At 36.6% G+C, this 70189-nt stretch overlaps 2 protein-coding genes across 2 annotated transcripts; both read left to right on the top strand.

Annotated features, from left to right (window-relative positions):
- Positions 1 to 3033: 3033 nt before the first annotated feature.
- Positions 3034 to 34509, top strand: NDUFS1 (NADH dehydrogenase Fe-S protein subunit 1 ndufs1; the record flags this gene model as incomplete). Its single annotated transcript, XM_012941792.3, has 13 exons — positions 3034 to 3093; positions 4880 to 5117; positions 6641 to 6875; positions 7891 to 7955; positions 14107 to 14184; positions 15162 to 15447; positions 20863 to 21176; positions 23536 to 23731; positions 26097 to 26159; positions 27917 to 28072; positions 28939 to 29092; positions 30102 to 30418; positions 34369 to 34509. The coding sequence occupies exons 1-13, from the start codon at positions 3057 to 3059 to the stop codon at positions 34507 to 34509; spliced, it is 2280 nt and encodes a 759-aa protein (XP_012797246.1). The 5' UTR covers positions 3034 to 3056.
- A 6168-nt stretch (positions 34510 to 40677) lies between these two features.
- ASH2L_1 (Set1/Ash2 histone methyltransferase complex subunit ASH2) lies at positions 40678 to 67182 on the top strand. The gene is made up of 3 exons (XM_035731704.2): positions 40678 to 40954; positions 60144 to 60418; positions 63963 to 67182. Exons 2-3 carry the CDS (start codon positions 60257 to 60259, stop codon positions 66036 to 66038), a joined length of 2238 nt encoding a protein of 745 aa, XP_035589996.1. The 5' UTR covers positions 40678 to 40954; positions 60144 to 60256; the 3' UTR covers positions 66039 to 67182.
- The last annotated feature ends 3007 nt before the right edge of the window (positions 67183 to 70189 follow it).

Below are 70189 nucleotides of genomic sequence, written 5' to 3'. Positions count from 1 at the left end.
CCCGCTCATGATCCTATAAAATCAATAAAATAAAAATGAGCTGAAATAGCTTTAACAAAAAGGGAGATAGTCATTTGTGTACCAGAATACTGTTTTAAGTACTCAATTTCAATATCCATGAACATTATCTGGTTTGATTTAAAACAACTAGTTCCTTTGATAAATTTCGGCAATGTAATGAGAAGACGAAGTTTATCAGAATTGTGATATATTTGCCCAATGCATTTAGAAGAGTCTGATCACACATATACTTCCTAAAACATTACCGAAATTGTCTGCTTCGCTTCTCATCTCTTTTTCTTACCCTCCTCTTCAGCCCCCTCGAGATATGCCACTAAACACGCATATGGAAGGGGTAACTTCGTCCTACGCCATAATTATTCCCTCAGATGTTACGGAGGGATATAAGGTCATGGTTTATAAAAGCGCACTAACGGTCATATTGAAAATATGAATCTTACCAATATTATTTGCATTCATATGTGAGAAGTGTTATCCTTCATAATTTTATGACCAATTTGCCTAACAAATTATCAAACTAACTGAGGAACCCACCACCGTGAAGACTGTATCTTCTGTAACACTTTGATTTCGCCTATAAACTGTCATGTTTCATGTAACGAACTGTTGTTTGAGAATTACTACTATGTAACTTATTCTTTTTCATATAAAATATATCATTCTATCCCCAACTCATAAGTGTTCTTCAAACTGTCAAATATCATACTGCTAATTATCAGTATAGGAAAAGTCAGTAAGGACGGTAATATGACTTTCATATAAGATCTCATAGATCTGATGGTCATGTCATGACTGATCTACGACTTTGGGATTAGGTTTATAATTGTGGTAGCCAAGATAATTGCAATGATACTGACCTAGACCATAAAATTACAAACTCTCTTAGTGTTCTCATAAATTCTATATTTTGAAAAACAATAAAAAATGGGGGCATATCAGATGTAAATTTATCACTAAGTAATTTGAAAATTCCAGGACAGATTGGGTTGAAGAGTGATTGTCGGCGGCCTGTGTAAGATCCATTTTGAGTGCTTTGTGTGTTTGTGAAAATCCCTCCATGTATATACTTACACTTTGTTCCTATTGATTCTTTTAGTTGTACATTGTTGACTTTTTGACTACATTTGAATTGTTAATATTTGTATTTTATTATAGTTTCGTTTTTACTACACCTTCACCAATTCCCCATGTTTCTTCCCGAACTGCACTTATGTTGTTTTACTTTATACTAAGTCTGAGCGGCAGCCATTTTGGTTTATCTCTGCTTCTGATTGCTTGACCTGTGTTGACTGGAATTGTGCATTTTGGTTGTGAATCGAAGCACTCTTCCAGAATTGAAAACACTCTGTGTTATAGAGCGACCAATTATTACCTTTTGAACGAATCTGTACGTGATCTATCCAGACAGGATAGAATAACATTTAATTGTGGTGATTGATTTAATTGATTGAACAATCATTGGTTGAATAGCCGGGTGATAATATTTGTTTAGAACCGCTAGTTACCCGATTACTTGTTCTGATTTCGACGGGAAAGGGCGCGTGTCTAAAGTCACGGGAGGCTATTCTTCAACATCCAAACCGTAGTTTGGATCCTACAGCCTGTGCTTCATTGAGAGTAACAGGTGTAAGTAAAATAAAGTAATTTAAAAACTGTGATCAATTCACCTTTGACTCATGTACTAACCAAGCAGCACCGAGACTCTTTAACAAAACCAAGAGAAGATGAAACCTTGATCATGAGTAAACCAGATAAAGGAGGTATAGTTCAGATGAACAAAAGGGATTATATCAAAAAAATGGAAGCAATGCTTAGTGATCCTATCAAATTTCAAAAAGTTACTAGTAATTATGACGTCAATAATAAAGTAGAAAAACAATCGGCTAATTCCCTTAAGGATCTAAAGAAAAAGGGAATAATTAAGGCTGAGATCCATTATTCAATTAAGCCGACTGGTTCATATACACCACAGCTGTTCTGACTCTCTAAAGTTCATAAACCGGGCCTTCCTCTACGCCCAGTTTTAGATATGTACAACTCTCTTATCCACACGTTGAATGTCCATTTTCTCTTTAACAATACTTATTACAGACAAATAGACGGGATAGCCATGGGCTCACCTCTAGGCCCGATTTTAGCTGATCTCTTTCTACAAAGCTAGAAAATGGACCACTTGATGAGACTATTAGGAAGCTTGATTTATATTGCCGCTACATCGACAACACTTTCATTATCGTAGATCAAAACATCAATAAGTAAGAACTCCTAGAACAATTCAACAGTGTACCCACTGCGATCAGTTTCACTGGTGAGAGTATGACAAAAAGCTGAATTTCCTTGACATCACACTAACCAGACGAAGTGATGGCTCGTTAAGCAGAGGTGTGTATAGAAAAAGTCCTCCTGCCTGCCAATATACTCACTTCTATAGTTTCAAACCTATCTGCTACAAGAAAAATTTGGTTAGATGTTTCACTAACAGAGCTAAAAAGATCTGTACAGTGGATTCTTTAATTCAGGAGCAGAAATTTATCAACAACTCATTGTCCGAGGTCGGCTTCCTCAACGCGTTCATTAAGAAGTAAATGTATAGCATAAAAAAGAAGTCTCCCAGGCCGCCTGAGTACAGAATGGGCCAACTGCTTTTCATGTTTTCGTTGAGCTTCCTGGACTGTAGTTATAAACTTATTTCTTACTGATCTGTAGCGTTCCGTCGTACCGACTGGCCAAGACTGATGGGGGTGTCCCAATACTTTTCCTTGTGTCTTGGTAAACGTCGAATATCCTAGTGTATCCAGGGATGGCCGTGCTTCTGCTTCTTCAGGAATGTCCGGGATACAAAAGATTTGGTTGCAACAAATACGAAATTACTCCCGTTTTTAAAACAATCATAGGCTTTTTTGATATACTAGACTCTTCACAAGCAGAAAAATGTGTTGTGTAACTTAGGAGGCACAGTATGTTAGGCAACCACTTATTCATTATACTCGCCAAGGTCACTGTGCTCGCGCGGGCGCTTTGCTTGCTGACGGAAAATGTTAAGAAGGCAGTCTTGCGTTAGTGCCTGGCTGAGTGAGTAGAAGCCCTAGCATTAATAGCTCTTGTACTACAAATGAAAATCTATAATGTCTTCCAAAACGTTCTTAATCAAACGTGTTCAAAAGTAGTGTAAATTGTCTGTATCTTGCAATACCAACTATTTATGTGCATTCTAGGTCGAAATAAACCTGATTATTCGTCTTACACGACACCAAAAAAGCGCCGAAATAATTACATTCATTTGTTTTTATCATTGTTTATGAATTCCTCTCATTCAACATGTGTGTATCCCCAAACATTTAAGAGAAATGTTTTCCATGTCCTGAATAACTGTGCATATGGTTGCTTAAATCTAAGCATGATTTCCATACTGGTGAGAGTTTACTTTATAGAAATGTTGAGACATGAAGGAAGTAGGTGCTTGAATCTCAACAACTGATTTTAAACCTCATAGACAAGCAAGGTATGACTAGAGCCAACTATCAGGTTTATGTACTTCTGAATTCCCAGCGTAACTATTTTACTACGTCTATTTCCACTGTGTGTATTCATATTCGAGTGACCAACAGAACCTAGCATGCAGTAACGCCGCTAGTCTTTTAAGACCACATCAGTTCGTCATCTATGATTTTAATCCTTTTATGTGTTTTTATGTGATGAACACAATATATATTCATCTATAGGAGTAATTAAAGCATAAGTTTAAACAAGGGGTGTATAATTATATTCAATACGAGCCAGCTTCGGTCGATGGATGACGACGGATTGCATTGTCAGTTCCGAAATAATCCATTTACTTTATTTGGGTTCCCATGGTGCGTCGATGTCCCTACACAATTCGTGACAAAGGATACCTGACTGAAATAAAGAGCATAACAATTACAGCCCAAATAGAAAAACGAATGTGAAAGATGACTTGTATGACAACTGGTAGTACAAGAAAGATATTGTATGGATGAAACAGCTCAATATCAGGTTCTATCACCCAGATTTAACGACAAGACTATACCATACCGGGGAGGTCGTAATGATACCATACCGATAAGCTCCAGAATATAAAACAACGATGGAAAAGCAGAGAATCTGAATTTTTGATATCATTAGTGAATTTATTAGTGCTAAATATCAATAATCCAGGTTGAATATCATAGTTCTGTGGTCAAGATAGACTCTTATTCCTAGCTCTACATCTTTTTAGACCTAACTCCCTAAAACACATCGTACTTACCTTCTAACCCTGGAACAACCAAACCCCTTGTCCTATCCCCAAAACTTTTAAACTTACCCTAATACTCCTAACCTTAGCATTCCTAACCCAACACAATGGCTTTAACATTTCATTTCATAAGGGAAGTGTCACCCAATTATTTTTTTGAAGTACAAAATATTAAAATCATGGGTTTTTGCAACAAGTCATCCAGAACAGCGTTTTAAATTCCGTCATCGGTTAGCCTAGTTTTTACTGGGTATAGTCTTGCCGTTTCGACTGTAGATTATGGCCATTCTGCATACAAACCTATGGGCATGGCTCAGACTAACAGTAAGTGACCTGACGAACTGATCCCACTTCTTGGTTTGACCACTCTTAGTTTTATTATAATCTTTCACAGGCTGTTGTTGGGCGTCAAGGTAGTTAGTAATAATATATGTAATACATCTAATATCTAGTCATTTTTGTCCATAAAGGTGTATACTCTCATCGACTGACTTACCGTTTACCGTTGGAAACCTTACGTTTAACAGCAGTTTTCACTTCGTATATTATATATATCATAGACTCGCTTCTCTTTTTTAACATATCCATATTTGATTTCCAAAGCGATCTTTAGACAAGCATCTTCGTTTCGACATCTCCCTCTCAAAGAAGTGGTCGCTGGAGTGTCTGGAACCACATCGAGTACAAACACCTCTAAAAGTCCAACAAATGCACCCCCACCTCCTCCAGTCCAACCTACTTCTCAACAAATTGAAGTTTTGGTAGATGGCAAACCAGTCACATGTGAACCTGGTATGACTATTTTACAGGCATGCGCTTTAGCTGGTGTACAGATACCTCGGTATGTAAATATAAGGTTTTTACTGATTCCCTGTTATTCATAATATAGCTGGCAAAACAGTTCTATGCATTCTTAAAAGCTCATCTGTTGTGTTCGATCCCTTATGGTTTACATTTATATACATAAATATCTTCATATCCGTTGTTGTCCATTCCGACTTTGGTGTTTAGGTTTCCCATCAGGATGGTCAGCTCGTTTCCTGATCACTCCTTAACGATCGACTGCAACCTCTTATGTTATAATCTCTTTCTTCTTACGGTTAATGACCCAGCTATTCCTATTGCTTAGTATTCTCGGACACCGATTCACTCGACCAGAAAATAAGAAATCTGTTTATGATGCAGTAACAGACATTTCAGAAGCATATCTAGTGGAGGGTTCAAATCCCTTTATACCTGAATCAGAACGTAATATTTGTAACGTGTCCGGCTCACAGCAAGAAAATACTGTGCTGAATGCTCATAAAGTTGTGGCAATACGAGATGATCAAGAGCCAGACCCTGTAGATGAAGCCCGGAGTCCAGAATTGAATGAAACACTACTGGTCCTGTCTAGCCCTGAAAATAAACGCTGATTGGATAAGAATTAGCCAATCAGCGTGCACCAAAGCAATCATGCATTGAGCATGCTTTAATCTAGTCTATGTCCCGCTAACATCTTATAAAACTGATCTTTATCTTCGCCATTACTATCATTAGTGAGCACATAACGGTGGATATCATTTATTGTAACCCCCTTCATGTTTGCTTTGAAGGATGCTTTGATGATTCTGAATGCATGATATTCCCATCCTATAAGTGCTCTTCGTGCTTCTTTAGGCAGCATCAGAGCAACTCCCTAGGTGTGCGGGGCGTTTTCTTCTTCATGACCAGAGTACATCAGCAACTCTCTCGAATCCAGCCTTTTCTATCCAAATTGGGCCCGATTGGTTTCACTTGTTGCGAGCACCACCAAGTTGTATCTCTTCACTTCCGTGACTATTTGTCTGATTCTCCCGTTCTTCCACACTGTCTTGATATTGTATGTACCTACAATAATTGTTACTGTGGTTGTTAGGAGAGATATCGGCGCCGTGACTTCGGACGAATATTGGATTTCAATGTGAGGCGTCATAGCCCTATTTCACGACGAGTCTTCATATTTCATGGTAAAGTTTAAGTGGTTGAAAATATTTATTATGGTTAGCGTTTTTTTGCAAGGTTATGTTCTACGAAATGGGATAGCTAACTACATGCCCAAACCTCTTCATTTATCTAGGCTTGGAATCTGCAGTAACCCTAAAAGAGCTACAGGCGGAGTTTGTGTCATTAATAAGATATGAAATTGGGTAAATGTGTCTTTTTTTCACAGTTGCATTGTCTTCGTGATTTGTGTTACAAGCATACGATTCAAAAACACTGATTGTTTTAATCTGTCCTAAACTGTAAAGTATACTGAAATAGACTGGAATTAATTATTTTTGTACGTGTTCATCGCTTTGAAATTTTACATCTCACCGTTATTATTCTAATTGTTAATCTTAGATTTTGCTATCATGAACGGTTATCAATTGCTGGCAATTGTCGTATGTGTTTAGTTGAAGTGGAAAAGTCGTTGAAACCTGTTGCTAGTTGTGCAATGCCTGTAATGCGTGGTATGAGCATTAAAACTGACTCAGAAGTAACTCGTAAGGCACGTGAAGGTGTTATGGAATTCCTACTAGTCAATCATCCGTTGGATTGTCCTATTTGTGATCAAGGTGGAGAATGTGATCTGCAGGTAATATGCCTTTTCTTATGTACTTTTGTGGTAGTTTAGTTGGTTAATTAAAATTCTAAAAATATGAAGTTACTTATATTTTTTCAAGTAGCAACATTTTTTGCAACAAGATACCAAAGCGCTCTTATGGATTGATTTGACTTTTTTTAACATAGGGACATGTAGTATACTGCTGAGGTGTCCCGTACTAGGACGAAACGGCCGTTCAGTGCTCCCAGGTTTTCAATGGTGGTCTAACACTGATCGATTCATGATCTCAATCAAAATAGAAAACATGTTCTACCGACCAGTTATCACATTTTGATCAAAGTTTATTATGCGGTCTGTATTAATAATCCGGTCTCATGAGCACAGTTGCTACTCAATCACATCACGTCATTGAGTCCTATTTATCGATCAGCATTCTATTCACTCATTTTAGCAACCCGAAACTTGTGTATCATCATAAATCTAAACAATCGTCCTTCGTCATAACAATATACGAGTAAATCACCAATTATTACTTGGGATTTTTTAATTCTAGTGTTAATTAAAGTCTTTCTATTTCGCTCTGTAGTTCCTACTATTAGTTAACATGGTTATGTATTATGTAATACCAAGAACTTCACTAGTTTACAATGCGATAATTTCATTTCTTTCTACTTTCTAGTATTTCTTGGGCACTATAACAACAGCCAACAGTAGATATTCTAATAACCTAAACCACAAAGGTGCAGTAACGTAATAAATAAAGTTTATAAATGATTTATGCAGGAATATTCAAGCTCCTCGCTTCGTCCACTAACGTTGATTGCATTAAGACGGACCAATCAGTGTGTTCCGATTTGAGCCTGATTAAAGTATGGAATAGTCAGAACTTTAACTTGTTAAGATTGTGGCATTTTCCATTTTCTAAAAATAGAATCAACACTTCACCAAATGGTTTAATATACTTTTTTTCATTAATATACTGTTGTTATATATGTCAGTGAAATCTGTTACGAATTATTTCATATGGTTTGCTTTTCATCTCAAGGATCAATCAATGAATTTTGGATCAGATCGTTCACGTTTTGTTGACATTCGCTTTACTGGCAAACGGTATGTATACATTCTTGCCTTTTTATGATAGTAATTATTTTTCAATGCATAAACTGTTACTCGACTTAACTTTATTTGAAATCACTACTTGTGCTTAAATTAAAAGTAAACATTTTGAGTATGAAGATAACAATCTTTTTGAAATGTTCAATAAAAGTGCGACATATAATAGTGTAATTTTTACTGATAACTTTAATTCATTGATCCAAAGCTATCCATGTATTTCTTCTAAGAACATGCTACTGTGGTGCATTCCAATTTGACGGATGAAAAAAAGCAAATAAAGTGATAGTTAAAGTTTGAAATGAAATCCTTCAGTGAAAATTATTCTCTTATATGCAACATTTGCTCACTAACTAAACGGAAAAATGCTAGATATATTACACATTAATAATCAGATGCATTATAAATTTATAGAAACATATCCTAACACCATTATGAAAAATCATACTGGATCAAAAGTTACTTTTAACGATCACATACCAACTAGTATCATTGTTAGGAATGTTTCTTTCTGGCTATTGTTTTCAATACATTTCGCTTTCAAATTTGAATTCTACCTCACTCATTTTAGTTAAGATATCCGTGTTATCTCACCATTATTTATAGAATAAAGTAAAAATCAGAGTTTAATAAATGGGCTTGTATCTAATGAACGATCTGGATTAATTTTAGTCTTGGATTAGTTGAAATATTGGCTTTTGTTTAAAATCACCCATCACCTATTTTGACTCACTATGTTGGCTGGTGTAAGAAAAGTAGGGGCAAGTAAATTAAAACGGGGTATACTATATTGATAAGTTCTGACTACCTGGTTGGGATCTGTACAATTATTATGATGTTGAGTGACACAACTCACGGTAGCTCGGACGCATTCACTCTCTGCCTTATCTTAGTTTTAGAATTTTAAAACTATTTGATGCCTCTCATCCCTCCAGTTAAACATTGCTTCTCGGATCAGATTCTTTGTATACCTGATCTCCTCTACTAGTACGGGTGTTGTTGCCCTGGTACGGCCGAGAGTGGGGTGAGTCCGCTCTCCCTCTCGAAATACTCTCACACGGCCGCGCGTATACAGCCTCTGCCAGGGAAGTCCTACTCATTGCCTTCTCGTGGCGGGGGTGTTGTTTACGAAAATGAGAGGACGAAAAGCGAATGTCCGGCGCTTTAACCGGATCACAAACCAATGGTGCACATGGGCTCCAGTATCCTGCGGGAACAAATGGCGTATGAACCAATCTTTGGTCACCGGCTACCATGGGATTGCATCTCCTTACGATGCTCCACTGCCTTGTGGGTTAGACCTTTAGGTCAAAGGCTCGGGGAGTGGCCCCCTAAGAAAACCACCTGCTTCGGTTTGGGCACCCGGGCAGTATCACAGCCCACACACAAACGATGAACTCTATGTCTTCGGCAACTACTTTTATCGCTCCGAAAAACAATCAGTCGATTCAAATAATTATCATTACTATTATTGTCATTATTAATACTATTATTATTACTATTATTGTCGTTATTATTATTATTATTTTCCACATTATTCACCCTCTTTTATACTTATACAGCGGCTCGTCTTTGGTGGAAATCCGACTGTATCTAAACGTTCTCGAGTCACTGTCCGGTTGAAAGTTGTATGTTACCATCGAATATGAGTACTGAAGCAGTTTTTCTGAAACCACGTGCGCCATTCAAACTGGCTGCCTTCAACGTTCGCACACTTATGCAGGTTGGTCAACAGATAGGGCTGGCTATGTCTTTGGAAAGTCTTAATATTGATGTTTGTTGTCTATCCGAGACCCGTATTCAAGACTCTAGCGAAGTACTACAAATTCGCTCTACATCTGTCACTTCAAAAAGCTTGTTTTACGTGCGCTTATCCGGGGACCCTGTGGCATCTTCGTCTGGTCTTGCAGGCGTTGGTGTCGCACTAAGCGCTAGAGCTGAGGCAGCACTAGTCGATTGGATCCCCATTAACAGTCGGTTATGTGCTGTTAGATTAGAAAGTTCCATCAAAGTGAGAAGAAATCGGCGTGAGAAACGATGTATTTTCGTCATCTCCGCCTATGCCCCGACAGATTGCAGCCCGGATGCAATCAAGGATGAGTTTTACCACCAGTTATCTGTTCTTCTCCAGAAAGTGCGTTCGACAGATATTGTAGTACTAGCCGGAGACTTGAATGCTCAGGTCGGGCGTCTAGGCACAGAAGAGAGTCGTTTAGGTGGCCGATGGGGACTTGTTGGTCGCAGGTCAGATAACGGGGACCGTCTACTGCAACTGTGCACAGACCACAACCTGTTTCTGGCTAGCACTAACTTTCGGCACAGTCATCGCCGATGTGCCACCTGGCGTCCTCCCTCTGCATCCCAAGCCTGGACTCAGATTGATCACATCGCGATCAGCTACCGCTGGCGTGGTTGTGTAAAAGAATGCCGCTCCTTTTGGAGTACCTATCTGGACTCTGACCATGCCTTGGTCTGCGCCAATCTTGCCTTACTTTTCAGTGGCCAACGAAGTGACCACCACCAAAAGATTGATGTTAGCAAGCTGGTTGCAACTTCTGTTGCAAATAAGTATCGAACCGAGCTAGCCTCTAGGCTAGCTACCACTCCACCGAAAAGTATAGATGAGCATTGGTTGCAATTGCATGACGCCATGAAAATGGCGGGAACAGTCAGTTGTGGGTTTGCGAAACGTCCCGCTTTTAAGCACTGGGTTTCTTCTGGTTCCTTACAACTCATTGAAGCCCGTCGGTCTACTCCGGGTGACCGTGAGTTTGACCATAAACGAAGGATGTTATGTAAGGAAATTGGGCAAAGCTTGCGTAAGGACCGAGAAGCCTGGTGGTCGATGCGTGCTAATGAGCTGGAAGCAGCAGCTGCATCTGGTAATTACCGGAAGCTCTTCCAGCTCATCCGAGCCACTGGCAGCAAGAAGTCTGGTGCGAGTGAAATAATCTGCGAGGATGATGGGATGCCAATCACTAACATCCATCGACGTCTTGGACGGTGGGCAGAATTTTTCGAAGGGCAGTTCAACTGGCCTGCTGCTCCGGCAACATCGGTCAGACTGTCCTGCCCTCCATGGCCGGTGACGACTGATCCACCAAACGAGGAGGAAGTCCGCAAGGAACTCCAACTCTTGAAGCGTTACAAATCACCTGGCCCAGATGACTTACCTCCGGCTCTTTTTAAAGATGGTGGTGACTTTTTGACTAAGGAATTGACGACGTTGTTTACAAAGGTTTGGGAACTAGAGAGTGTGCCAACGTCATGGAATGAGTCGATAGTTGTCCCTATCTTTAAAAGGGTTCACGTCGTTCCTGTAACAACTATCGGGGATAAGTCTACTTCCGATTGCGTCCAAGCTATTGGCTTCCGTCATACTTCGTAGGTTGTTCAAAACCCGAGAAAGATTGACTCGCGAGGAGCAGGCTGGGTTTCGTTCTGGTTGAGGATGTATTGATCATATCTTTACCCTCCGCCAAATGTTAGAACACCGCCATACTTATCAAAGGCCAACAATCGTAGTGTTTCTTGACATCAGGGCTGCCTTCGATTCGTTGGACAGAACTGTTCTCTGGGATTGTCTATTGAAGAAGGGTGTGCCTGAGAAGTTTATTAACATCCTAAAAGCCCTATATAAAAACATCTCAGGCAGAGTGAGGGCATACAACCACCTTTCTCCATTGTTCCATTCGAGTAGTGGGGTTAGGCAGGGTTGCCCAATCTCACCATTCCTCTTCAACTTTGCCATCGATGACATTCTGGAAACAGCTCTGATGGGTGTAAGTAGTGGCGGTGTGGATCTGTTGCCTGGAGAAAGACTTCTTGACCTTGAGTATGCGGACGATATTGTCTTACTGTGCGATAATGCCCAAGGCATGCAATCCGCACTTAATCAGTTGGCAATCAGTGTCCGTAGGTATGGTATGTGCTTTGCACCTTCGAAGTGCAAAGTACTCCTACAAGACTGGCAGGATTCCAATCCTGTACTCACCCTGGATGGTGAGCAGATAGACGTAGTCGAGAAGTTCGTGTATCTGGGTAGCTGCATAAGTGCTGGTGGGGGTGTGAGTGATGAGATCAATGCACGTATAGTGAAAGCCAGAGCGGCTTATGCCAATCTGGGCCATCTTTGGCGCCTTCGTGATGTTAGTCTGGCTGTAAAAGGTCGGATCTACAACGCGTCGGTGAGAGCAGTTTTGCTCTATGCTTGTGAAACCTGGCCTCTCCGAGTTGAGGACGTTAGACGACTCTCTGTGTTCGATCATCGCTGTCTCCGAAGGATTGCTGACATTCAGTGGCAACACCATGTCAGTAATGCAGAGGTTCGGCATCGTGTGTTCGGGCACAGAGATGATAATTCAATTGGTGTCACCATCTTGAAACACCGACTTCGGTGGCTTGGACATGTTCTCCGAATGTCGTCCCAGAGGATTCCACGTCGTGCATTATTTGCCGACTCTGGGACTGGTTGGAAGAAGCGGAGAGGTGGTCAGTGCATGACATGGTGTCGTGGCATGAAAGAAAGCTGCAAAGGACTGGCTTGTGTTGGTCCTTCACGACTCCCTGGTTGGGGTCTGAGAGATGGTGCTACACAGTGGCTAGAGACGTTATCAGATATGGCTCAGAATAGAAGCCAGTGGCGATCCTGCTGTAACCTTCTTTTACTTTCTTCATAAAATGTGGTTCTGTCTCCCTTACCTGAAAGATTTCTTCCGATTTTACCTTTGCGTTCCCTGATTACTAGCACATTACCTTACACCAATCTCTTCGTTATTGTTCTCTCTTTTTTTTGTTGCGCTCCTTAGCTTTTTTTTTTCTTTCTTTGTATTCCTCTCGAATTTTCATTGTTTTGTGTGGCGCATATATATTGGCGCTCTCTTGTACCAATATTCATGTGTCCAAATAATAAATAAATAAATAATACTTTGGTATTCATCATAATAACTTCATCTTGGTATGTTGATGTAATGTGGCAACTTAGACCTATATACATATGTGGCAAGTTCTTTCCTAAAGACTGACTAAGTGACCGTGGTTTCAAAGGTAGTAACTAATTTGTAAATTTAAACAAATTTGAATTTTGACTTATTGCTCCCCCACCGCATCATACTTGATAGTGATGGCTCATAACTGATAACAGATAGTTTTGATTGGGTCATATTAATCAAAGATAGAATATTGACTTTCTCATGAACGGCGGTGGCTTAGTGTCTAAATTTTTCGACTTCCAGCTACTGATTTTCAGGTTCGGGTTCCTCTTCGCCCATTTCGATTTGGGTGACTGGGTAGTATCACTGATCCTCACACTTTGATTGTGATCCAAAGCCGAGTACACGAATGTCTACTTAAAGAGTTATATCACTCATTTTATCATAAAGGGGATATTACGGATAAGATAAGCTTATAGTTTGATTTGGATCTTTTAATTTAATGTATGCAATTAATATAATTCTGGTAAGGTTTAACGTTGTACTAAGACACGTAAACTGAATTCTCTCATTAGATTCATATAGAGTTAATTTCAGAAACTTTCATGGATTACTATTTGTCTGATTCTGTTTCCAAGCAAGAATTGCTTAGCGCTTGATAATAACCAGTATCAATTAACACTTCATTGAAATGTATCTGATAGAACGGGAGAAAGAAATATTCTAGTTTTCCACATGTTATGATAATACGATATGTGCCGAAGATCATACTACCACTAAACTGAACACTCGTTCGATACGTTATACACAGACTGAGATGGTATTATACCGGATATGCGATTCGTAACTAAATATACAGAACCAGAGTGCAGGTTAGGCAGTACTTTATTCAACATAATTACAAACAGCCTATACTCAGTTGAAGTCCAGAGAAGTATTCAACAAAAGGGAATCACATACTGAATATTTACCTGAGTTATATCTGTCCACACTCAATAGCTAATCATATGTTACTTCCACTGGTTACACGTTAGTATTTTTTCATTACAGTTTTATACTTTGCCCGTATGATCAGATCTCATGCAAATCTAAATAATTCATCGTTTGCTTGTTTTTCTCTCTACAGAATTAACATCCGTCAGTAGGATTATTTTAGATTTTTATCCAACCATGTAAATAAATATTTTTTCTTTATTTTCTATATTCATTTTATGCAGTGCTGTTGAAGATAAAAATCTTGGTCCATTAATTAAAACCATTATGACTCGTTGTATACACTGTACAAGATGTGTAAGGTAATAAATAGATTTATTTGTTGCAATTTATACTGAAGCTTAGTTGAATGAACTTTTATAGAGATTAGTTTAATTTATTGGTTGTATTTATCACAAATTGATTTCAGTTGGAATAATCGTTGAAAGCTAAGGAATACTAGATAAATGTTTCATTCTAGTAGGGAAAAAAATGAGTGAAAAGTTGTTCTCGTTATTATATGGAGGCTATTGATAAACTGATATGAATTAGTTGCGTTAAGTTGTCAGTTGTTTAATAATATTCTTTTCATTATTACTGAGATTTTAGTGATTGGGCATTGAATAGAATAATTGATAATCTTGTCAGCTTTTTATTGAGATCATAAACCGATCAATGTTAGGTCACTATCGAAAACCTGAAAGTACTAGACAGTCGTTTCTTCTTATTGTTGGACTCCTCAGCGGTGCGTATCCACGATCTTGCACACGAGACTCGAAACAGGACCTCCAGTCTCGCGCAAATCCTCAACCTTTAGACCTCTGTGTAGGCATGCAACGGTGCTAATGTCTAACTTTAATCAGTTCAGTGCTTCCAGGCTTTTAGTGGTGATCTAACATTGATCGATTCATGATCTCAATAAAAGCTCAACAGTGCACAACCCTATACTAATAATCTTGTTGGCGTTTTTAATTTACGTATTGTTTCAATTATGAAACGGTAATAAGAGCGAAATGACTATATATTTCTCTGTGTGGACTTTCTATTTCGATGTCAATTGAACAAGACATTTGATAGAAATATTATTATAAATAAAGCTGATAAACAACTCACTTCCATGTTAAGTAAGCGTTGGCTATGCTGTCCAGAATGACAACTAAAACTTAACTAGTAAGCTTCCACAAGCTCAGAGAATGCAACATAATCAAGAACGTTTTTTTGTTAAAATTATTGCAGATCATGTGTACATTATATCAGTCATTATTAATTTTCATTTGTGGTTATAATTTGAATAAAATAGATTCGCTAATGAGATAGCTGGTGTACCTGATCTTGGGACTACTGGTCGTGGAAGTTCTCTCCAAATTGGTACCTATATCGATAAACCGTTCTTCAGTGAATTGTCTGGTAATGTTATTGATCTATGTCCCGTTGGTGCTCTTACTTCTAAACCGTATGCATTTACTGCACGACCTTGGGAGACAAGACGTATTGAATCGATCGATGTAATGGATGCATTGGGTGCAAACATTGTAGTCTCTATGCGTACAAATCAAGTTTTAAGAATAATCCCAAGGTTGAACGAAGTTAGTTATGGGTTGTTAAACGTTTTATTCTGAGTAACAATCTATATTTTAAAAGTCATTACAAATGTCACCTCTTCTTACTGACCCCGTTAAGTGGCTACAACTAAACGTGCAACTAATAATCGATAACAATAATTTGAAGTTTAGTGGACCAAAATGTTTCCATGATTAAGTGACTATCCCTATATGTTCCTAATTCCATTCTAATCAAATAGTGATAATACACAACGGAATGTTGAAAGTTAGCCAGTTTATATTCTTTTATTCTTAACTGTAATGCTTGCATTTTGCTGAGACTGTACGATAATTCAGTGAATAGATATGTAATTCTTTAGTTTCTTATCACTCTGGATGTTTATTTAACCCTGTACGTATGCTATCAGTAGGTCTACTAGTTATAGTTATCGAGTTTCCTCTTTTTATGAGAATATACGACAGCTATTTTCTGACGTTTTTAGTATTTCGATCTACACAGTTTCAGATATACCATAGGTTTCGTCATTATTTGGATCACTGATCGCTAACTATTACACTCATGATTCATTCTAGCTTCTGGAAAAATTTTAATAACTCAGATAGCATGTGACTTCTAAGTCGTTTTTATCTTCCTAATAACTATTCTTTTCATGAGAAATTTTGACTTTCAGTACATATACCTCCCTCGTAGTTATATGTGTATACATCTATGTGCATGTGTGTGTGTCTGTACACTTAATATTTTACCCATTACCTGCCTCCTTGTCACACTGTTCAATCTGTTCTGAGTTATATTAACACTTCCAATGTGTAGTATTTTGAATAGGCTGGGAACCCTTTCTCGATGTTGCACCTCTTACTGTCTGTCTGCGTGAGTGGATGTCTGAAACAAACTCTGCTATATGTAGAACTTCTATACCGCGTACAACTTGAGCACTCGAACTCTAGAACACTCCAAGTCTCAAGTTAGAAGAAAGAAGACGAGCGGCAAGGAATCTTATTCCAAACAGTTTCAAATATGGTACAAAACACCTAGGTATTTAAAGTTTTCAGTAAAGATGGAGTTATCATTACAATCATCCAGTCGTCATGCAATGGTTATGAGTGTTTGTCCGATCAGAAAACTACACGTCAAGATTCTGTCATGTTCTTCAGAAATATGATTGGATAGAATGTCTTCGGCTCTCTCATAGCTCCCTTGAGACCATCGCGGGCCGTCCTCACACTCTTCCAACTGGATTTGCATTTGTCTTTTATTAATCGTTGTTAAGAAATCAGCGAATTCTATAAAATGCAATATGACGTGATACTATGCAAAATAACAATCTCATTTCATACACATAGTTCCCTTTATTATCTTAAAGAGAGCAAGAACAAAGATTGGTGCAGAATAATATGAATTCATTTTATTTCGTTAGGTTCTCATCAGCTGCTTACAACCTAAATTATTTGAAATTCAACATTATTACAGATATTGACATATTTAGACATAAGAGTGTGATTAAGGATCAATACATGTGTATGATGATGTAACAAGCAAAGATTCAGATAGAGTTAATGAGCTCATTAAATGTTTGATTCGAATAAATAAATAAATAAAGTTAGAGAGGGAAAGTTCTGGAACATTGAAATAGTGATTAGAATTCATGAAAATAGAATAATGGTAATAAAGAAAATATGAATTGAAATCAATCATTTATGTATGATGTAATTTATACTTCAGAAAGAGTTGCAATAATGATGCAATAAATAAATAAATAGGAGCAAATGAATAGAAAGAGTGGGGGTTATTGTTACCAGGGTAAAAAAAGATTTATTACTGTCTCTTTTTTTTATACATAGATCTGGTTTTAAACGTTTGATTGCTAACGCTTCAGCGAATTTCAAAAGGTTGGAGTTTGATTGTTTGTTAATCACCTTGAAGGACTTCAGTATATCAGCTTTATGTCCTGTATCAAGGTGATGTCTTGCGATAGCACTGTTGAATGCGTTCAATCCATTTAACCTTAAACTTTTCGGAATATGTTCTTTGAATCGGACGTAGGCTCTCCTTTCTGTTCTACCAATGTAACTGCTTTGGCAGGTACATGTAAATTTGTATACACAGTTGGTGGTAACATGAAAGGGATACCTGTCGACCTTTGATTGTGTCAAAGAACATGTTGTTTTGGACAGGACAATCAATTTCGCTGCAGGATAAGTTCTTGTCAGTGCAGTTTTTAGTCTCATATTGATTGATCCTGTGACATCGTCACCTTTGAATTGAAGTTTAATAAAAATAGGCTTTTTATTTGCTGTAATTTCTTTCGGCTTTTGAACTTCACATTTGCCGTATTTCTCAATAAATTTCAGTGGGTATCCGTTATTCTTTAAACATTTTTTTTAACATTCATAACTTCCTCTTCTAGTGAATCGGAAGTACATATTCTTTCTGTTCTGTAAAACAGTGTTTTGACCAGTGCCTTTTTTGTAACTGATTGGACAAAAGCTATTGAAATTAAGATAACTACCATTCCATGTGTCTTTCTTATAAACTGAACGTTGAACTGTACCATCTTTTCTTCTTTTCATCGCGATATCGAGAAAATGGAACTTGTTTTCTTTTTCATGTTCCATAGTGAAATGGATATTCGGATGTGCTTCGTTGAAAAACTCTAGCAGATTTATTGCATGTTGTTTATTATAATATACGATGAAGGTATCATCAACATATCTCGAATAATACGTCATTTCATCAATCGCTCGTTTGAGTTTGGTTCTTTCGAGGTTAGCCATGAAAATATCTGCTAGGACAGGACCTAACGGACTTCCCATCGCTACACCATCGATTTGTTTGTATATGATATCGTTGAACTGGAACTGAACATCTTTTGTACAAATGAGTAATAGTCGTTTAAATTCTGGTACTGGTAGAGGTAGGATGTCAGAATGTTGACAAATTATGTCTATGGTCTCAAGAAGTGATATTTTTGCAAACAAAGATGTTACATCAAAAGAAACCATAAACTTACCGGCAATATTTATGTGATTCATGCTGTCAGCAAATACAAATGAATCCTTTAGTGTATAGGTGGCTAATCGTTGACGCACTGGTTCTAACTTATCTGCCAACCATCGTGCAACTTTGTGGTATGGTGAATTGATCATTGACAAAATAGGTCTAAGAGGATAACCTTGTTTATGTATTTTCGGTAATCCATACATGTGGGGCAAACGAGACCCACGAGGTCGTAGATTATTGTAAGTAGAGTTATCGATCATCTTCTTTTTCAGAAGATCTCTGAGTACTTTGGTGATTCTTTTCTCAATGGAATCAGTTAAATCTTTGTTACTTTTCTCTAACTTGAATCTCATATGGTCATTCAAGATGGACTTCATCTTAAAAAACATAATCTGTTTTGTTCATTAGAACAACACTTGAGCCTTTGTCTGACCGTAATATCATTATATCGTCATTTCGTTTAATATTTCGTAATGCTGTTTGGTGGTCTTTGGATAAAAGCTTAGACTGTGGTGCGGGTGAAACAAGATATTGGTTTGCAATATCGACTAGTTTAGATTTAAACCAGCCTTTCTTTTCTTCACTAACTGGGTGCAACTCTTTAATTTGACGTATTATTCGAGATATGTTGATGATACCTTCATCGTATATTATAATAAACAACATGCAATAAATCTGCTAGAGTTTTTCAACGAAGCACATCCGAATATCCATTTCACTATGGAACATGAAAAAGAAAACAAGTTCCATTTTCTCGATATCGCGATGAAAAGAAGAAAAGATGGTACAGTTCAACGTTCAGTTTATAAGAAAGACACATGGAATGGTAGTTATCTTAATTTCAATAGCTTTTGTCCAATCAGTTACAAAAAAGGCACTGGTCAAAACACTGTTTTACAGAACAGAAAGAATATGTACTTCCGATACACTAGAAGAGGAAGTTATGAATGTTAAAAAAAATGTTTAAAGAATAACGGATACCCACTGAAATTTATTGAGAAATACGGCAAATGTGAAGTTCAAAAGCCGAAAGAAATTACAGCAAATAAAAAGCCTATTTTTATTAAACTTCAATTCAAAGGTGACGATGTCACAGGATCAATCAATATGAGACTAAAAACTGCACTGACAAGAACTTATCCTGCAGCGAAATTGATTGTCCTGTCCAAAACAACATGTTCTTTGACACAATCAAAGGTCGACAGGTATCCCTTTCATGTTACCACCAACTGTGTATACAAATTTACATGTACCTGCCAAAGCAGTTACATTGGTAGAACAGAAAGGAGAGCCTACGTCCGATTCAAAGAACATATTCCGAAAAGTTTAAGGTTAAATGGATTGAACGCATTCAACAGTGCTATCGCAAGACATCACCTTGATACAGGACATAAAGCTGATATACTGAAGTCCTTCAAGGTGATTAACAAACAATCAAACTCCAACCTTTTGAAATTCGCTGAAGCGTTAGCAATCAAACGTTTAAAACCAGATCTATGTATAAAAAAAAGAGACAGTAATAAATCTTTCTTTACCCTGGTAACAATAACCCCCACTCTTTCTATTCATTTGCTCCTATTTATTTATTTATTGCATCATTATTGCAACTCTTTCTGAAGTATAAATTACATCATACATAAATGATTGATTTCAATTCATATTTTCTTTATTACCATTATTCTATTTTCATGAATTCTAATCACTATTTCAATGTTCCAGAACTTTCCCTCTCTAACTTTATTTATTTATTTATTCGAATCAAACATTTAATGAGCTCATTAACTCTATCTGAATCTTTGCTTGTTACATCATCATACACATGTATTGATCCTTAATCACACTCTTATGTCTAAATATGTCAATATCTGTAATAATGTTGAATTTCAAATAATTTAGGTTGTAAGCAGCTGATGAGAACCTAACGAAATAAAATGAATTCATATTATTCTGCACCAATCTTTGTTCTTGCTCTCTTTAAAACAATCTCATTGTAAGAATAAATCTTAGATTGCTGAGTCTAATCATCATGATGAACTGACTTCATCAACTAGGCAACCGCTGAAAAGAAAAAAACACTGAATAAATATTTCGTCTTTGAAATTTCTCATCGCTGCTTATCAATGCCCATTGCTCCAGGGGTTAAAGCAAACAGTATCTATTTTTGTCTTAATAACTTTTCAGCTTACTCATAAGTAAGTAATTTCTTCTGGTTAAATTTTTTAGACAAATGTCAAAATGAAGCAACGTACATAATACGTAGTCATGGATTGTGCATTACAGTTGGCTTGTAGTTTCATTATTGACAATTTTCCGATAATAATAGTAATAATACTATCGACAACAAAATCCCCATTCTTGTTTAGTTTGACCGTGAACTTTGTCTCTTTCTAAAAATATTCAATATACTATCTTTTTTCTCCTTAACTCCTCCTCTTTAGGATGTGAATGAAGAATGGTTAGCTGATAAGTCTAGATTCTCGTATGATGGTTTAAACAGACAACGGTTGGTTGTTCCATTTTTAAAAAAATTTGACAAATTAAGCGAAAGTACATGGGAAGATGTACTGATTAAAATTGCGGAAAAGTTACTTCCTATACTTGGATCATCTGAAGGAGGCATACCTCGAGCAAATCAGGTGGCTGGACTTGTCGGACCATTCGCTGATGCTGAATCAATGATAGCATTGAAAGATTTAATTAATCGATTGAATTCTGAACTAGTTTGTACTGAAGAAAGTTTTCCAACAAATAGGTAATTCTGCAAGCTTTTTTTCGATAGTGTAATTGGTTAAATTGAATTAGGAAATTTAGGTTAGAAAAATAAAAAAATACATTCTAAGATTGTTAGTTTTAGACTACAATTTTTTTCGAAGAACTAGCAAAATTTAGTCGAAATCGAACATTGGGTATATGGTAAAATGGTAAATCGATGAATGATTATGCAATAATTTGCCGACTAATGGTAAGCGGACATGCGTCACATGTGTAACCTCAGTTATTCTTCACACCGAAATGTAATGGTAATTGGCATAGCAGTAGAGAAAAAAAAGAGCTAACGGAGAGGAAGTGAAATAAAAGCATAGAGTTGGTGTTTTGTAATTAATTAGTGTTAAATTGAAGTGTGTAGAGAAGTATAGCTCCTATGGTTAACAACCACAAGGTAATCGGCTCTCAAAGATTTGAAACCTTGGAAAATATGACGAAAAAATCAGTTACAGTAGCGTAAAATGAATAATTGTTGACTTTTCAATAAATCTTGAGTTTTAATTGTATTTCACTGCCCTTTTTGAACCATTCTCAGCACTTAGTTTTCACTTCATTCGTCAAAAAAACACTACTACCGTTTTTCCCTTTGGTTCGCTTTACTTTTGTAAAGTGAAAAACTAAGCTGATACGTAGTACTGCTAGAAAATAAATTAATAAAAGAATAGCACAGTAGTTAAAATAAAAATAATACCGGGAAGTGTAGCAACCATTTATAAGGAATATAATGTGTAGTTTTTAAAAAAACCCAACAAAAAATCAGTGAATCAAAGCTTGAAATAATCTCAAAAATCAGTATCTTATAAAGTTCAATTATTGATTACCATATGTGATGTAACATGATGAATCTCATTCGATGATTACGAAAGTAAATTGTATGTCTCCTTGATATTTACTACTTTAGAATTCTATCTCCTAACTGAAATCACGGATTTAGCGTAGGGATTTAGTTGATTAGTAATGTCTTCTAAGTAAAGGCTTACCATAAAATACTTTATTGAGTTGAAACTTATAACAAACTGCAATCAAAAAAAGTATTTTCATCCCCACTTTTCATCAATAAAAAAATAATCGGGTAGGAATAATACAATTCAAATGTTTTGCAGCTTTTATTACCTTAACTAAATAAAATTTAACATTTTAAACTCACAGAATAAATGGAATACATGACTAGTAGTGGTATTTAGGACGTATATTTCGTTCTGTTCAGAATTCACCAGCTGGATGTACCTGCATATCAGGGTTAACATTCATTTCGTGGCTTAAACTCAGTACCTTTCTCTTTGAGCGCCCAAGGCGTTGTCCCCTTAACTATTGAGTCCAAATAGTCACCCACTTTTACACATATTATTGGCTTTATCCAATACTATATTTGTTGTACAATATAGAATTCTTAGCACAAAGTATTTCAACAAGTTTCCTTTTCTTATTTCTTGATCGATCCTGACGATAAATATTGAGTGATCTCCAATTAGATGTTAGCAGTTCAGTAATCGACATCTGAATAATGTTCATTCTTTTCAATTGCCAGTCACCACGATATCTCTGATTGTACTTTTTTGTAGCTTGTACAGCGATAGGTGGTTTGAATAAATTTTTCTGGTTAGCGTTTTTTTAGCGAGTTAGTTTTCTACGGGGTGAGGTCGCTAACTCCATGCCCAACCCTCCTCTTTTATCCGGGCTTGGGACCGGTAATAGCCACAGAGGGGCTCCAGGCGGAGTTACTTCGAATCTGTTGGTCAGACACTATCAGCTACAACTTACTATAGAAGAGGACAAACCATATCCCAGCGGAGGAAGAAAACAGGAAGAAGCGCTGGAAGTGGATAGAACACACATTGAAGAAAGCACCGAACTGCGTCACAAGGCAAACCCTCACATGGAATTCCTCAAGGCCAAAGAAAAAGAGGGAGACCAAAGAACACATTACGCCGAGAAATGGAGACAGACATGAGAAGAATGAACAAAAATTGGATATAACTGGAAAGGAAGGCCCAGGACAGAGTGGGTTGGAGAATGCTGGTCGGCAGCCTATGCTCCATTAGGAGTAACAGGCGTAAGTAAGTAAGTAACAGCGAAAGGTCGTAAATTTTTCATAAACGCGCCTGAAATAGTTTATGCGATTAATAAACAGAATAATGTGTTAAAGCAAAAAAACAGACAACTTGTTCAAATACCTAGATATCAGGGACATGTAGCCCAGATATTTAAGCAAGCCTAAGACTAATCATAATCACTCAAAATATCAACAACGGGATATATCAGATCATTTTAAATCAAATTTTTCACCTAATATTTTGTATGAACTATTTATTAATTAATATCATTAATTTTTTTATATTTTCTAGTACGGATCTACGTAGTAATTATTTATTCAACAGTCGTATTACTGGTATAGAAGATGCTGATCTAGTATTATTAATTGGTACTAATCCACGTTTTGAGGCACCTTTGTTGAATGCACGTCTACGCAAATGTTGGATACATAACGATTTGGAAGTCTTTTTATTAGGTCCAAAAGTTGACTTAACTTATGATTATGAAGTATGATTTAATGTTTTGTTTAATGGGATTTTTTTTTCTAAAAATTGTTATTGAATCAAAGTATTGTTGACTACAATCACTGTCGTTTAAGGATAATGTTCTTTACAACTTCATAATAACTAAACCGTGTTATTTCCCCCATAATTTTTTCAACCTTTTGTAAATTTTCTTTTACACTGGTTGATTATACACATAAGCCTATCCAATATTTCTTAAGACATCTGTGATTTGATCAGATTTCCTGTTTAGAGTTGTTAATAGCTTTCCTCATGAGTCGATATTTACGAATTTATTTAATTATTAAAACAAATAAATATTGATACAAGGAAGCATCGAATATATGTGCGCCATACTTCATTATTTAATTTTTGTGAGGGCTGGAATACTACCCGGGCTCCGAAACCGAAACAGGTGGTTTTCTTAGGGGGCCACATCGAGCCTTTGACCCAGAGATGTAGTCCACAATGCAGCGGAGCAACGTTAGGAGACGCAATTCCATAATAGCCGGTGTCCAACAAATAGGTTCATATACCGTTTGTTCCCTCAGGATCCTAGAGCCCATGCGCACGATTGTCTTCGAATCAGGGTTTTCCAAATCCCCTAGGTGGACCCCTCGTGTCTGATTCTTCTCACCCTCGGCCGTAACAGGTCATTTGGAGGCAATATTTACGATTGGACTTTTTAAAAAAAACAATTGCCTATTAACACACAGTAAATTTGGCAGTTTTTTCTTGTTGGAGTATTTATAGTTTATAAAACTTCGTTCAGGATATGTTTTAGCTTTTTCGTAGTTTGACAATTCTGCGATTACATAGTCTTACCTCATCGCTTTTATTGTCAAAACAGGAATTCAGTTAGCTTGAGCTATTGTCTTTTGCCAAAGTGATTGTTATTTACTATTTTCTTGACATTCTTTTTCTAATCAGGTTTACCTGTAGAAATTATTTGCTTCTATAATTTGCTACTATAGACTGTTAAGTTTCAGCATATAGCAGCATTCGATCTGAACTAATAAGGACTAGACAAGCATGACATTGATCACCACCCAGTGATCAATCAATTGTGATTACATCTCAGTCCTACAGGAGGTTAGTCGCGGCCCGGATTACTCAGTGGTAACGCCTCTGACTGTGAAGCTGTGTGACACGGGATCGAATCCGTCAGGGGGAACCAGTTCCCTCAAGATAACAGGTACACCTTGCTGACGAGTGCTAAGTAGCACGAAACCCGGGTCCAGGGTTTCCTGTCGACTACCTCCGACCACCATCTAATCACCAGGTTTGTCAGCAATTTTAGCACGATTTCCAAAAAAACTTCTAGATTCTCATGATCATTTGTAATCCTCTAGATATCCTTGTTTTCTGAGCATTAACTAACCTTAAAAGTATGACTTTCCCTATATATTTCCTGCCTTCTGTTTTTTGTTCGTGATTGGAGAACAAAGTGCTCCTAGAAACTATGAAGTCGATTAAGTGTTTACTCACACATATTGAATTCTTTTACAGTAGACAGTGGATTGTTAGTTTAATTTTTTTACTGGTCATATTCATTTCATTCCGTCCTTTTTTGCTTCGTTTCATCTACTATCGAATTGGTATTCTTATAATTACCAACTGAACTCACCGGTATTACGCTTCTATAAGGAATTGTATACTATATTAGATTGTATATACCTAGTGTAGTGAATAGAGTAAGTCACATCAGTCATCAGAACTCGGTCAATATATTACGAGCTCCTATCAGCTAATTAATTGAAAATATTCTAAATTTTAAGTGGAGTACTCTGACTGAAATCATTAATCTATGGTTTTTAGCAAAAGATTGTTTCATGATATTGAATTGATTAAGTTCATGTTTTAATATTGGTGTACTAATTTGCTTGTATTTGGTTTCACTTGAGGGTAACGTTTCTTCTTAGATATAAGAGAACTAAAACATTTCCAACACAAACTGGATCGATAAATGTGGAGTATCTATCTTATAGAATTAAAAAACATTGATTTTAGATCAGAGATGGGAACTAGCATTAGGTTCTCAAGGAAACTAATAGTCTATGAACGTTGTGGATTACAATTTTAGGTGAAAGCTTGTAAAAAAATTAGCCTTCTTCAGTCTCTATGTTCATTTTGTATGATTTATTTCCTTTATCTATATTGTACTAAATATTTTTTGTGTTTTAATCAAATTTAACATCGAATATTTGATCAATGGTAGAATATGATCTGTCTAATGTTTGCTTCAGTAATCACAATGAAGTTAATCCTCATTCTTAATAATTTTTTGTATATGAATAGAGGACTTCCTGTTTAAAAGAATTAGCTACAGTAAATCTAATTCTGTTTTTTTTTATCTCTTTGTATTTCAGCATCTTGGTGATCAACTTGAAACTTTACAGTCTTTAGCTGTTGGTAAACATCCATTGAATAACGTAAGTTTCCTTTAAACTTAATATTATTTTAAAATGTTTATCCATCTTATTTTATAACTTATAGAATAATCACTTCACATAAGTAATAAAGTCATTTACAGGTTGGAACAGTTGATCGTATGATTGTATTAAATATTGTCAATCAGTTATCAGCAACATGGATTCTGGGATATATGTACATCATTTCAAATCACCATACTATATATTAGCACAGCGAGATTAAACTATCATGAGTAGTATTATAAGCAGTAAGAGTATCAACGGTAGTAGAATCGTTTAGCGCATGGACAATACGACTGGTGAAAAAAGAATGGATTCTTAGAATGAAGACCATGAAATAACTTTAGAAATCGAGATCTAAGAGAAAAGAAAATGTAAATGCTTTCACATCATTGCAACGGATTCATAGACTGATGGCATGTTTTGGTCTGACTACCCTTAGCTTTTTTCCAAATTGCCCCCAAATGCTCTGCTACCGCTGAGAGTGGATGGAGTCAGCTCTCCCTCTCCAAATACTCTCACAGCCACGTGCATACAACCACTACCAGGGAAGTCCTACTCACTGCCTAATCGTCGTGGGGGTTGTTGTTTCCGAAATTGAGAGGGCGAAAAGCGAATGTCCGGCGCTTAACCGGGTTGGTGGATATGAAGGATCCACTTAGAGGAGTTTGAAAACCCTGATTCCAAACCAATGGTGTACATGGGCTCCAGTATCCTGAGGGAACAAATGGCGTATCAACCAATTGTTGGTCACTGGCTACCATAGGACTGCATCTCCTTACGATGTTCCATTGTTTTGTGGATTAGACCTTCATGTCGAGGGCCCCAGATGTGTCTCCCTAAGAAGATCACCTGCTTCAGTTCGGGCATCCGGGTAGTATTCCAGACCACACACAAATCAAGTTACTTGTGTGGTACATATGTATTTGGTGCCCCTTTGTACTAATATTTATGTGTTCAAATAAATAAATAATAAGAAGCATATCAATATACTCAATCTCAATTCACATCAGGAAAGCCAGTTCGTTCGAACAGTATAATTCCCACCCACATTTCCACATATCGGGGTCTGGAAACTACTAAGAAACATTTAAATAAATGTCTAAAATTTTCCTTTCGATCACACTGTAATAACTGACATCATAAACACTGAACTTTGCCTTATCATGTTTCCTAAATTATTGATTGTTTTGTATTTTGTGAATTGATAAACTCCAAATCCAACCAACCCTAACTTAGAATTCTGGGTGCAGAGGGGAAAGACGAAGACCAAAGAATACATTCCTTCGGCTTTCGGAGGCAGACTTCAAAAGAATGAATAACAGTTGGAAACAACTGGAAAGGAGAGTCCAGGATAGAGTTGGGTGGAGGATCCTGGGTGGATGGCCTATGTCCTTGCATGAGGTTTAACAGGCGTAAGTGAAGTGAAGTGATGTACTAACCAGTTGAGGCCACAATATCAAATACATCAGTACCTCATTGAAATCATTAACTGGTTTAATTTAGGAAACCATTGAAAACCTGGAAGAGCTGAACTGTCGTTACGTCCTAGTAGTTGACCTCTCATCAGTGTGCATCGAACCCAGGACCTTTTGTCTTGCACGCAAACGCCTAACCTCTAGACTACTGATCACCTAATTATCTCTCCAGGTATCACTGACATTTGTACGTTTATGATTCTCATACTATTTAATTATTGTTCTCTTCACTTTGCAATTTATTTTATTCTTTAACTTACTACTTTACTAATTTTAAAGCGTTTAAATTCTTCGTCCCACCCCATAATAATCTTGGGAAGTGAATGTTTACAACGTAAGGATGCAACGGCAATTCATAATGCTGTATGTCGAATTTCCGCCAATTTAAAAGAAACGAAAAAATTGGACTATCAAGTGTTCAATGTTCTTCATCGTGTAAGTGTTGTTTTCTTGTGTTTCAATTATCCATAATGCATCATGTCTGTCGCTTTCACTTTTTTATATATTTAAAAATTTATATTTTTAATGTATTCCTATTTAGGGGTCTTGTGGAAATTGTTGGATTTCACAGTTCACATCATGGACTTATCTTAGATAATCGTTGTGAACTAAGAAGCAATGAATAGCCGTTTCATCCTGATATGAGACTCTTCAGAAATCAAACCCAGAACTTTCAGATCTAGCACCGACAGCTGTATCTTGAGATTGCTGAGTTAAAATCTAGTGGTTTTTATACATCCTGATAAGGTTGCTTTCCTTAAGCTGGATGGTTTAATCACAAAGTTTTTATTGTCCTTCTGAACAGCATCTTCAGAGCCTAGTTTACATAGAAGTCAACTTTTCAGTTATTCCACTAGTGTTATATCAGTTCGTTTGAATGGTGTTGTTTGTGGTTGACTGCCTTTACAAACTATGTTCTCTTAATTTGTCTTTACACTTTCACTAACTATTTTTGTTGGTTTACCTTTTGGCCTCTTCCTCATAGCTCCGTAGATTGAATCTATGTCGATATGTCTGTAGGTTGCTAATTGATCTGAATGCCGTACTTCGGAAAATTCTCCGACATCCTTAGTGTTCCACTGATTCGGAATTTTGATTTTTCTCTAATTAAATTTATCTCTGTGATTATTTATGTACATTAATATCATTGGTAGTATATCATGTCGTCACAATGCCAACCTAAGTTCATGTATCCTTAGGTTAAGGGGCTATCCACTTGACACGTTTGTATGTATTTATTACATTTCAAATGAACTACTGAGTAACATATTTCTCATTTGTACCATTCACTTCTATTTCAGTATGCAAGTCAAGTTGCCGCTCTAGACTTAGGTTACACGTCAAACGTAGAAATAATCAAACAAAACAAACCAAAAATGCTTTTCCTTCTGGGTGCTGATCGTAATCTTATTACACGTCAATATTTAGCTCCCGATAGTTTTATAGTTTATATTGGTAAGCTAAAATAATCATTGTGATTTAATTTGATTTTTCACAGCATAGATGAATATTTTACATAATAGTGTCTAGACCAAAGCATATCATGTGAAATTATCTATTGTAATACTTTGAGTTCTTTCTAATACTATTTTTATCCGGGCTATGATCTACAAGATAATCGTATCGTTGGTTGAAAACTATTGGTGGTGATACGGCTCGTGATCGGTCTCAATAACGTTTACACATATCATTTTTCTTCTACCAGCTTTAAATCATGAGTTTTTAAAAAAAAATACTATTTTATACGTTACGCCTGAATGTTATTACTCATGGTTAGTTTCACTAGGATATTGGTTATATTAGCTGTATGTTCGGTGCTTGAGATATATAGCATCTCTCCTACAATTAAGTTTGTTTACGGTCGATTTTGTCAATCCCTTCAATTTACTTATTTAACAGACTGTTATTCTAACAGTAAAAATTTGTGTTTTTGTATTATCACGGAGCTTAAGGAATTATCTCGAAGCCAAGCCAATACAGGTAATCAAGAACGAAACCTTGAATCTAGATTTTGTGTCACTTGGCTCTCGACTGTAGAGACATCCTAAAATCTTTCGTGCCTCTAGGTAACCCTCGTGCTATTGATAGAAGAAACCCGACAAGTAGTGAATAGGTCTTTATTTCGATCTTCTCTCAGTCACAGTAGAGCGTGGGGTTATTTATTTAGACAAACAAAGACTCTCAACATTCAATATAAGATAATAGGAAATATAACGCTTATACAAAATAAGGAAGTGAATAAATGCTTGAACTATACTGTTTTGGCATATGCTTGGCTGTTTGAGGTCAACTCTTAACCAACTAATCTAAGCTGTTACAAATCTTTAGGAAACTAACTAATCTTGTGTAACTCAAACCTATATCACCTAATTCAAGAAATGTTTTCCCATGGTAAACAATACTTCATTTATTGCCGAACAAATGACTTCTACTATATTATTCTCTTTCTCCATATCCATTGTAGGTCATCATGGTGATGCAGGTGCATTATTAGCTGATGTCGTTTTACCTGGAGCTGCTTATACTGAAAAAGATGCTATTTATGCTAATACCGAGGGACGTGCTCAACAAACTCGATTAGCTGTAGTTCCACCTGGTTTGGGTCGAGAAGATTGGAAAATATTTCGTGCTATCTCTGAAGTAGTCGGTATCACCTTGCCCTATAATGATTTAAATCAAATTCGTTCGCGAATCGGTCAAGTTGCTCCTGGTTTATTAGATTTAAATACAATTCAACCATCACTCAAAGAAGTTCAAACATTGGCTGATAATTTATCCAAAGTAATTTATAGATTAATGTTTAAATCCCTTTATAAAATTTAGGATGTATTTATTTATTTTACTTATTTATTTATTATTTATTTGAACACATAAATATTGGTACAAGAGGGCACCAAATATGTATGCGCCACACATTTTCATTATCATTAGATTTGTGTGTGGGTTGTGATACTCCCCGGGTGTCCAGACCGAAGCAGGTGGGTTTCTTAGGGGGCCACTCCCCGAGCCTTCGACCTAAAGGTCTGACCCACAAGGCAGTGGAGCATCGTGAGGAGATTCAGTTCCATGGTAGCCAGTGACCAACAATTGGTTTATACGCCATTTGTTCCTTTAGGATACTGGAGCCCATGTGCACCATTGGTTTGGAATCCGGCTAAAGCGCCGGACATTCGCTTTTCGTCTTCTCATTTTTGTAAACAACACCCCCACCACGAGAAGACATTGAGTAAGACTTCCCTGGCAGAGGCTGTATACTCATGGTCATGTGAGAGCATTTCAAGGGGGAGGGTGGGCACACACCACTCTCGGCCATACCAGGGCATTTGGGGGCTTGGATTTATTAAGTATTGTAATGTATGGGTTTAATAATCATACGCAATCTCCATATACACGAGTCCACCCGCGTACCTGAGTGAAAGACTAAGTGTGAGAAGGAAGCTTTTACTGGCCAACCGTTTCAGGGATGTATCTATACTCATAGCACGAAATTCATTCATCCATATAAGTAAATAGGATTTTGGCATTATTACCTTATCTCAGTTCGTAATAAAAATGTTTACTTTAATTCCTAACTATAAATTCTAACACTGAACCAAAAATTTATCATACTAATTTCTAACCCTCTTCTGACTTTAGTAAGTAGATGAGTTATCTGAACGTCACTTTAGCGTCATTCAAATGTCGTTCATAAATTATGGTCTCACAGATAATTATTTTTTCATGAATGATTTATTATGTCTACTGATGTATGTACACAAAATGACATACTATAAACCATATGAACATAAAGAATTATACTTAATCTTATTTTGTCATTCATTCACCTACGCCTGTTACCCCTCGTAGAGGAGCATAGGCCGTCCACCAGCATTCTCCATCGTTCATGTATTGTAAAGTAAATATTACTCTTCAATAAAAGATTGAATTATTAGATCTTCTCATGGTATGAGATTATCACTTTATTTCTTAATAGTAATGTAGTAACAATTTAGATGTTAATATTGATTTCATGAGTTCTAACCCCTGATGTAAACAAGACTTTTCGAGTCATTCAGTTAAATCCTGGATAGGTAATGCTACGAAATTTTCAATCTGTTAATCTTCTCTAGCTACCACATTTTATTCACACTAATATACATATGTATCAAATAGGTAATTCTAGAGTTCTTTTTAGCAATCTGATTTTCTTTCAATTAACTTCAATGACCCTTAACTTTGATTCCAATTCCCTAATAATACAATTTTGTTCTTTGTTTAAAACTTCGAGTACTCTAAAAGACAAATCTTCCTTGTAAGATTTAGTTGCTAGAATCCGAATAATATTAATTAGATTGTGTAACACATGTATACAATAATATATAATGATTTTAAAGTGAAGAAAAAAGTGGCAAACTAGAATAACTGTGGCCTGATTCAAAAAATAGTATCTTCAATCGAGATAAAAATGAAAGGTGTCCGAAGTGGAGACATTCGGTATTATAAATTATCAATACAAATTAACAAAATGATCAGTAAGTAATTGGTTTCCTGGATATTCAACATGATTAGAAGAACCTTGTGAGTGGGTAATATGAAATCCTTAATACATTGCATTAGTGTTATATATCTAGCATAAACGTAAAATTCTAGAGCAAATTACATGGATGACGGGATGAATTAGAATGACAAAGATTATCAATAATATCAGAAGGGGTTTCGTAGAGATTTTAGAAATTCCACAGATTGAAATCATGAGTCAGTTGAAGCTAGACCAACATGGAAAACCTGGAAGCACTGGACGGCCGTTTCGCCCTAGTACGGGACTCCTCAGCAGTGCGCATCCACTATCCCCCACCCCGCGGGATTCGAACCCAGGACCTACTGGTCTCACGTGCGAGCACTTAACCACTAGACCACTGAGCCGGCATCCAACGGTGTTAATGTCTAACTTCAACCAATCCACAAAGCTGCGCCACCGTATACCATTATCTTCAGTGAGTTGATATCTCACAACAGACCTGTTTGTACTCCACTAGTAACGGCTTCCCACTAGAACTCCAGGAGTATCTCTTGAAGTCAGTCACTAGTGAGCAGATGATTATTATCAGAAGGGGTTTGTGGAGATTTTAGAAATTTCATAGATTGAAATCATGAGTCAGTTGAAGCTATCAATAATAATCAAATAAATGCATATATACATATATGTACGTGGACAATTGTGAGATCATTTGGAAGTAGAATTCAAAAGACATAGAGGGATGAGTGTCGCTGTAATTAGATGAAGTACGAAAAGAGATAAGATTATGTAAGTGATAATTATACAAATTGTGTAGAGTATATATAAGACTCAAATCACTTGAAAACAAGTATAAAAATCATATAGTTAAGAATTGGATATTGTCTTGAATTAGAAATCGATAAGGTGGATTACATAAATGAAAAACCAATGAATGAAAGGATGGTTTTGGTGTATATAAAATAAGAATTAGCTTGATGAAGACCACATAACAAAATAAACACTAATAAAATTGTAATAACAGTAACAAAAAAAATATGTAGTGATTGCAGGTGAAATTAGTCAAAACTGTGAATTTACCAAGGTAGTAATAAGTTGACCACTAAAACTAATAAAGATTGATCCAGCAAGGAGTCCTTCATTCGCCGAACCAATCTTTCCTATATATATATATATATATATATATATATATATATATATATATATATATATATATATTACGTTTACTTAAATTGATTGCTGTCTTTTTCTCGACACACAAATCAGGTTTGAGTTTGTTCATAGATACTACTTCGGCGGATTTGAGAGACGCTGGGTATTTTCGTCTGCTGATAATTTTGAAGGGTTGAGAAATATCATTGGTACACTCGATATTAGTTACATGTCGAACTATCACATTATTTTGAGTCGTTGCGCCTCTCTCATATTATTTAGATTGTGTTCGGAAACGCGATCATATACTCTTCTCTCTGTTCTTCCAATATATGTGCTTCGACATGTACATGTAAATTGGAGGTAGTGAGAATACTGAACCTGTCAATGTTTTTGAACACGAGTTACGTAATACCTAATTACTTACTTACGCCTGTTACTCCTAATGGAGCATAGGCCGCCGACCAGCATTCCCCAACCCACTCTGTCCTGGGCCTTCTTTTCTAGTTCCATCCAATTCTTGTTTATTTTTCTCATGTCTATCTCCACTTCCCGGCGTAATGTGTTCTTTGGTCTTCCTGTTTTCCTATGGCCCTGCGGATTCCATGTGAGGGCTTGTCTTGTGATGTAGTTGGGTGTTTTCCTCAATGTGTGTACTATCCACTTCCAGCGCTTCTTCCTAATTTCTTCCTCCGCTGGGATCTGGTTTGTTCTCCCCCATAGTAGGTTGTTGCTGATAGTGTCTGATCAGCGGATCCGAAGTATTTTGCGTAGACAACTGTTAGTAAACACCTGTATCTTCTGGATGATGTCTTTCGTAGTTCTCCAGGTTTCCGCCCCATACAGTAGAACTGTGTTGACATTTGTCTTGAAAATGGGTTACGTAATAGTTGGACAAAATTTGAAGAGTTGACTTAAGTTTAGAGAACTATGTGAATGAAAGAGAAAACCAATCGAAAAAGGATAACTGTATATATGAGTTAAATTTATTATTCTGTTAACCAGTAAATAGTAGACTTCAATATTTTTTGAGTAATCCTTCTATTTCACCTATTTTTTTCATTACATTTTACATATTAAATAGAGTTCAGTTCAAACGATGAATACAAATGAACCAATTAAACTTAGTTTATTAACACTAAAAGATTATTATATTACAGATTGTATTAGTCGAGCTTCTCAAACTATGGCAAAATGTGTGAAAGCTGTACAAGAGAATGAATAAATTGCAAAAAGTAATAATATACTAAAGAACAATTAAACGTTAGTTCAATTGTGTTTCCTTTGTTTGTTTTCTTCCTTATATCCTTCTACTTCATGTTTTCTTCTCTTCTTTTTTACACTTTAAACAAAAAAGTATCTGTATTTTCACAGTTTTCTCAATGTGTAGAAGTTTTCAAAAAAAATAGTTATTCTGAATTTCATATAAACACATTTTTTGAAAAATGCAATGATTTAATCTTGACTAGTAAAATCTCTTTTTGATGATATTATGATCAATGAGTATAACTGTTTTCTAATTATGCAAAGATGGATAGTGGTTGGCAGTGGAATCCAAGGCATGCGTTTTGTCCTATTTGGGACTCGTCATCTGGATGTACCTGTGTCTCAGAGTTGATGTTCCCTCTGGGTTGTTTATGAATACAGTGGTCTTGAGTGCTGTTAGAGGTATGAGGACGGTTATCACTTCACGGTTGCCCACACTGTGAAAGGGTTCTTCTGGAGGAAAAGGAAACTGGATTTGAGGTGGTCTTAGTGACCTGAGAGCGTGACCGCAGTGCCCAAGGGACAACTGCTTGAGGTCGGTCACACACGACCTTTTCATGGGTAATTTTTGTGTTAGCTCCGTACTTGTTGAGACCTTACCGCCGGAGACGAAAATCCATGGGATAAGATGAGGTGTGTATTTTTAGGGTCGGTCTTTTCTAACCCCACACTTTCTTGTGGGAAGGCAGTATCTTTGTCATGCTTGTTATCTGAAGGAAACACCTAACAGCCGTCACACCTCTGTACGGTTAGCAATACGACTTCACCCTTGGACCTTGGATTTGCTGCTTTTAGTCTTACCGTTCTTCAACCGACCTGCCTGACATGGTAGGACCTTGAGGAACGATTGTTCTAGCCAGTATAACTCGATTGGTTCGTCACAATGGATAAGCCCGACCAACACGTCAAGGTAGCAACAACGGCCGGGGTTCACTCTGGGACTCGGATGCTGTACCATTTGCTCCAAACACGATTGTGTTATCCACTTAGCTACTGAGTCCTGATAGCCACCTGCTTGTGCAATGAGGTGAAGTTTAAATTCACTTGGTATTGTTTGCTTGAATACATTTATTCACACCTAACTATGACAATCACTTTGTTCCATCGACTAACGTCGATTCCATAAACTAGTGTTTTAGTGCTTCAACTTAGTTGACTTTTTGAAATCTACTTACCTTATATGAATTCACAATATTCCCCTATTTTACATCATTTGGACTATAGAATACCATCTATACAGTGTACTGAAAGAATAATTACGACTAACAAAACATTTTATATACCTCTAATGTGCAACTCAGATTTAATAATGATTTCTATAGATAAAGCTATTGAGTTGCAAATGGTTCCCCACTAGTCCCTCTCTTGCCTGATTGTTGCATGATCAATCTGGAATATATTGTACTTCGATCAATAATTGAAAGATTTCATTCATATCAGAGATATATGAATGATACTTTCATTATTGGTGAAGAAGATATGAACCTCAATGAAATTTCGAATCAATTAAAAAATGTCATCATTCGATTCAATTCACATTAGAAGCAGCGGTGAACGATAAACATCATTTTCTTGATATGCGGTTAGAAAAAAATTCAGATGGTTCTTTACAGAGATAAATATATAGAAAATCGACTTGAACAGTTAAAGTATAAAGTGTCTTTCGAAGAATCGACGTTCATCGGGGTATGTTACATAATGCCAGCTGATCTAAATTTAATAGGTTTAGATTGTTTCGACCAGCTGCAGCTAGGTGACGTCCCGCTAAGCACCGTATATCATTTGGAATAAGACAATCCCTTGAAATTGGAAGCAAATCGTCTCCACTGCCAACATTGGTTGCCGCATAACACTGGATATCATTCATTGTAACCCCCTTCATGTTTTTTTTTTAAGGATGCTTTGATGATTCTGAATGCATGAGATTCCCATCTTATAAGTGCTTTTCGTGCTTCTTTAGACAACATCAGAGCGACTCCCTAGGTGTGCGGGGCGTTTTCTTCTTCATGACCAGAGTACATCAGCAACTCTCTCGAATCCAGCCTTTTCTATCCAAATTGGGTCCGGTTGGTTTCACTTGTTGCGAGCACCACCAAGTTGTATCTCTTCACTTCTATGACTATTTGTCTGATTCTCCCGTTCTTCCATATTGTTTGGATATTGTATGTACCTACAATAATTGTTACTGTGGTTGTTAGGAGAGATATCGGCGTCGTGACTTCGGACGAATATTGGCTTTTAGTGTAAGGCACCATAATTCTACTTCACAAAGAATCTTCAAGTCGGAGGACAGAGTATAAATGGTTTAAGTTGTTCTTACTGGTTAGCGTATTTTAGCAAGTTTATTTTCTACGGGATGAATTTGCTGACTTCACTCCTAGCCCTCATCTTTTACCAGGGCTTGGGACCAGCAGTAACTCTTGAGGAGCTATAGGCGGAGTTTTGAACACACCCTAACCCTTGTACCGGAAAGAGCCTAAATAAATGTTCATCTGAGCACCAGGTTCAAAAATTAGGAAGAGTATACTGATATCCCTAGATAACTCAACGGTATAGTTATAAGAAGTCAGGTCATTGCTAAAAATAATCTGACCAATCCGCGTTCGCCACAAACTTTCCACGGAATAGGAAAAGTTAGGAAGTTAGTGTCTAGGTATTTAACAAACATTACAAGGGAATATTAACAGATATTCTACCGGAAATGAGGAGTTGAGAGTTTTTAACCATAATAATATGGGAGCGTGTGCAGTGCAGCTTTTTCACAGCACCACATTTAAGCATCTGAGTTGTAAGCATGTCTGTAACGAACGCGTTATTGATTTGTACCCGATTCGCAATTAATAGTTGGACTGTGTATATGGTTTTCAAATTAGTTAATGCGATGCGTAACAAAGCAAATCTGGTTGGATTTTTCTGCCACAGGATCAAACTATTATGTTAGATTACTTCGTCAAAAAAATATCTATCAAAATGGAAGAATAGGACAAACTCGAACACAGTCAGCAAGAAAGCCCTCTAACTAAAACTCAATTTTAACATGTTGGATTTTATTAAAAAGACATTTCACGTCGCCAAGTTACCAGTGGCCTCAACTAAACCAATACCTGTAGAACGTAGCAAGGACAAGATACCGAAGATTCCATTCTCTTTGTGCATCTATCAATTTAAATGTACTAGTAAAGTCAGTTACGTAGGCTATACTTGGAGTGATCTATGCTTGCGTACCCGTAAACGTGTACCGGAATGGTTGGGAAAAGGTGTCATGAAATCTAGTAACAGTCCCACTATTCCTCACTTAGTAGATGGTGAACATCATATTGAAAGAGATAAAGCTTTCTCTGTTTAGTATTAAGTCCCAGAACCATTTACCTGAAGGTGTAAGATTACGACTCCTCTACGTAGATGAAACCAGGTGGGTCGACTCTAGAAAACCCAACGGATGTATGTAAAAGAAGTATGTTCAGTCCCAGTGTTTACATTGGTCCACTATAGGATCATCATATACATAAAGTGGATATTATAAACCACTTACACCTTCCCCTTTCTTTATCTACGCATTCATCTTTTTCAATTCACATGAATTTCTTATCATAATTACCGAGACAACACCTTACTTATTACACATAACTTTATTGTTTATATAACTACAATCTTCATTATTTCCGACGACATTCTCCTACAATGTACTCCATTGAAACAATTTATTTTAACAATATTATATTGATCACGACTTGGCACCTTATAACAGGTCATTCTAACCTTTTGTAAATCACCTAATTTACAAACAACACAGTTTTGAAGTATTTAGGCCGTATTAGACGCAAAAGTTCACCATATTCAACATATAACACAGTTCTAGTCACTAGCATGCCTAATTTCAGCCTTTGTAAAAAGAACACAATAATTATGAACTTTTAAATGTGGTGTCTGATGACGAAGTTGTTGTAAACAACTGTTCGTCAAAATATTCCCTGTTTTTGTGAAGCATTTATCATTAACAAAATAATAACTTTATCAAGCACAACAATGAATAGTTGTTTTTAACCACCATCGCTATTGCTTGTGTAAATGTATAATTGATTGTCTAAATTCACGTAGATAGTGGACTGAAATCATATCACATTGATAGATAATTTGATAAAAACATGCGTTCATATCCTAGAATTCGTAACCAGTTTTCAAAATGCATAAAAGTTACCTACAAATTACTCTATGGGAGATTTTCAGACTCTCATTAATCCAATACAAGAACAAACTAGCTTGAAACAAGTGATGTGGTGTAGCCTAACTGAAGGAATAGGAAGTACAAATATCATGAACTTTGATGTATGAATCTAGAAAAATATTTCGAAATCATTATTTAAAATATGTAATTTGACCAACAAAGCCAACGGAAAATAAATAACACTATGTTTACGTAGCAACACATGATATAATTCCAGAGGAATAACGAGGCTAATGGCCATGGATGCTCTGTACTGAGAGTCCCGTAGTAAGACAAAAATGTGGTAGAGTGCTTCTAGGTGACCTAGCTAAGATCGCTTCGTGATTTCAACAGTGAGAATAATTGGTTAACGATTATTCCGGCACAGTAAATATATATCACTCGACATCCATCAAACGTGAAATCATTCGTTCGAAATTGGATGAGGTTGTTTGCAAAATACATTACAATTGTGTTAAAATTGTTACTACTTAGTAACGTATATGTAAAAGATGTATATGAATACAGAACTCTGACAGGGCTACAGAATATGACGATTGTATGCAGTGTTTACCCAATGGCAGGATAACATCCAGCCTGAAGACATATTATGTGTCTAGGGGAGTATGGAGAGCAGAGTATGTAAGAGAAAAGATGGTTGAACAACCTAGCAGATACATAGAATTCACTCACATTTAACAATGCAACAAATCAATATGCATTAGCAATAACACTAGCGTAAGGTTCAGATAATCTGAAAATCGTAAATAGAAGTTGATCATGTGAGATTTGGAAGTCACTGCACATACATTACTGTGTGATATTTCTTTTTGATTATGATATCCTGATTGGGTTTGTTTATTTACCAGTGGCAGTTTTAATTCACCAAATATGTCAGAGGTTTCGTCTATTGAAATCTGCTCAGTTAACACTAAACTATTGACTGAATGACGAGATCATCAATCCTATCACTTCCAGTGGAGTTTTGTTATCTGAGCTGGATGGTTTGGTCGTGTAGCTTTCGTCGTTCTTCTGAACAATATCATCAGCACAAAACTCAGGTAGAAGTGAAGTGTTTGAATTTCTCCACACATGACACACAGCTTGTCCTGTAAACCTCCATCTTGATTGGCCAAGTTTGTGCTGATGATGTTGTTCAGCAGAACGATGGAAGCTCCACGACCAAACCATCCAGCTTAGAGAACAAAACTCCACCAGAATTATCCACCTGAGTAACAAATCTTCCCGATTACCTTCTATCACATGTTGTCTGTGTGATATCGATTGGTTCTGCTATTGTAAATCTAAATAGTCAGTAATAGCACGTTAAATGAACTTTGTTGAGATCTGAATGATTAAGTTCAATTATTGAGATCTTTACAAATATAATTTTCACAAAAATTCAATGTCCTTATGTGCATTATGTCTCACATAATGACAAATGTGTACAAAGTGATCATTTTGTTAAATACCAGAGTAATATCTATTTTATGTAGAACACTGTACATTATCGCATACTTAACGTTCAAAAACTGTCCTTAGGTTAAAAACATCCTGATGACGACAGCAACTAGCTAGCCTTTTATCTTTATATGGTTTATTCACTGAATTTGCCAAATTTCTATCCTGTGAACAATCACTTGTTAGAGTACATTCATTTCAGATGATGAATACTGTTCTCATTTTTATCCCTCCCCCTCCTTCTTTAATTAATAATCAAACTATAACCAGATGGAATGTGTACAATATCGACATTTTTATGTTCATCGATGTGTTAGATTACTGATGATTATAATTCTTGATAATGGGATGAAAAGGAGGTGATCACATGATTTAATAAACCAATAGAATTCATTCATTTTAAACTTAGTTACAATAAAATATCCTTATATGTCTGTCATACATCTCATTCAATTCGATAATATTCTATTCACTTAGCCTATATATTTTTATCGAGTACTTTGTTGAATTATATAAATCCGAGATGAATCAATATGAAGGAATATCCTGAATCACAATTTCTATGTACTTGAAAGTAACATTACATAGATACATCAACCCGAAAAATTCACATTGATGTCATTATTAATCATATACACTTAGTAAATTGCCCAATACAATAGAAATTCTATACTACTATTATTTTTCAATAAATTGATCTAATGTTGTTGACAAATCAAATAGGAACATTTCCATTATGGTAAGTTGAAGAATGATTTCTCGTAGTCTATATATATATATTAAACAGTTGAGATCATGAGTCAATTGAAGCTAGACCACCATGGAAAACCTGAAGTTCAACCGGGTCAGTTGTGAGGTAGTAACTCACTGATAACAATGGTGGATGTGTTGCTCAATTTCGTGGATTAGTTGAAGTTAGACATCAACACCGTTGGATATCGGCCGGCTCAGTGGTCTAGTTGGTTAAGCGCCTGGCGCGAGGCTGATAGATCCTGGGTTTGGATTTCGTGAGTCGGGATCGTGGATGCGCACTACTGAGGTGTCCCACAACAGGACGAAACGGCCGTCCAGTGCTTCCAGGTTTTCCATGGTGGCCTAGCTTCAATTGACTTATGATTTCAAACAGTGAAATTTCTAAAATCTCCACAAAACCCCTTTTGATATATATATATATATATATATATATATATATATATATATATATATATATATATATATATATATATATATTCATGCCGTGTTTTGTTGAATAAAGCAGAATGATTTTTCTTTACTGTAACTGAGGATACTCTCTAGCTTATAAACTTAAAGAACAAGCAATAGATGAATTAGTAGTTGAAAACTGAAATGATGCGGTATGTTAACAGGTACTGTACGTGAATGACTTTGACTGCTTTATGCTTTTTTCAATTTGCGTTATTTATGGCATACGCGAGATATCCGTCTATCAACCAAAGGACATGTTTACTGTGCAGCAGTTCGTTCCGTCATAATTTATGGCAGTGAAACATGGCTGATAAGAGCAGAGGATATTCGTACGTTACTAGTATTCGATCATAGGTGTCTTCGAAATATTGCTCGTATATCGTGGGACCATCGCGTAAGTAATGCAGTTGTTAGGAAACGGGTACTAGGTAAGAATGGCAAATCAATTGATGATGTAGTGAAACTTCATCAGTTGAGATGGCTGGGACACGTGTTACGTATGCACAACCACCGACTGCCTCGACCTGTGATGCTTTATGGTGTAGGAGTAGGTTGGGAGAAAGCTAGGGGTGGCCGGACCAAAACATGGCACAAATCCATGAAGTCACTGACAAGTGGACTGAGACATATTGGTAGGTGTAGACTACCTGGTTGGGGACCGCGAGATGATAGCAACCGATGGTTAGAGACCCTCAAAATCGTTTGCAATATCGTAGGTGCATCCACTCTTTGTGCTCTCTGAAATTCTTATCTTCTGAATTTGTCATGTCCCTTTTCCCTCTTTCCAAATTTATTTCGCTGTATTATACTCTTTCGATAACATCTTCAAACGCTAATCTTTCCGATTACTGCTTATACTCTTACTACCTCTACTACTACGGGATTTGAATCGACAACTGCATCTCTGTGCTAAGGTGGTGTGGCAACTTGAACTGATGTACGTACGTACGAAGTTCTACGTTGTTACTGACTGACTGACTTGACTTTTATGAGAGCTAGAGTAAACTACCTTTAAATAACCGTTTGGTCGAAAATCTCTTCTTTGAAATACTTACCATAATTATGTAAGGTGTTTACTGAAAATCGTAGAAATGTGGGGGGGGGTTGTTAGCAGATTGTTGAGTCTCATAGTTTGTATGGTGGATTGATGTTTAGTTAGAGGATTAATGAGATCCATGAATAGCTGCACAGCTGTTCCATCGTTGTATGGGACTGAGTAATTACGCATCCACAGCGCTATGGGGGCTGAACCTAACATCGTTAATTTCTGCGGTGATTGCCTAGCCTTTAAAACATTGAGTATCATACTAAGATAAACATTTATTCAGTATTTCCTGGCTTTCGATGACTGTCCAACGAAATACACTTCTTGACGTATACTATGAGAATGATAAAATTTGAAGGTCGTCTCTGTCACGGATTGACATCACTTGTAGAACGAACGAAAATTGGGGAGCACTGGACAACTGTTCTAGCCTGGTTTGAAACTCATCAATAGTGCACACTTATGATTCTTGACCTTTTTATGATAATACGTTGGTTTATTAAACTGAAATCCAGTTATTTGAATGATGTTATTTTTAGTGGCCCGTGGATCTGACTCCAATTAGATCGTATGGATGTTTGCTATCGCTTGTTCTCGTATATCATCATCGACTTTAATCACGTTAGTCAATAACGGAATTAAATAAGTCAAATAACGAGAATGGGATTTTGAATACATATATTTTGTATATGAGGTTAATGGAATAGAAGGAAGAGAAGCGACGCAGAATGGAGATGGCTGGTAAGCCAACTCCATTTTACTCAAGCGTTACTCAATATTTATAGTCAGACAAAATAAAGCTACAGACATGTGATTAATGGAATAAGAAGTGTGCACACACATATACGCTCATATAAAAACAGTCTAGATTGATAAGCGAATAAATAACAAGATCAAAGTATGGCTCAAGTAGAATGAATAGAATGGGATGTCCGAAAGCTAGAATAAGTTATAAGTGCTTAAAATAATGACTGACACTACATAGCCTCCTTGTAAAAAATAGCACATTTAAAAAATGTCTGTTTTCGAAAATAACACGGAAGTGATATGAAGTTAACGTTAACAATAAGTAGCGAAAAAAAATTGTACAACACTCGATAAAGTACAGTGTCACATGAGCGGTGAGTGTATTTTATGAAAATGTCATACTTATGTAAAAGAACACATGAATATCGCAAAGAAGCGGACAAAAATGGAAACGTTAACATGCGAATATGAGCAAATTAATGAGCGTACAAAAAATTTACATGTACTAATGCTATAACTGTCTGAACGACAAAATAACAAGTTTGTATGAGCAATTCAAAATATCCTGAAAATAGTAATAAATTGTTTGTGGGTATGACAGCGAAATAAATCGTGCGAATAAGTGATGTAGAATATGACAGAAATTGGTCTGTGATGCTGACAGAATAGTGAAATATGCGGAATATATATTCTGTTGAGCCGCAGCAGAATAAATAGCATCCACTAGCGATGAGTGAATTCGAATTTAAATGTGTAGTTCCCGTCCGTAGAATAGTAATAGTCAAATCGTGAAATGATAATTGCATCGACGGGTGATATTCGTTGCTGTACTACAATTGATAATAATCATAAAATGTGAAGTCAGTGAACGTTGTCGTCTGCGTTATGACAGATGCATTGAGTTATCATTGAATGTGTATTAGTAGAATGACCAGAGGAACAGAATAGTGACTGAGTAGCTGAGGTACGTAGAGTCGTATTCCTTTTTGGTCATGAAGCCCAGAGTGGCTTGTGTGGTTTGAGGGAGATGCGGTTGACCTCGTTTGTTACAAAACCGTACCAAGGCATGAAAAAATACCAATACATATGATTAGCGATGGCGACGTATGAGACTGACTTGGATGTAACGAACAAGAGTGTATCTTTGACAGACTGGCTCTAAACTCTATGTTCTGATATACCGTGCGATGGGTATAGAGTAGTAGTTGCAGTACTCGAATAATGTTTTTGGGTAATTAATGATGCGGCATGTGGTTATACATGTGGAAGAATAGATAAGATGAACATAATGGTTACTAATCAGCTAGTTAGAGGCATCCACAGACATAATAGGAGGCGAATTCGAAATGAAAAATGTATGTTATGTTAACATAAAATAATGACCTCGACTAAGTGAATGAATGTAATATTAGGTCAAAATGACATGAAAAATTGGAACGAACTCACTTAAAGCAGGAAAATTTCACGTTTTTGAATAGTAAAAATATTCCAGTGAGTTTTGAATGTCATAAAGTGGAGTGTTCATAAAATGATAATCTATTCGGTGAGCAATATGATTGCGAAAATGTCATAATTTAATGACAGCACGAACATGATTAATAATTCCACATTCGGTCGTGATATTGGCAATAATCTTATAATAAGCATATAATGAAACAATCCGACGAGTGGATCAATGAGAATAGTTGACATGAGGACAAAGTATCGATAAGATAATACGACTTGAGCATGTCCGTGATCTTAGTTAGACTACATATTCATACCAAGTAAAAATACCTTATTGGTTCACATACCATTGTCCCGTAACACAATATCTGATCACACGGAATTCCAAGTGTGCATTATGCTGCATATTTGTGTGGTAATCAGCAATGTTTGTTGAAATCAGACTGTCTATAGAGTGACACAAAATTATCACTTGAATTTGCTTCTGGAAGACATGTTTCCTGCACTGTGTTTAGAATTCTTAGAGTATTTTTACGAATAATTCGTGATGTTAAACATATAGATTATTTACAGATGGTGTACTGAATTTATCTTGACTGTTTTTTCATATAAACTTCATTCGATGTTTGTGATGTTATGTTCTGAACATAAACTGTCTAAGCAGCAGTCAAATAATGTATTTCATTGAGTTTTGTTCAAGAAGCTGAATCATTTGTATTATTACCTTTATGAAATAATATCATCCTTGCCTGTATGTTTTATGCACAAATTCGGTTAGTTATTTCAATGAAGTCGTTTCCCCTTTATACTATCCGACTGCTTAAATTCCCCAATAGAAACTTGGGAAACAACCAGTGGTCTTGAGTGCTGTTTGAGTGATGAGAGCACTTTTCACTTCATAGTTGTTCACACCGTGGAAGGGTTCTTCTAGACGTATATGGAAAGGAAATTGGGTTAGAGTTGGTTTTAATAACTCGAAAGCGTGACTGTAACACTCAAGGGACAACTGCTTGAGGCCAGTCACACATGACCTTTTTGTGAGTAATTTTCACGTTAGCTTCGTTCTTGTTCAGACCTTACCACCGGAGACGGAAATCCGTGGGATAAGGTGAGGTGTTCATTTTTAGGGTCGACCTTTTCTAACTCCACACTTTCTTGTGGGAAGGCAGCATCTCTGTCATGCTGGTTGTCTGAAGAAAACACCTAACAGCCGTCACACCTCTGTACGGTTAGCAATACGACTTCACCCTTGGACCTTGGATTTGCTGCTTTTAGTCTTACCGTTCTTCAACCGACCTACCTGACATGGTAGGACCTTGAGGAACGATTGTCCCAGCCAGTATAACTCGGTTGGTTCGTCACGGTAGATAAGCCCGACCACCACGTCAAGGTAGCGACAACGGTCAGTTGGGAAACAACCACAATGAATTGGGCAGTATAACGAAATAGACCACTTCACATGGCTAGGTGAGTATTGAACCCATTATCTACAACTTAGAAATCCTAAATGGTGACATACGTTGAAATGTACAAGTAGTTCGCTTCAAGGGATTGTAAGCATTGAATTTAAACTGATATAATGAGATAGTCGTAAATTAATTATTGTAAACAATAATAATGTTTGTGGGTCGTATTAATCACAGATAAAATTCGGCGGACGTACCTTTGAAAATATGGGAGCACTGGATAGCTATACACCTCTAGTTTGATGAGTCGTCGGACGAGTGCATCCGTTGTCTGTACACTTTATATTTACATTCTTATGTATACCCTTAAGTACAGACAGAATTAGCTTTCTCAATACTAAATATGCATACAATTCACACGAACACTATCACTAATATTATCATCTTTTTCGTTTAACAGTAAGAATGACTGGAGCTGCTTAGTTTCAGGTAATTTCTGGATGATCTGTATTCATTTGATATATATTCAAAGTGTACATATGTGTATAAGTGAAGATTATCGTAATCAATGCGCATACTTGATTTGCAGACAACAATAACCAGATATCCAGCATAAAGTCAATTGATTTGGCTATGTTACTTACTTACTTACTTACACCTGTTACTCCTCGTGAAGGAGCATAGGTCGCTCACCAGCATTCTCCATCCAACCCTGTCCTGGGCAATCCTTTCCAGCTCCTTCCAGTTGTAATTCATCCTTTTCATATCTGCTTCTATTATCCGACGTAATGTGTTCTTTGGCCTTCCTCTTTTCCGCTTCCCTTCAGGATTCCAAGTTAGAGCTTGCCTCGTGATGCAGTTTGACGATTTGCGTAATGTATGTCCTATCCATTTCCATCGTCTTTTCCTAATTTCCTCTTCAGCTGGAAGTTGGTTTGTTCTCTCCCACACAAGGCTATTGCTGATGGTATCCGGCCAATGGATGTTGAGTATCTTGCGTAGACAGCTATTTATAAATACTTGTACTTTCTTGATTGTGGTTGTTGTAGTTCTCCAAGTTTCAGCTCCATACAGTAGAACTGCCTTGACGTTCGTATTAAAGATTCTCACTTTGATATTGGTTGAAAGTTGTTTTGAGTTCCATATGTTCTTCAATTGTAGGAATGCGGCCCTTGCTTTGCCAATCCTCGCCTTTACGTCTGCATCTGAACCTCCATGTCTATCGACGATGCTTCCCAGATATGTGAAGGATTCTACATCTTCCAGAGTTTCGCCATCAAGGGTGATTGGATTGCTGTTCTCCGCTTTGAATTTGAGGACCTTGGTTTTCCCTTTGTGTATGCTGAGGCCTACTGATGCAGAGACTGCTGCTACATTGGCTGTCTTTATCTGAATCTGTTCACGTGTACGTGATAGGAGGGCTAGGTCATCTGCGGGCTATGTTACTGATAGAATGATAATCTATTCGGTAGTTGAATACATTATGATTTCACAAAAATAATGTACATGTAATTGTAAAGTCGTTTATACTGATTGATCACTGAGTAGTGACAAGTGTATTATTGTTTCCTAGTTCTTAATGCTGATCAAATGCTATCGACCAAGTTGAATCAGAGTGACTGGTTTAGATGGCTGACATCACCTGGACTATATATTGACGTTAGATGGTTGATGTTGGGGGGTTTAAGGTAGTCGGCATTCGACCCTGGATCAAAGTGTTTTGCTAGTTTCACATTCTGAGATGTTTTCACTACTCTTAGATCAGCCAGTGTATGTATCTCTGTTTTGCAGGTGGTCGGTTGCAATTTAACTGGCTCATTGTTAATGTTTCAGACTACACACCTGGTTAATGAAGGTTCGTATCCTATCAAGATTATCAGTTCTGTCACTACTGCAATACGCAATACTAACTAGTGCTAAGTAGAATGAAACTCAGGCTCAGAGTTTCCTGTTGAATAACTCCAGTCATTTAGTACGAAAAGCTATGGCTTATATCGTTTATACTAAGTCAAGCAATTCAGGTAATCTTATAAATCTTATGAACAACATACAATAATGCCAAGTTACTTACTTACTTACTTACACCTGTTACTCCTCGTGAAGGAGCATAGGTCGCTCACCAGCGTTCTCCATCCAACCCTGTCCTGGGCAATCCTTTCCAGCTCCTTCCAGTTGTAATTCATCCTTTTCATATCTGCTTCTATTATCCGACGCAATGTGTTCTTTGGCCTTCCTCTTTTTCGCTTCCCTTCAGGATTCCAAGTTAGGGCTTGCCTCGTGATGCAGTTTGACGATTTGCGTAATGTATGTCCTATCCATTTCCATCGTCTTTTCCTAATTTCTTCTTCAGCTGTAAGTTGGTTTGTTCTCTCCCACACAAGGCTATTGCTGATGGTATCCGGCCAATTGATGTTGAGTATCTTGCGTAGACAGTTATTTATAAATACTTGTACTTTCTTGATTGTGGTTGTTGTAGTTCTCCAAGTTTCAGCTCCATACAGTAGAACTGCCTTGACGTTCGTATTGAAGATTCTTACTTTGATATTTGTTGAAAGTTGTTTTGAGTTCCATATGTTCTTCAATTGTAGGAATGCGACCCTTGCTTTGCCGATCCTCGCCTTTACGTCTGCATCGGATCCTCCTTGTTCATCGATGATACTTCCCAGGTATGTGAAGGACTCTACATCTTCCAGAGTTTCGCCATCAAGTGTGATTGGATTGCTGTTCTCCGCTTTGAATTTGAGGACCTTAGTTTTCCCTTTGTGTATACTGAGGCCTACTGATGCAGAGACTCCTGCTACACTGGCTGTCTTCATCTGCATCTGTTCGTGTGTATTTGATAGGAGGGCTAGGTCATCTGCGAAGTCCAAATCGTCTAATTGATTCTGAGCTGTCCATTGTATTCCGTGTTTTCCTTCAGATGTCGAGGTCTTCATAATCCAGTCGACCACCAGAAGAAAGAGGAAGAGAGAGAGTAAACAGCCTTGTCTGACTCCGGTCCTTACTTGGAATGCATCTGTCAGCTGTCCTCCATGCACTACTTTGCACTGTAGTCCGTCGTATGAGTTCCGGATAATATTGACAATCTTCTCAGGAACTCCGTAGTGTCGAAGAAGTTTCCATAATGTCTTCCTATCTACACTGTCGAATGCCTTTTCATAATCAATGAAGTTGGTGTATGGTGATGAGTTCCACTCAACTGATTGTTCGACGATGATCCGTAGTGTTGCAATTTGGTCTGTGCACGACCGATCCTTACGGAATCCAGCTTGTTGATCGCGAAGTTGGGCGTCTAGTGCATCCTTCATCCGGTTCAGCAACAATCTGTTGAAGACTTTCCCTGGTATTGACAGTAGTGTAATGCCTCTGTAGTTTTCACATTTGCTCAGATCTCCTTTCTTTGGAATCTCGACGAGGTGTCCTTCTTTCCAGTCCATCGGCATTTGTTCCTCCTCCCAAATCTTGTTGAATAGAAGATAAAGCATGCTTGTGGTTGCTTCGATGTCTGATTTCAGTGCTTCAGCTGGTATGTTGTCGGGTCCCGCTGCTTTCCCGTTCTTGATTTGTCTGACGGCCATTCTAATTTCTTCCGTCGTTGGTGGGTTGACATCTATAGGAAGATCTGTGTGTGCTGCTTCGATGTTCGGTGGATTCATTGGAGCCGGCCTATTCAGGAGTTCCTCGAAGTATTCTACCCATCTGTTTCGCTGTTGTTGAATTTCAGTGATTGGCTTGCCTTCTTTGTCTTTGACCGGCCTCTCTGGTTTACTGTATTTCCCTGATAGTTTCTTCGTTGTATCGTAGAGCTGTTTCATATTTCCTTCTCTAGCAGCTTTTTCTGCCGTCGTTGCTAATTCTTCCACGTATTTCTTCCTGTCTGCTCTAATGCTCCTCTTCACTTGTTTGTTTGCTTCTATGTATTCAGCTTGTGCTTGGACTTTCTCTGCTCGTGTTTGGCTGTTGTTTATTGCTGCCTTCTTGTTGTTCCTTTCTTTGATCTTGTCCAGTGTTTCTGTAGAGATCCATTCCTTATGATGGTGTTTCTTTAGGCCCAGAACCTCTTGACACGTTGAAGTCAATGTTTCTTTGATGCCTTTCCAGTTGTCCTCCATAGTAGTTTCTTCTTCCTTCAGTAGATCTTGAAAGGCTTGGAACCTGTTGTTGAAAGCTATCTTGAATTCATTGAGTTTGACGGTATCTCGAAGGAAGGCTGTATTGAACCTTTGTAGTGCTGTTTGTCCACTTGTCCAGTTCTTTTTTAGCTTCAGTTTCAAATTGGCTACAACTAGGTGGTGATCTGAAGCTACGTCAGCTCCTCTCCTGGTTCTCACATCTTCCATTGTCCTTCGGAATTTTTTGTTGATGCAAATATGATCTATTTGGTTCTCTGTAGTGTGGTCCGGTGAGATCCATGTAGCCTTGTGTATACGCTTGTGTGGAAATATTGTGCCTCCTATGACCAATTTGTTGAATGCACATAGATTTGCAAATCTTTCTCCATTTTTGTTTCTTTCTCCCAGTCCATGTCGTCCCATAATATCTTCATATCCAGTGTTGTCTATTCCGACTTTGGCATTTAGATCTCCCATCAGAATAGTTAGGTCCTTTCTTGGGCATTTCTCAATGATTGACTGCAGCCGCTCGTAGAATTGATCTTTAATGTCGTCGTTGCTATCATTGGTGGGTGCATAACATTGGATAATATTCATTAAGATCCCCTCCTTCTTTGTTTTGAATGATGCTTTGATGATTCTGGATCCGTGGGATTCCCATCCTACAAGTGCATTTCGTGCTACTTTGGACAGCATAAGAGCAACTCCCTGAGTGTGTGGAGCATTGTCCTCTTCGTGACCGGAGTATAGCAGCATCTCTCCCGTAGCTAGCCTTTTCTGTCCAGCTTGGGTCCAATGGGTTTCGCTGATTCCCAGTACTGCTGAGTTGTATCTCCTCATTTCCATTGATATTTGACTGGTCTTCCCGGTTTCCCACATTGTTCGAACGTTCCATGTACCTATAAAAATTGTTTTTCTGGTTGTTAGAAGGGGCATAGGCCTCGTTGCTTCCGAAGGAACTCGGCTTTCACCTTGAGGCGTCTTAGTTCTTCTAAAAGGAGACCTTCTAACTCCCAGGGCAGAGTTAAAATGGTTTGGATTATTTTTTCTGGTAAGCGTTTTTTTAGCGAGTTAGTTTTCTACGGGATGGGGACGCTAACCCCATGCCCAACCCTCCTCCTTTACCCGGGCTTGGGACCGGCAGCAACCCTATAAGAGCTACAGGCGGAGTTTAATGCCAAGTTGATCATTCACAAATCAAGTTGTAAAATGGATTCAAAAATCCTAATGAGTTCTCGCTTGTACACCAAAGTAATGTCGTAAATATTTCAGGATTTTTCATAACATAATATAAAAAACCTCGGAACCCAGCAAATTACGTCGAGAGAAGTCAAAATGTATGTGTAGTCTGCAACTTAAATGATGTAACTATCCAACAAATATTCAAGACCTGTGTCGTTCAATGAACTCTCAAATTTTACATCTCTGACGAACTCTTTTTGAGAGTACACCATTTGGCAAGATATAACAGTTTCACACAATGTAACCCGTACAAAATTCTGTCATTCGCTTCAAAATTAAATGTCATTTTGTATAGATTATGATAATGTTCTCATCACATGTACACACCATACTCTCTTAATATTTACATAATTAACTTTGTAATTGAACAGTTTGTTCTAACTCCTATTCAGAAGTTCCGACCGAAGCTGCTACCTTGACGCGGTGGTCAGGCTTGCCCATCGTGATGACCCAACCGAGCTATATTGGCTGGAACATATGTTCCTGTAGGTTCTACCATGCCAGGCAGGTCGATTGGAGAACGGTAAGACTAAAAGCAGCAACTCAAGGTCTGAGGGCGAAGTCGTACTGCTGACTGTAGAGGGGTGTGGCAGCAGTAAGGCGTTTCCCTCAGATAACCAGCATGACAGCGATGCTGCTTTCCCACAAGGAGAGGTGGGGTTAGAAAAGGTCGACCCTAAAAATGTCACACCTCACCTTACCTCACGGATTTCCGTCTCTGGCAGTAAGGCCCTTTGAAGAACGGAGCTAACACATTAAAAACCTTCCACGAAAATGTCGTGCGCGACCGGCCTGAAGCAGTTGTCCCTTGGGCTCTGCGGTCACGCTCCCAGGTCGTTAAGACCAACATTAATCTAATTTCCTTTTCAAGTTCCTGATTCAGAAGTATTCTCAAATCACTTATTATTGAATAATCATTGAAAAATAGATAAACACGTAAATGACAATTTATTTTTCTGGGTTTCATTAATTTATTGAATTTTTTGTCTCTCTATAAAACCACAGATACTTTTTATTGAACCAATGTAATAATTCTTAGTGTTCTCATAGTGATATTGATTTTAATATAATATTACACTAAGTCATTTTAAATAGGAGAATTCCGTTTTTAGTTAGTGTTCAAATTGTTAATACGAGGCAAATGACTAGTGTGAATTTATGAATTGAAAATCAATATGAATAACCTAGAATTAGGTTTTCTACGTTCCTACTGGTATCAGTAATCAATATTTAGGAAAAATCAATGAGAATTGGATAATGTTTGAATATATATAGTTAATCATGAAAAACTTTTATCCGTTTATGCAAATGAAAACCAACAAGCAATGAACAGATAGATCTATATCGCAAGCAAATAAAACATTTTTAAATGAAATCTACAGTGAACTTTTATTTCATCCGGAAGTTCTTAAATTTCCCATAACCTGCAAGATTTCCGGCTTACAACTGTCTCTATGAAATACAACCCTGTTACGGGCATACATAATGTGGCAAAGCTTTTAAATGTTGCTTAAACAACAGATTTATCATAAAAATGACGACCTAGAATGAAAAAAATATTTGAAAATGATCAGTATAGGGTTCTGGATGAATTTCATTGCAATCATGAATCGATCAATGTTAGACCACTATTGAAAACATGGGAGCATTGGACGGCCGTTTCCTCCTGTTGTAGGACTTCTCGCCATGCACATCCACAATCCCACATTTGAGAATGGAACCCAGCATATTTGTTCCCGTACGCGAACCCTTAACCTCCAGACCACTGAGACAGCATCAAACGGTGTTAATGTCTAGCTTTGACCAATCCACTATAGGAGTCATATACTAGGACGAAATAGATGTCCAGTGCTTCCTGGTTTCCAAAAGTTATCTAACTAATATCAGTTTATCATTCAACCTGGTAAGGACATATTAAAGCTATTAGTTTGAGCAGAATTAAATTACTGAGTTCAATAATATGAAATACTGAAATCAACCTATAAATTATAACAATGCATGAAATATAATATGAATTTATTGTATTACACTTGCTTCCTAGCTTTTGAATGTAATCCAAAAATTAAAATCCATAAACAATATGTAGTTATGTTGATCGGAAATATTAACTTTAATCAAACAATCCCAGTTTACCATAGAATTCATATGGTAACTAATCAAAAGGTGGTACTCTGTTCACCTATACTACTTATTACTAAACGGAAGTAATATTCATCTTGAATTGACATTGACTAACTAGCTAAGAAGCACTGGACTGTCATTTCATTTTAGTTTAGAATTCTTCAACAACGCATGTTCTGTATCCAACCCATGACCTCTAACTAGGGGTGTACGAAGCAGGTGGTTCCACTGCAACGTCGATTTGTGGTCTTGTGGGAACTTATGACCCACACGTGGCTCGAATCCAAGTCACATATCACATAACTGTGACCTCTACACTACTATGGGAATTAATGACCTCTTGTAGGACTGTGCTGTTCATATTGATTGATCACTGAGTAGTATTCAATGTGGAATTTGTCTAATCATTAAATGTTGCTCGGAGCTTACCAACCAGATGGCATTATATACTTACTAGAAAGTGCTGACTATGTCGATATCCAGCTAATTTCCAAGCTGAACCCTGACTGTTTCTGATCCCCTAATATCCTGATATTTAGTTTCAAACTTTAAAACACAAAATGGATTATTTCCTCCTATATCATGCAGCGCATACTTAAAAGATTAAATTTCACAAACATACACATAACGGCTATCTATTTATCAAACTTTATTCCTGAATAAATTGTACTTATCTATTTATATTTCCTCAATTACCCAACATTTCTTTTCTATAATCCTAAAACTATTCAGGTATACAATAATAATCCATTTCATAAAAATGATTGACATGAAATTATTTATATGGTTGATTAAGATACATAGGTAGATACTTTAATTGAATAACCGATGAAATAACCTGGATTGTTGTCTGTCATTTTTTTTCTGCATACCATCCAAGTCTAATTTATCAATGACCCTCATTCTACTTTATTGAAGTATCGATTAAAACTCTATTTTATGCCCAAAATAACTAAGAATAATCTTAGAGAAAGAAATGTTTATTCTCATTTTCTTTAGTTGATCAAGATTTTGTTTTCATTATAGAAAGTGAATAAGCAAGGAGATGGTCGAAAGAGGATAAAACTTATTAAATGGGAAAAAAAGATTTTGAGTAATAAAAATATAAATTAAAATATTTTAAGAGAATAATCTAATTTTTTTATAGAGGTAGGGGAATTGTCAAAGATTCATCAAACTTTACTAGCCTAATTTCATTTCATTTTTAAGTGTGTCCAAATTATTTCAGTTAACATAAGCGGATGATGCGTTTTTCTAATCAATTTTATTTCAACTCTCAATGAATGTTAAACTATGGCTAAACTTACTTACTTACTTACACCTGTTACTCCTCGTGAAGGAGCATAGGTCGCTCACCAGCATTCTCCATCCAACCCTGTCCTGGGCAATCCTTTCCAGCTCCTTCCAGTTGTAATTCATCCTTTTCATATCTGCTTCTATTATCCGACGCAATGTGTTCTTTGGCCTTCCTCTTTTTCGCTTCCCTTCAGGATTCCAAGTTAGGGCTTGCCTCGTGATGCAGTTTGACGATTTGCGTAATGTATGTCCTATCCATTTCCATCGTCTTTTCCTAATTTCTTCTTCAGCTGTAAGTTGGTTTGTTCTCTCCCACAGAAGGCTATTGCTGATGGTATCCGGCCAATGGATGTTGAGTATCTTGCGTAGACAGCTATTTATAAATACTTGTACTTTCTTGATTGTGGTTGTTGTAGTTCTCCAAGTTTCAGCTCCATACAGTAGAACTGCCTTGACGTTCGTATTAAAGATTCTCACTTTGATATTGGTTGAAAGTTGTTTTGAGTTCCATATGTTCTTCAATTGTAGGAATGCGGCCCTTGCTTTGCCAATCCTCGCCTTTACGTCTGCATCTGAACCTCCATGTCTATCGACGATGCTTCCCAGATATGTGAAGGACTCTACATCTTCCAGAGTTTCGCCATCAAGTGTGATTGGATTGCTGTTCTCCGCTTTGAATTTGAGGACCTTGGTTTTCCCTTTGTGTATACTGAGGCCTACTGATGCAGAGACTCCTGCTACATTGGCTGTCTTTATCTGAATCTGTTCACGTGTACGTGATAGGAGGGCTAGGTCATCTGCGAAGTCCAGATCGTCTAATTGGTTCTGAGCTGTCCATTGTATTCCGTGTTTTCCTTCAGATGTCGAGGTCTTCATAATCCAGTCGACCACCAGAAGAAAGAGGAAGAGAGAGAGTAAACAGCCTTGTCTGACTCCGGTCCTTACTTGGAATGCATCTGTCAGCTGTCCTCCATGCACTACTTTGCACTGTAGTCCGTCGTATGAGTTCCGGATAATATTGACAATCTTCTCAGGAACTCCGTAGTGTCGAAGAAGTTTCCATAATGTCCTCCTATCTACACTGTCGAATGCCTTTTCATAATCAATGAAGTTGATGTATAGTGACGAGTTCCACTCAACTGATTGTTCGACGATGATCCGTAGTGTTGCAATTTGGTCTGTGCACGACCGATCCTTACGGAATCCAGCTTGTTGATCGCGAAGTTGGGCGTCTAGTGCATCCTTCATCCGGTTCAGCAACAATCTGTTGAAGACTTTCCCTGGTATTGACAGTAGTGTAATGCCTCTGTAGTTTTCACATTTGCTCAGATCTCCTTTCTTTGGAATCTCGACGAGGTGTCCTTCTTTCCAGTCCATCGGCATTTGTTCCTCCTCCCAAATCTTGTTGAATAGAAGATAAAGCATGCTTGTGGTTGCTTCGATGTCTGATTTCAGTGCTTCAGCTGGTATGTTGTCGGGTCCCGCTGCTTTCCCGTTCTTGATTTGTCTGACGGCCATTCTAATTTCTTCCGTCGTTGGTGGGTTGACATCTATAGGAAGATCTGTGTGTGCTGCTTCGATGTTCGGTGGATTCATTGGAGCCGGCCTATTCAGGAGTTCCTCGAAGTATTCTACCCATCTGTTTCGCTGTTGTTGAATTTCAGTGATTGGCTTGCCTTCTTTGTCTTTGACCGGCCTCTCTGGTTTACTGTATTTCCCTGATAGTTTCTTCGTTGTATCGTAGAGCTGTTTCATATTTCCTTCTCTAGCAGCTTTTTCTGCCGTCGTTGCTAATTCTTCCACGTATTTCTTCCTGTCTGCTCTAATGCTCCTCTTCACTTGTTTGTTTGCTTCTATGTATTCAGCTTGTGCTTGGACTTTCTCTGCTCGTGTTTGGCTGTTGTTTATTGCTGCCTTCTTGTTGTTCCTTTCTTTGATCTTGTCCAGTGTTTCTGTAGAGATCCATTCCTTATGATGGTGTTTCTTTAGGCCCAGAACCTCTTGACACGTTGAAGTCAATGTTTCTTTGATGCCTTTCCAGTTGTCCTCCATAGTAGTTTCTTCTTCCTTCAGTAGATCTTGAAAGGCTTGGAATCTGTTGTTGAGAGCTATCTTGAATTCATTGAGTTTGTCAGTATCTCGAAGGAAGGCTGTATTGAACCTTTGTAGTGCTGTTTGTCCACTTGTCCAGTTCTTTTTTAGCTTCAGTTTCAAATTGGCTACAACTAGGTGGTGATCTGAAGCTACGTCAGCTCCTCTCCTGGTTCTCACATCTTCCATTGTCCTTCGGAATTTTTTGTTGATGCAAATATGGTCTATCTGGTTCTCTGTAGTGTGGTCCGGTGAGATCCATGTAGCCTTGTGTATACGTTTGTGTGGAAATATTGTGCCTCCTATGACTAATTTGTTGAATGCACACAAATTTGCAAATCTTTCTCCATTTTCGTTCCTCTCTCCCAGTCCATGTCGTCCCATAATATCTTCATATCCAGTGTTGTCTATTCCGACCTTGGCATTTAGATCTCCCATTAGAATGGTGAGGTCCTTTCTTGAGCATTTCTCTATGATTGACTGCAGCCGCTCGTAGAATTGATCTTTAATGTCGTCGTTGCTATCATTGGTGGGTGCATAACATTGGATAATATTCATTAAGATCCCCTCCTTCTTTGTTTTGAATGATGCTTTGATGATTCTGGATCCGTGGGATTCCCATCCTACAAGTGCATTTCGTGCTACTTTGGACAGCATAAGAGCAACTCCCTGTGTGTGTGGAGCATTTTCCTCTTCGTGACCGGAGTATAGCAGCATCTCTCCCGTAGCTAGCCTTTTCTGTCCAGCTTGGGTCCAGTGGGTTTCGCTGATTCCCAGTACTGCCAAGTTGTATCTCCTCATTTCCGTTGCTATTTGGCTGGTCTTCCCGGTTTCCCACATTGTTCTAACGTTCCATGTACCTATAAAAATTGTTTTTCTGGTTGTTAGAAGGGGCATCGGCCTCGTGGCTTCCGAAGGAATTCGGCTTTCACCATGAAGCGTCATAATTCTTCTAAATGAAGACCTTCTAACTCTCAGGGCAGAGTTAAAATGGTTTGAATTATTTTTTCTGGTAAGCGTTTTTTTAGCGAGTTAGTTTTCTACGGGATGGGGACGCTAACCCCATGCCCAACCCTCCTCCTTTACCCGGGCTTGGGACCGGCAGTAGCTCTAGAAGAGCTACAGGCGGAGTTAACTATGGCTAAAACTTTGTAATAAAGTTTTCTCCCATCCTCAGAATGATCATTTTTTCAAGAAAAAAATATTATTTTGTTATTATATATAGACTTTAGAACTCCTGGAGTGGTTTGCACAAACATATTTTCTTTGTTGTTATCCTGAAAAACCTTGATGAAACTGATCTGTAACTAGGTTTCCCTGTAATTCTATTAGAGGTATGAGGGCGGTTGCTGATACATGATTGCCTATATTATTGAAAGGAAACTTCACTAGTGGTCTTGGCAACATGTGAGACTGATAAGAAAGCCTAAGGAACAATTATTGCAGACCAGTTAAAGATAATTGTTTTCTAAGTACATAGTGATGTGTTGGCTTCGTACTTTGAAATTCTTAGCACGCGAAATGGACAGCCGTAGAACAAGGTGAGGTGTACTATTTTTAGGTCAGACATTTACTAACTTCTTCCATTACTTGTAAGAAGGCATGTTCTACTCAACTGTAAAGTGCATCTGTAACCACAGTAAAATTAGTGTTCCCTTTTCCAGGATTACTTGCACCAGAATGTAGTGCTCCCATATGAATTTGAGCATATGTAATCCTAGACCACAGATAGTCTGTCACTGTCATAATTACCTAGTGTATCATAGTTCATCACTTCTTGCGCGATACTTTCAACGGTTTAAATTTATCTACAGTATATTAAAATATCATTTCACTGAAGTTTGTGGGAACATTGTAAACGTGTTTGATACAGTTCAGTTAACTGAGTAAATTAATGTTAAGTGGTCGGGGGTAATCAGGAAAAAATTCAGGACTTAAACTCTGTGTTCGTTGACATTCATCAATAAGGCGTGTCTGCAATCTTGAGTGAACGGATGTACTCTGGAATTCAAACATGCATCAAGCATATTTGTAAATCCTGTTTGCTGATGAATGACAACCGGCACGGAACCAAGTTCCTGAGTTTCCTAAAGACTACCTTCAACCATGTTATATCAAAATATAGCGGTTGTGATTTTGAATCGCTTAGAGTAATGATCAGATTCCAACTTGATTGACAGAATTCAATCAGAATCAAAAAAGCTAGATAAATATGATATTATTCATTGCTCAGTGATCAAGCAATAAAAACTGTTGATTAGTTAATAGAAAAACTCCGCCTGTAGCTCTTCTAGAGTTACTGCCGGTCCCAAGCCCGGGTAAACGAGGAGGGTTGGACATGGGGTTAGCGACCCCAGTGGGAGACCAGGAAGACCAGTCAAATAGCAACGGAAATGAGGAAATACAACTTGGCAGTACTGGGAATCAGCGAAACCCATTGGACCCAAGCTGGACAACAAAGGCTAGATACGGGAGAGATGCTACTATACTCCGGTCACGAAGAGGAAATTGCTCCACACACTCAGGGAGTTTCTCTAATGCTGTCCAAAGTAGCACGAAATGCTTTTGTAGGATGGAAATCTCACGGATCCAGAATCATCAAAGCATCATTCGAAACAGAGAAGCAGGGGATCACAATGAATATTATCCAATGTTGTTTTAGTTTCTTAATTAGTGGTAATGAAAATAAACGATATTCAGTATTCAGTCTAGTCGAATATTCTACAAAACAATCTATACGTCAAAACTAGAATTTTTTTAATCATATTCCTCGATGAATTCAAGATCGATAACAACCTGACCCATAAAATAGTATGAAGATTGGGAAATGTTTGCTTTCATAAATTAGAATAATTCTTAATATTCGGCTCATTTATTTGTAAAGTTTACATCATGGACTGCTCTTAGTTAAATGACCATTGCAAAAACGTGGAAACACTGGACAAGTATTCCTTTCTAGTATGGAACTCTTCAGTCTTTGGGATCTATAACGGAAGATCGAACCCAAGACATTCAAGTTCCCCTGCGAGTGCCAAATCTTTTGACCACTTGATCCACTCTGATAGGGAGTTTCATATCCGAAAGAGACAACTATCAAGTACTTTCTTTTATTCAGTGGTTGTTTAATGAAGATTAGTGCATAGTGTAAACTAGTAAATTCAATAGTTTCTACAATCCCCTAACAGCAATCACTTATTTCTACTTTACATTGCGCAGAGTTATTGCCGATTGTAGGATGAAAAAGGAAACAGAAACCATATCATGAATTATAATTGAATTCCCATCATCAGCAAAACGGTTAACTCTATAATTATTATTCAGTCATACAAATGCCAATCAAATCAAAAAATCTGAGTGAGAAAGCAGATGATGGATATAGTTTATTGTCTTATTTCAAAGTTTTGCCTGGATATTCAGACAATCGACGATTAAAAGCAACATGGGATTGGAGTTCTATGGAAGTTGCACAAAATCTACTTCAGCAGGCCAAAGTAAGTATTTTTTGTATAGTTTTTACGTGTATTGGTGTTTTTTGAAAAAGAGAATTCTATCAAACGTTCATGTAGTTGACCACATATTATTAATGTTACGATCAACGATACTATCTATTATCTGAAAGTAAATAGTATGAAACAGTGTTGTAACCGTCTCAGCTGTCTTCAAATCATTCCTGCTGTATGTTGAGGTCACTCATTGAGAAATGCCGGATATAAATACAAATGGCAGACTCGATAAGCCTGTGGATCCACATCGACTGATATAATTCAGAATTGTATTGCTTGTACTAAATAACCACCAACCTAAAAGCACGATGCTGGCGAGTATGGGAATAGGTTGGAAAAACGTTAGGCTGGCCAAATCACCACTTAGTGTCAGTTCACGAAGTCACTGACTACTGGGTTGAGTCATGTTGATAAGTGAGAACTATCTGGTCTGGGTTTGGACGATTATCGTAACCAGCGGTTGGATGACAATGCTCGAAACCGGTCGAACTGATACACATAGAATAAATCTTGTTTATTTTCAAATTGACCGATTGACAATGTGTATATCTTGACTACTTTGATCACTTAAACACTTTCCATAAAAGTGATATGATAAAATTTAATCGATTAATAACATTGTTTTTGATTGAGATCATGAACCGATTGATGTTAGACCACCGTTAGGAACCTGAAAGCACTGGATGGCCGTTTCGTCCTGTTGTGGGACTCCTCAGCAGTGCTCACTGGTCCAGTAGGCTAGGCATTCGCGCGCGAGACTGAAGACCCTGGGTTCGAATCCCGCGAGCGGGATCGTGGTTGCGCACTACTGAGGAGTCCGACGATAGGACGAAACGGCCGTTCAGTGCTTCCAGGTTTCCAACAGTGGTCTAACATCAATCGGTTCATGAACTCAATCAAAAACTTAATAATCTCCACAAACCCGATACTAATTATTGTGTTCAGCTGTTTATAATAGGTCGATTTTTATCCCAAATAATTTATTAAAAATAATAGTGTTTCTGATTCCCTGTATAGAAATTTTCGGAATTTTCTGTTACATTATTACTTACTGATAAATTAACAACACTTCTTAATCACCTATCGTCATCAATCAATAATTTTTCTTTACTAATTTGTGATTATTCTGTTCACTAACATAGATTTCCTCATGTAATTCCTCGATGATTATGACCTGCTTAGAATTGAATAAAAGCTTTAATATAAATGATGGATTTATTAATTATGTAAACTTTGTTTTTCTTTTCCACACTGAAAGACTAAATTTCGTATGATTTACTATCAAATGAAATCATGAAAGCTTTTATAATGAATTGAATTTACCTACCTACAGTATTAAGCTATGTGTTCTGATGTGTAATGTTTTCATGATTTAATAAATCTATTGTTGGGGTGTAAAATGAAAATCTTAGTTAATAATTACGATCTACCGTTCAGTAATTACTTACTAAATAAAACGGAAAATGTTTGGAATCACTAGATATGACACACAACCTACTTAGTGAACATTGATAACCTTGTAGATAACAACCTTCAACGTCATGCAAATGAAGTACTTTGTCCATTCTGTACTACTATTAGTTTTTCTTACTTTGATACACTATATTTTTTTTATTATTAGAGGCTTTATTCAACATCATATTTTTGGTACAACATAGAATTCTCAGCATAAAGTATTTCAACAAGTTTCCTTTTCTTATACCTTGATCGATTGTGACGATAAATTTTGAATGATGACCAGTTAGATGTTAGAAGTTCGGTAATCCACATTTGATTAATGTTCATTCGTTTCAATGCATATTGCCAGCCACCATGATGTCACTGATTGTACCTTTTTGTATCACGTATAGCGAAAGGTTGTAAACTTTTCATAAACGCGCCTGAATAAATTGTGCGCACAATAGACATAATGATGTGCTAAAACAAACAACAAAACAGATAACTTGATGAAATATCTAGATCGGAGGAACAGGTATCCCAGATATTCAAACAGGCCGCCAAGTATAACGTTAGTATTTAACAGGAATTTTCATGATGAATCTACATTAGATAGAGAACTACTGTAACCCGGAGGCATTTTTTCCTTTTGAAATTGAATCTTTTTTACCTCGCATTATATAGATGCTTGAAATCATCAGATCTCAACTTGCTTCTGTAAAACTCTCTGTAGAAACTGTTACATCATAATGAGCTGACCTTAGTTAGACAATGATTGGAAAGCAGGAAGTATTTAACAGCTATTTCAACATAGTCTAAAACTCCTTAATGCCAGCTTACATCCACGACTCCACTATGAATTGAACCCATGAAAGTATTTTAAAAATCAAATCTAACACGTTTAATCAACTCATTCAATATGTTTTCTATTTTCATTTAAGCATTTGAGAAGTCACTCATTCGTCTGAGAGCGTCTGTATTCTTAAGTTTCTTACTTATTTTGCATTAAATAACTTCAGTGATTTTTTTCATTAAACATGTCAAAACTAGACCATGAACACGTAAACAATTTATGGATTCATAGTTTGTTAACTTTGTGAATACTAAGGGATGGTAGGTCTTGAATTTACATTGAACATTTGCCTGTCGCTTTTTTTCATCTTGGAATATCATGATCACTTGTCATCCGATGCTTCATTCATAGATTACTTCAACTTTTTCAACAAAATAACGTCACACAATTTTCAGTTATAATAAAAATGAAATAAGTTTCAGAATACTAATAGAATTCAAGATTGTTCAACTACTAACATTCTCAAATTTTGCATAAACAGCAATTTATTGATAGAGTATGAAAGGTATACAATCTGCTTTTGCAACCTCAAGTGGTATCCGTCAAGGCTGTCCACTTTCTCCATTTTTGTTTAACTTCATCATAGACATACTGATGGAAATAACGCTCTCATCGACTGAATTTTCGGGTATTGATTTCCTACCAGGAGGTTCACTTGTGAACTTAGAATACGCAGATGATATAGTCCTGTTTGGTGAAGACGCTGATAAAATGCAGTCTTTTAAAAGCACTGACAAACAATGCCAGGATGTTTGGAATGCTTTTCTCCCCCTCTAAATACAAGTTGTTGCTTCAGGACTGGCCTGCCTCAACAACTGAACTAAGGCTAGGGAGTGAAGCAGTCGAACCCATCGACAACTTCACTTATTTTGGTAACAAAAGTTAATGTTACATAAAAAGTAAAGTTATACTGATTGTCAGTCATATATAGTTCTTGTAATTTAGTAAACTATTTTGCTTTAAGTAAAGTTGAATCCACGAGGTGCGTTTTGTTCAATTCGGAATTTGACAACTGGGTGTATCACTTCAAGCATCCTACGCATTATGTACTCCAAATTACTGAGCTTAGCTAACTACTAGCTTGTGCAACACGGAGATAAATTTATAGAAATTTAAACTTTGTCGTTTTCAATATTGATGTAGATAACGAAGGGATTCAAATCTTTACAAATAGAAATAATTTGCTTTAAATACATAAAAGAAGCTTCATTTCCCTCACCTTTCTTTTTCTTTATCCATTAGATCCTATATTATAATGATCTGGATGTTGATCTAATCGGTCAAGAAATAATACAAGACTATCAAATTAAAGAATTTGATTTAACTAATCTTCATCCTGATACAAAGTACTTAATATGTTTTCGTGTTACTCGTAAAAGATTTGTTAGTTCTTCAATACCATCGTCATCATCATCATCATCACCATCATTGTATATTCAAAGTAATGGAACAATAGCGACATTAACACCAACATTTAAATCATCTATTCATCATCAGAACAAAACTAATATCATAAATAATATGTCTGATAATTTACAATATAAACAGAAAATCAATAATCCAATGATATCTTATCAAAATATCTCATTTCTAAGTCGATCTCATCGACAACAATCATCAATTAATATTCCAAAACTCGATAATGAATATGTTGCTGAAATGAAATGTCAAGTAACATTCACTCGATTTTTACATTGGACAGCAGTTTTATGTAGTTTAATAGGGATTGTTATAGCATTACTTCTATCTATTATGATATTTTCTATTTTGAAATCACGTGCCTATAAAATAAAACAGTCTGAAAGAAAAATGTATTTCAATCAAAAAGGTGAATTATTATTAATTGGACATAAAAAAGTCGGTGATATTCATGATGATGATAATGACGATGATGAAGAAGAAAATAATTTATTAAACTCTAATAAAGTACCTCATTTCTGTCATTATTCACACCCTCATTATCAACATCACCATCATCATCATCACCATCATCATTACTATGAACAACATCATCTTCATCATCCACATCCACATTCACATCATCATCATCATCATCATCATCATTTGCCACAGGAACATGTTCAAAATCAACATATTCATTATCATTGTCGTTCTAATTCATCAAAGAAAACGTCCATTCGAAAACAGGAACCTTGTAATTATAATAAAATGATATCATCTTCACCATTATCATTATCCACTTGTTATAAATCATCATCATCAACATCAGATAAGTTAGGAAAAATGAAAGATAAGAATATCAAATTGAATATTCCTTCTGAAGTTAAAGAGGATAATGAAATGAATATATCTAAACAACAATTAGAAGATTGGGAGAATACACTGAAAAATATTGAAACTGATAATACAATAATAATTGAAAAAGATAACATGCTAAATTCTATCACAAAACCTGTTACTTATAGTATTAATACTGACATTACAAATGATATTAATCACAGTAATAACAACAATAATGAATCAACTATGAATAATATAAAAATTCAAAAGACCTCAGAATCTATTCTTCCTAACCCAATCATGGAAAGTAAAAGGACTGTTTCATTTAAAGATGACACTACTACTACTACAAGTAGTACAACAAATACAACAACAATAATAACTACTACTAATAACATCGCTAATACACCTACACTTAATAATAACATTGACTCTAATAATAATAGTAATAATATAAATGATGGGATTCGCCAGAATAGTATACTAGAAAGCAATAATTCAAACCAGTTAACTTCATTGGATTCAAATAATGATGAGTTAAATAATAATGATTTTATTAAACCTATCAGTATATCATTGACCGAATCCAGTCTTATTCATTTCAGACATCATATACCAGAATATACTCAAATGGATAATAATAATAATAATCGATTACAGAGTAACAATCCCAGTTCTTATTTCGAAATAAAAAGTCCTTTACTTAAAGAATATGAACAAAAGTCATTTACTTCTATGCATCCTGTTGTTAATGAAAATGAAAACAACAATAATACTACAGACGACAATCCCCAAATCAATGATAATAGAATGATACAAATTGTAACAAATAAACTAAATACAAATGAAGTAACAGTTCAATTACCAATAACACCAAATAATTCGCCCATTAATACTATTGGAAAAAACTCAACTGTATCCATACCCGGCATATCAACAAGTGATAATGATGGAAAACATTTCATTTCAAATAATGAAAACTGGTTTATAACACCATCGGGATCAACATCGAATGTATTAGTAGATAAAAACGAACAAAAGTCTATTTTTTGTACACAAATAATTGAAACCCTGTGATAGTAATATGTATATATATATATCAAAAGACCTGTGTAATCACTACATTCATAGCGAAAAAGCAATACTTATTGTCATTCGATTGCTGATTCTATTTCCTTCAGTAATTTTCTCTTTAGAATTTTGTCACTTCCACTCAGAAAAAAAAATACAACGACAATTCCAATGTTATACAGCTTATGAATAAAGTTGCCTATTAACTAACTCAAGGTAACTAGTTCATACGGTTTTCCCCAATAATATAGAAGCAACAATATTTGTAGTAGGATAATATGAATTCATGTATTTTCTGATGATTCTAGATTATTACAATCTAAAAACAAGGCTACTAATCGTCAAGGAAACAACACAGATACACATACTCTACGTCTGAATGGTATTGAATCAAGTTGGATTTGATACTTAATTTAGTGAATAATCAATGATTGCTGAAGAAACATTCAAACATTAATTTATTTGTAAATTAAACATGTAAATATTCCATAAAACCGAGAAGAGTATGGAAGCAGAATTTATAGAAATGAAAGATTTAACTGATCTATTTGAGTATCCATTACTTATGTAATTGTAATATACCTGAATGGTGTCCAGTTCTCCTGAAAACCAATGTAAAACTTCTTTTTGGGGGGATATATTTAATATTGTGGATAAGAAGTGATAACATTACTGTTTCCCCCTTAGGACTTCTATGCTATTCACAGTTTTTCCTCTTAGAATATTTATATATTTAGCTTACAAATAAATTAATGTTTGAATGGTTCTTCAGCAATCATTGATTATTTACTAAATTAGGTATCAAATCCAATTTTATTCAATACCATTCTGACATGGAGTATGTGTATCTGTGTTGTTTCCTTGACAATTAATAACCTTGTTTGTAGATTGTAATCAACTGGAAAAAATTCACGAAATAAATGAATTCATATTAATCTACTATAAATATTATTCCTTCTGTATTGAAACAATGGGAAGTCAATTGAATGCATTCATAATATGGATCTACTTTCTCTTATTATAAAATATTTATGATAAAAAGTGTATATATATTTCTATTTTATCAGAAAATTGACGTCATTTAGATGTTGGTAATTTCAGTTTTGTCTTCTGAAGGTTGTGTTATGATAAAATAAAGAAATGAAATAGACTTCCAGGTCTTCTTTTCTTTCCCTTTTCTCATTTTACTATATCGATAATCTGATTCTTAGCCTCGGACTTTGATAAATAAAAGATAGGGCAGATAGTAAGTATATGTATATGGACACATGTAACTGACCAACACATTAAAAGATATGAATGGGATCGCTGTATTATTATTATTATTATTATTATTATTACTATTTTTAATAATGAATTGGTTCGATATTATATGTTTGGTATAATGTGGAATTCTCAGCATATGTTTTAAAAAGTTTCTCCAAATCTTAACTGAAATTAAATGAAGTGTTTCTTAATAGGACAAGAATCTGTATAACGTTCAGTTAGAGACATGTTAAGGAATGCAAATTATTGACTACGCCAGCACTTATAACCTGTTCAGCGCATAAAATATTTGTTAGATAAGATGTTGTAGAGCTTTTACACCTTTGTTTGTTTACATGGACTCTGATTTATCGGCATCTCGTCCTAGTGGTAGAAATACAAAGGGAAAGATGTAAATGGAGTGGATGGTTAATATATGATGCTATAACATTTGGCAGGAGTTTACAAGCTGTCAAATGTCTATCCTCAACCATTTTCATAATGACCTCAAAAGATTCATCACACACAGTCTACTGGTTGGAAGTGAGCTTAATACAAAACACTCAATTATTCGTCTTTATTCAATTAATACATGCACATATGTCATCAGATTCGCTAGATAAACCGTTGAATTTACCTGGATCAAGCACCTTAGATCTGAGTCGGAACATTGTCATGGTTCCTCAATTATATTAGTACATACATAAATAAAGTGAATTTCAACCAATAAGGGCATAGGCAGTTTATCGATTATTAATTTAACCAATGAAGTACAAGAAAAAAGGGACGAACACTGATTACTAATGAGTAATATGGTCGTAAAACAAGAATTTTACGTATGTCCATCCAGATCTTAAATCTAAGAACAGTTAGATGACAACAAGCTGATTAAATTAGACGAAGTCTACTCTTTCTGATCAATCTGATTACCATTAATACATTTATAACACTGAAACTGCATCAACGACTGGTACTTAAATAGATGTTATAGGGAATTTTTTGAAAAAAATTCGAAGATTCAATATACAGACCGTCATGAATTGGTGAAGTAACGAGGGAACCACTGAAAAAAGAATTGAAAATGGTTAAGTTGTTTCCTATTAATTTGAAATAACTCGAGAGTTCAGAATCACGGCAACAGACAAGAATAAATTTGCCAACCCTTTTGCTTTGTGGCAGATACATTACCATTGTAGTTATTAAATCTTCACAAAATAAACTAACTCAAAAATACCGAAGTTGAACTACTGTGTCATTGAAAAAGAAGTAAACTCAGCGAATGAAATTTTATTTTTGACGATTTCACTTAAGCTGTACAATCGTATTTATAGTTACATAGGCGCAGTAATAGTCGGAGGTGCCTTTCGAAAAGCCTCCCTTTTTATGGCCAATATAATCTGGTACATATGGACACATTGATCTGACTGAACGCAAGAGCTTCCCAAAGAATTACAGGAGTCAGTCAAAAGCTCAGTATTATAGCATCTACTGAATTTGGGTCGGTCCATTTCACCAGAAGCCTCCATCAAAATTATACATGCAGTCATAAAAATCGGCTCAAGAGGAATGCGAATCAAAAATGATGTAAACCAGAGGCTATTGTTATCCTATAATGTTTCGAATTATTTGAATTATAATACGAACTAAGAGTCCCAGAAATAACGCAATTGAATTAAGAAGTAAGACACAAGCACAAACGAATGTATTGTATTTGGAATTCGAAATCGAGCATTCAACAAGTACAAAACAATCATTAGTTAATTCAAACACCATATCCGCCACAGATTAAATAGAAGTATAAGTGTTTGTAATTGGTTGTACGTCTTCTTGTTAAGTTCATCCTGAGTCTGTCCCACATTGTATAAGATAAAAACTTTGTAGTATCTAGAAAGTGCTCATTAGTATTGGAATTAACAAACGAAATCGGAACAGACTCACCTGGAATTGTATACAACCAGCATGTCGGTTTTGTACTGAAATCATTAATATCTCGAATTCAAACCATAGATTTTTCAACACTATCCTCCCCCACGAAATAATGTTGGATCTTTATATCCCCAAGTTATGAGTAATGTGGCTTCATTTAAAACATATTTCTCACATTGTTTAGAGTAAACATTAGAGCTGTTTTTGTGATAAGGGTAAACAGCAGTTGATATGAAATCATCCGAAATGTAATAAAACTCGAGGTCACTTAGTACTCGTGCTTCGCATTGAGCAGGTTTTTCACAAGGATCAAATGCATTATGAGGATAGGTAATATATGACATGACATCAGGATTTGATTCTTCTGAAGTATTCTCATGAAATTCATTAGGACTGTCATTGCAGAGCGTAGGATCGTTAGAAAAATCAACATCTATCAAGACTACATCAGATTTTCGATCATAATTATGTTCACTCAACATATTTTCTTCAGATTTGTAAGAAATTTCATCAGAAATATGTGAATCATTAGCAAAAGCCACATTTGGTACAATAACATGAGAAATCTGATAAGTTGGTTGATTAGGAACTGTTGTCTCGCAAGAATTTTGAATTTCATTTAACTCTGAACTGCCATATGACTCTGCACTGTCTTCTGAAATCGTTGATAAAGATAAATGACCATCATGAATACTCGACTCAGTAGAATCAGAATTACAAGACTTAATATTAGTTGCAGTAAGATGAACATTAGTATTACAGACTGACTGAATATGTCTCATATCAACACATTTAAAGCACATAGAATTACGAAATTTACATGAATTAAAAGAATGGAAGATGCCACAGGACAAAAACCGACCAAACTTGTGCCCATCTTCGTGAACTGCATCGCAACTCCTCAATGAATTGTCTGCATAACCCTGAGTATGCACTGGGTTGGGACGACGTAATGTGGTGGAATTTTTTATATCCTCATGAATCAT

Source organism: Schistosoma haematobium, chromosome 1 (genome assembly GCF_000699445.3).
Source record: "Schistosoma haematobium chromosome 1, whole genome shotgun sequence".
In the NCBI taxonomy this organism is placed as follows: Eukaryota; Metazoa; Platyhelminthes; class Trematoda; order Strigeidida; family Schistosomatidae; genus Schistosoma; species Schistosoma haematobium.
The sequence above is the reverse complement of the archived record's forward strand: the minus strand, read 5'-3'. Positions and strand labels throughout refer to the sequence as shown.

Excerpts from the sequence above, each read along its gene's own strand:
- ASH2L_1 (XM_035731704.2), top strand. The coding sequence starts at position 60,257 with ATGCCAATCAAATCAAAAAATCTGAGTGAGAAAGCAGATGATGGATAT. Across the intron at positions 60,419-63,962 it reads ATCTACTTCAGCAGGCCAAA|ATCCTATATTATAATGATCT; the intron begins GTAAGTATTTTT and ends TTTATCCATTAG.